The sequence below is a fragment of the Anolis sagrei genome, chromosome 2, assembly GCF_037176765.1.
Source record: "Anolis sagrei isolate rAnoSag1 chromosome 2, rAnoSag1.mat, whole genome shotgun sequence".
NCBI lineage: Eukaryota > Metazoa > Chordata > Lepidosauria > Squamata > Dactyloidae > Anolis > Anolis sagrei.
In genome coordinates, this window is record NC_090022.1 from 234,938,205 (window position 1) to 235,003,928 (window position 65,724).

General features: G+C 38.8%; 1 protein-coding gene across 1 annotated transcript; it reads right to left on the reverse strand.

The window, feature by feature from the left end:
- Positions 1-17,161: 17,161 nt before the first annotated feature.
- DIRAS2 (DIRAS family GTPase 2) lies at positions 17,162-43,648 on the reverse strand. Its single transcript, XM_060762025.2, has 2 exons — positions 43,270-43,648; positions 17,162-22,457 (listed from the first exon to the last, which is right to left on the reverse strand). The coding sequence occupies exon 2, from the start codon at positions 22,416-22,418 to the stop codon at positions 21,819-21,821; it is 600 nt and encodes a 199-aa protein (XP_060618008.2). The 5' UTR covers positions 22,419-22,457; positions 43,270-43,648; the 3' UTR covers positions 17,162-21,818.
- Positions 43,649-65,724: the final 22,076 nt, after the last annotated feature.

The window sequence follows — 65,724 nt, forward strand, 5'->3', positions numbered from 1 at the left end:
TATGCAGAGGCAGCCCTAGGTAATTTTCAATGGTAAGCAAACAGTATTTTGCCCCCCCCCCCCCCAATCACTGATAGATATTTTCTGTTCGTCATGGGAGTTCTGTGTGCCATATTTGGTTCAATTCCATCATTGGTGGAGTTCAGAATGCTCTTTGATTTTAGGTGAACTATACATTCCAGTAACTACAACTCGCATGTGTCAAGGTCTATTTCCCCCCAAGAGTGCCTCAAGAGCGCCCCTGGGCAAAATGAACTATACTGCAAATGCTTACTTTGCGTAATGGGTTGAGCCGCCCCTGCTGCTATGGCTGACTTCTCTGACTGAACTAGTCTGCACTGCCTTTCCATGTTCCTTGATTTGTGTTTGGGCTGTGTGTTTGGTGGCCCCTGTGTAAACTTGTCCACAGCTGCATGGTATCCTGCAGAGGTGAGAGGATCCCAATGATATTTCATGATTCAAAGGACTTTATGACATGAACCCACAATTCCACTACAATTGTATTATTGTTGATAGTGGATACTATCGCCCCTTCCACACGGCTGAATAAAATCCCACATTATCTGCTTTGAACTGGAGTATATGGCAGTGTGGACTCAGAAACCCAGTTCAAAGCAGATATTGTAGGATATTTCTGCCTTGAGATTCTGGGTTAAATGGTGGTGTGGAAGGGCCCTTACTGTCAAGCACCTCTGACAGTGCACCTCTCTTCAATAGAGCAATTGTGCCGAATCACAAATTCATTCTGTTGTTATCATACTTCTGCATACTCTCATAACTCTGCCTTCCCACACTAATGCTATTCCATTTTTTAAAATTATTACTTTTATTATTAGCACAATTCTGCAAATCCAGCATTTGAAAATAAAACAAAGGAAAGACAAATATAATTGTAAATAAATAAATAAATAAATAAATAAATAAATAAAAGGGAAACAGCCATCTTTGGAATATTGAGAGGGAGAGAATCCTACCCCCTAATATCGCATTATTGCTTGCATGCCAGCACAGAAGCAGAAGCAATTGTATAGTTCAGTTTGAGATTTTTAATCATACTAATGTCTGGGTGAGTTTTCTTTCCCCCTTTTTGCCCTGTTGTGTAAATATTTGTTCCTTCTTTCCTTTGTTTCCAGTTTTTTTTCTATATTTAGATCTGTAATTCCCCCCTCCTCCTATAAAGCCCATTTAGAAAGAGAAAACAAAACAAAGCCTCTGCAAAATCTGACAAAACCACACAAGTAAACTGAGAAGTGCAGTTCACAAAAAGAAGAGTAACAGAGAAAGCATATATGATACCATGATGTGTCATATACCAGCACTGACATTTCACAGGGTCACCTCTGTATGTTTTACTGGGGTAGATGCAGTCTTTGGCCAGCTAAAAACCTATCAGACCTCTTATTTATAGAGTCAGCATGGTGCAGTGGTTTGGCTGTTGGACTACAACTCAGGAGACCAGGGTTTGAATCTCTGCTCAGACATGGAAGCACACTGTGTGAACTTGAGTAAGTGACACTCTCTCGGACTCAGAGAAAGGTCTGAATACATTTTGTCAAGAAAACTCTGGTTGTTTTGGGATCATTGCAAGGTAGAAACATTTTGAAGGCACACAACAAAACAAAATGCATTCAAGGGCTTTGGCCAAATTAAAAACTGTCTCCTATTTTATGCTTCTATATGTTGCACATCATTTATTTCATATATTCTGCATGTTCCCAGAGTCCCTCTGAAGGAATCATGTTTTGCCTATTGATCTGGAAGATCTGGAAGAATAAAATTTAGCAACAGAGATGGCCCAAGATGTTATGTCACTTGTAGCAGGGGAAAAAAGGCTTCCTCTCACTCATGCAAGTCAGGGTGGACAGCAGGCCCGTAGCCAGGATTTCGTTTTGGGGGGGGGGGGGGACTAAAAAATTTCAAGGGGGTTTCAGGGGGGGCTGAATTTCAGGGGGGGCTGAGTCTGAGTGAAAGAGGGTCTACCCTAGCAAACCTTTTGTATCATTACCCCAATACCCTCATGCATATGGGATATATTGAGTATGGTGATCAGATCATGCTATGAATAAACATAACAGAACCACCATGAGAATTTCGGGGGGGGGGGGGGGGGGCTGAAGCCCCTCGAGCCCCCCCCCCCCCGGCTACATGCCTGGTGGACAGCATCCAAAAACAATCTACTTGGGGCCCTTCTGCACTGCCAGATAAAATCTAGATTATCTGCTTTGAACTGGATTATATGGCAGTGTAGGCTCATATAATTCAGTTCAAAGCAGATAATTTGGATTATCTGCATTAATCTGGATTATAATGCAGTGTAGAAGGAGCTTTGGCACATGAAAAAAATCCAGAAACATTTCTTTGTCTTCCTACCAGTGATAGTAACAGTAGTAATAATTCAAGTACTAATATAATCACCACTGCTACCAATTAAACAACTAACCATGATTTCTGAAATGTGATGTGTGACCATGCCTAATGGCAGTGCTGCCCTTACCAATCCATCTATCTAAAATAAAAAGTTTGAAGGACTGATGAACACAATAGGGTTCTTAATTTCCCCAAAGCAAAGGAAGCTGGAGATGTGAACACTGTCTAGCAGGAAAGGGAAAGCCTAGACAGAGAACATATTGTAACACTGCAGGGGTCTTTGGAAGTTTTCCTAGCACTGGTGTGATGTTTTCATTTGTTTTTAATTTTCTCTCTGTTTTAACAGGCTACCTAGGGTTTGGTATTAAAAGACATTCATGGAGCATGAGACACAAACAACATTTTGCTTAACTTACACTTTTTAATTTTATTCTTCAACCTCTTATTCTTTTATGAAACAAAGCAAAAAATATGACTAGTCTTGCACCAGTTTTGTGTTTGCTCCCTGTTCCTCATACATCATCAGTTTGAGAAATCCATAGATAACACTTATCTCCCAAATTAGAATGGTCATCATCCCAAACATATAAGAGTTGCATATAATTGTTGCACAATTTGAAAGGGTTACTTTTAAAAATTACACTCCCTAAACTATCAAACCAATTTTTCCACACACATCTCCCCTGGCCAGTGGCCAAGAAAAGTTACATTTTGTGCTACAATTTCCAGTAAACCAGGGAATTTTGGGAGCTCTAATTAGGAAAAAAAAAAAACATTCTTCCACTCTGACCTATAAAGTTTTGTATTTTCACAAAAGAAAAATACTTCTTCCCAACCCTTATTCAAGGTTGGAAAGAATATTGGAAAATATTTTTTAAACTGTCAAATAACTGTTGAGAAACCCAGTCAATAAGCATCGTTGCAGTTTGGTACTTACGCTGCACAAAATTAACACATGATTGTTTTGCACAGGAAATAATTTTTTTCTGCACAGATAGCTTTTTTTCCTCAATGGAAAATAATATTTCAAGACAAAATTATGTATTTCTGCATAGCACTTTTGTACAGAAAATGTTTTAACTGGGGATGTATTATCCTGCATAAAATTCAAACATGGTTAATTTGCATAGAAACCAGCAATTTCTGTGCTGAAATGCATATTTCTGCATATAAATATTATTATATTCCCTTTGGGGAAAAAACTGATTTCTGCAGAAAATAACCACATGTGAATTGTGAAGCAGAATAAGTACAAAATTGTGAATAACCTTTGGAAAAAATGCATGATTTTTGAAGAATTTTTTTTCAGCAGCAAAAATATTGTTGAAATTACTCATTGCTGTCTTTAAGGGAAAAACTTAGAGAAGGTTTGCATCCCTGCCCCAATTGGCTTTAGCAATTTACATTCTTAATATGACTCATTTAAAACCACAGATCCACAGCACTGTCTCTGCAAAATTCAAGCAGAATTGGAAGGTCCGTCATTCACAGAACTGTCAAAAGTTGAATTTAACCTGACAGCAAATAATAACAATGGCAACTCCAAAATTGCTACCGAGAATAAACTAAGGCTGTGAGGTAGAACTGCTTCAAAACCAGGAGACCATTTTGTTTGTCTCAGTAATGGTTTTGAGTTTCACTTGTGAATCTGGGCATGCAGCCATTTTCAAAATAGGGAGTAAATCATGTAGTCTGTTATTATTATTTGTTCTTCAATTGGGGAGCAGAAGATAGGAAGTGTTCCTTCTAACTCAGCGCAGTTCTTCTACAGTCTTGGGTCTTTCGTTCAAAATACAATGAGGAAAAGGAAAACTTGCAGTCAAATGACTAGGCCATTCCACATAAAGGATGAATTACTATATGCATAGTTTCAGTATGTTTTCCTTTAAAGTTACAGGCGTCTGCTAGAGTAAAAAGAATAAGAAGCCAATCTGGCCTCTAGCCCTGGTTACTGTGGTATTTGGATGTCTTGCTTGCAGTCATAGTATCAAGGCAGGAGTAAAGTCTTTTGCTTCTCTCTATTGTTGTAATTTTGATGTAATTTTGTGTTCTGATTGTTCTGTGCTGCAGGCATCAAATTGTGCCTTTGCTCCTGTAAGCCGCCCTGAGTCCCCTTCGGGGTGAGAAGGGCAGGGTAAAAGAACCCCAAAATAAATAAATAAATAAATATTCCATTCTTCACATTTTTGCTCGTGAGAAATAAAAAAACAAAGAAAACAACCCCCAGGAGAAATGAAAGACACCCTTGTTTTCTTCCAAGTTCCTTAAAGGTGAGAAGGAATGATGTCTGTTTTCCTGCTTCCAATGACAATATAGGAATAAGTAATTTTTATTTACTAAATTTTGGTCACCCATTGTAAGAAGTTTTGTAAGATAATTGTAATTCTGTTTTGGATAAATGAAGTTTAAAGCATTTGGGTATGTTCAAATCTGGAAGATAATGTTTGGACTTTTGGAAAACATAGCAACAGTAATTAACCATAGATGGAAAAATCTGGATGTACTTAATTTAGACTAGTGATTGAAAGCATGTTAAAAATTGTCCAAAAATAGATATCGGGAAAACCCCTGTTGTGAAGTGTACTAGACTTACTCTGTTCTTTCTTTACCTAGAAAGCAACATTTTTCTGCCCAATAAACTTTTTCTGTGCATAGAATAATATATCTTTACAGAGAATATGAGATTTTTAAATTCAGATTTTTTTATGAAAGAAAAAAAAGTTTTCTGCACAGAATATGTTGTTCTCGGCATACACACAAATATTCCCCATGTGCAAATTTTGCACAGAATAAGCTTCTAACTGCAGCATTTTCTGTACATGAAAGTGTTTTCTACACTGTTTCCTGTGCAAAAATGTGATATTATCTTTAAAAGACATAAACAGATGCAAATTTGTGAGGATTATTTAGGTTCACAAACTTAAAATAGTCCCCCCCAAAACTTTTAAAATGCTTTCACAGCAGGAAGAAAATGGCTAAATAAAATTAATGAAAAATTAATGGTTTCTCATTATGTGAATGGGTCTGCATTCAACTTGGTTACATGCACTCCAATCTTCCTCCTATTTAGTAGCTGTAAAATGGTCTGGAATTGTCTACTTTTATAGAAATCATGGCACCCTGCTCCATTTTTCTAAACTAATGGAACTGTAATTTTTAAAACCTCTAGTAGTCCTGCTCTCACTAATTGTTGTTTATTTGCTTTTAAAATACAGTTATCCAATGTGGTATAAGAAAGAACTGTGGGTTATTTAAAAGTGGAGGCATATGTTTCTTGTCAGAGCCACATGCTGCAAAACATTAGAAAAGGGTAAAGTTTTTAACAGCAGCATAATTTCTTCCAGATTATCCAGTCTGAGTTTCTTTCTAATACTGTTTTAGCTCACTCAGGGAAAAAATGGTTCTGCGAGCAAGTAATACATTTCTATGATGCTGCTGAACCATGAGTAACTTCACACAATATTTGGAAAGAATAAATCATATTGCAGTCCAATATTTATTTGTTCTTTTTTATATCCTCTTGCAAAAGGTCTCTTGTGTACCTTAAGCTTAATGCAATCAAATTCATCTCTAGTAGCAATTACTATCTCTACAGTTGTTAATTTCTGTGTGTTCACACACAATAAATTTCCGTCTTTTCTGCTTTCCAGTACTTGACAAACAGTCACACTGTAGCATTTCACAATAACCAAACACTGAATTCCAGGCTACAGTATATTATATATATATTAATCTGTACATGTGGCTTTATATCAGAAGTGGACAAAATATGACCTTCCATAAACCATATATCGTTGGACTATTTGATAACTGGGTGGCTGCTGAGTCTCCTTTTGTCATGGTGCGAGGCAAGAGTCTGGGAGATATGACAGGATCTACAACATCCTTCTCCAACCTGGTGCCTTCCTAGTAGTGTGCCATTTTCTCCAACCATAATGAGATCTAACAAGGACATGCTGGCATGATAATTCAGAAAGGTGTGCCTACCAAATGTCCTTCTCCTTGTCCTCCTCCTGCTGCTTATGAACTGAAATGCCTCAGGTAAATTCAGTTATACAAAGAGAGCACAACCATTTCAATCTAAGATCCTAAATTGTCCAACTTAAAGGTTCTGCATGTGGGACTCACTATACCACTTTGCTCTGATTCCTCCTCCAGCCATTGCTTTGCTTATAAAGAATGGCAAGGGAATGGGCATATACAGGTTGAGTCTGCCTTCTGCAAGATCTGTCTGGATGTGCCAGAGGTTCCAGTAGGTACTTTCATTTATCTCAATTGTTCCCCCTACTTTCTACTAGCAGTTTAATAGATTATATGGGGAGCAACTATTGAAAGGAAATGATGAGCCCCATATATGTGTGTGTTTGGATATAGTGAAAGTAAGAAGAATATACTATACTCCGCAATGACACAAAAATGTGAATGCAAGTCTATGGAGGACTATGTTTGTCTGTGTCATTAATGTAATCCTGGCTTATATCTCCCACAAATCAGGGATACAGAATCCTGCCGACTAAGCCCCATCTACATTGACCACTTAATGCAGTTTCAAACTAGTATTGAAGTGGTTTCACTGTGTAGATCAGTGGTTCCCAAAACATCCGGGGGGGGGGGGCACAGGTTGGTGTATATGATTACATAGGAAATCCTAGAACTAGTTTGAGGCCTGGATGGTGATTACACAAACCACAATGCATTGACGCATATTAAGGGTTTTCTTTCATAGACCTTTGTGAGAGACTGTTGCCTAGCCATCATAGTTTGAAGCTAGTTTTGAACTGCATTAAATGGTCAGTGTAGATGGGATCTGAAAGCCTCATCAGACTAACATTTTAAAGTGGGCACTCTTTTCTTTCCTGGCGTCTTCTGTCTCCTGCAGAACTCTGGGAAATGTAGTGGGGGGGGGGGCTCTACAGTTCTCAGCTGGAGAGGTTCTCCTCTTCCCAAACTCTATTTCCCAGAGTTCTGCAAGAGGCAAAAGATACTAAGAATGGGGGGAGAGGGTTGTCTGCTTTAAAACACTAGTCTGGTGAATCCCTAAGAGGCCTGGTGTGTTCTTCTCATTCCAACTGATATACTTTTCCATTTAAATCCCATTTACCTACTCTAAATGTAGTCAGCTCTGCCTTTAAAATCAATAAGACTTAAGATTACCTTACTTGGCCAGCTTGCGCTATGGTAGCAATCATTGTCTTTTAATGCCACTTCAGTACTCAATTATTTAACTCTGTCCTATTTTTGAATGTGCAATTTAGTCATACCCACTCTAATAGCTTTTGCAATATGCTCTTTATTTTTGAAAGCACAGGAGGCTTTTCCTTTACTGATTCATTTTCCTTTCCAAATAATGTTTTTCTTTCCATCTTGGCAGCTTCATGAGACTACGGCAGGCACTTGGCTCACAGAGTTTTTTATTGATTGCTATATTCACTTTCACACATCTCTCTTCCTAACTTGTATCTTGCCTTGAGTGTTGGCTGCTGTTTGTTTGCTAGCTTGGCAAAATCGTAGCCAATATTTGTTAAACCTTTAATGCTTGGGATTGTTGATGGTTTTGTTGTACTTTAAGTAGTGACAATTTATTGCTGTACTTTCATTTTTCACCTTTTTATTAAAGTCTCTTTAGGCAAATTCAGACCCAATGATTAAGGACCCTTCTATACAGTCATATAACCCAGAATATCAAAGCAGAAAATCCCACAATATCTGCTTTGAACTGCCACACTGCCATATATTCCAGTTCAAAGCAGAAAATGTGGGATTTTATTCAGCTGTACGGAAGGGGCCTAAGCAATGTTTAATTCAACAACACACAGAAAACATTTATTTGGAGAGAAAAAAAGCATTTTAATACAGAAAAAAATACTATTGTGCAGAAGTGCAAATTTTTGCGAAATGTGCAGAAAATACGATTTTCTGTAAAAAAAAAGTGTGAAGTTTGCATAGAACAAGTCCACATCTTGAAGAATCCTATTGATCTGGTATTCTGTTTTGTTGTTCATTCGTTCAGTCGTCTCCGACTCTTTGTGACCTCATGGACCAGCCCACGCCAGAGCTCCCTGTCGGCCGTCACCACCCCCAGCTCCTTCAAGGTCAGTCCAGTCACTTCAAGGATGACATCCATCCATCTTTAAGAAAAGGTTTTTGAAATACTTTGGAATAGTTTTGATTCAGAAATTGTTAGGTCATAAAGCACTTTCTGTCTCAGCAAAAATCCATCATTTTTGAGTATGCCATTCTTAAACTCAGTCGGGCTGAAATAACTGAGAGCCATGCATAATACCTAAATCAGAGGTCAGAAAAGTGTAATGTTCAGGTTTTGTAAGGATGCAATTCCCATTATTATTCTTCACCTTTGACTTTTCAGGACAGAAATTATTATAACTACAATCCATAATCTGGAGAGTCAGGCATTCGCTCTCCTTTGTATACATTATCATTTTTAGTAGAGCTTGTGGGGTTAAATTTGTGTGCCTTTCATTTAAACAATTCTAAAAAAGAAAATAAAAAAGAAATAATCTTCAAGAAGGTTTTTGAAAATAGGACACCATTCCCCAGTAATATAATGTAATGATACCTCTGCCAAAAAGAAAAAAAAGGGGGGGGGGAGGAAAAATCAGGTGTTTTGAATATGGCACACTAAAAATGATGATTTTTTGCTGAGACAGAAAGTGCTTTATGACCTAACAATTTCTGAATTACAAATGTCTTGTCGGCAACTTTAGAAGCATAGTCGGACATTGATAAAAAGCAAAACAGTGTGATCTATTACTTTTCCATGTAATAAGTATTTGAAATAGCTTTTCTTGCAATAAAGAATGAGTAGACTTTGCCAATATTATGCTTCCATTTATATAAGGTCCTGCCATCCAACCTGATTAAGCATCACAAAAGGCAGGGAGGGTATGGCATAATCAGCTAATTGAAAATAGTGCTGAATCCTGTTTCAAAACTTTGGTTCCATCCATTTTTACAAGTGTGCCAGTGAACTTTGAGAATGTTAGCATAAGCATTAAAAGAATACTAGCTGTTTTCCAGAAGCCTCATCATTTTATTGATTCAATGTCTTGGAAGGCAGTCCTATACATGACTAAGTAAGAAATCTTTTAACCCAAATTCTCAGGAAGTACATTCCATGAATGGGCTGGACCAAAGCAAAACAGTGGGAAAAAATACAAACATATTATACTTCACTTTTTTTTTGCTGAGATTAACTAAATCTTAGTAGAATTATTCCAATCTTTCAGAACAGGAAAAAAAACCAATACAGAATCTAAGGAATCACCACATGATGGTGGCTGTCATGACAAAGAAGGAGAGGCACTTAGAGGAACCCTAGATAATTCTATTTGGGATCTTAGGAAGGTTCTAGCACCTGCATTTCCCTACCCCTATGATATATACAGTACAACTCCCATTCCCGCAGGATCAGCATCCATGGTTTTACCTATCTGCATTGAATAAAATACACCATCTCTAGGATTTTTCTGGGTCCTCCAGGAAATTCTATGCTTTGCTTCCACTGGAAGACCTAAGAAACTGCTTGAGAGCTACTTCTAGGCGCCCTTCCATGCAGCCATATAACCCAGAATATCAAGGCAGATAATCCACAATATCTACTTTGAACTATATTATCTGAATCCACACTGCCGTATAATCCAGCTCAATGTGGATTTTATACAACTATGTGGGCCTAGGTCCTCCAGGGTGACTCTTTGGAAACTTCCAGTGGAAGCAATTCATTTCAATGGTTAAATAATGGATGCTTGTCATTTGTTTGTCTTTTGCTTACAAATTGAAGAATTTATGTGAATTTAACCGTTTCCATCACATGCACATACATCGCACAAACACTCTGGTTATGGATAGTCTGCAAGCTCCATTCATACATTGTGGGATTCCCCTTTCTCTGTGTCTAGAAAATGTGTTGGAAATGAAGCTGGAAATACATATGCATAAATTGTCAAGGCAGCTTTGCTTTCTGTGTGCAACAATTTCATACCTAAGGTATAATATCTTCTTTCTCCCTTCTCTTTTGGATTGCACAATGAGGAGAAAGCAAAAAAGCTAACCTTAGGTCAGAAGCATCCATCCTGTGTACAGTGAACTCAAAAATAACAATCGATTCTGACCGTTTGCGCACCATAGCAACTATTGTTACAAGGTGGGGAATCCATCTCTCACATACACATAGTAGGTAAGAAGACAATGCCTGAAACAGAAATGTTGTTAAACATAAACATTCTGAGTGCAGCTATTTAAGCAATTTTTTATTTGAGAAAGAACATAATAGAATAGCAGTAATAATACAAACAAGTAAGATTGTGTGATATGCAATGCTAAACCTACACAGCTACATTCTACCTACTACAACTACAAACCAATATCAATGCACAAACATAAAAACAAAAAACCCATCTACATATATATACACAAAAAACTAACAAACAAAAAAACCAATTTTATTAAACTTACACTCACTATTGAATGGCTTGTTATTCCTTATTATTCTACTCCTGATAATTGGTATTATCTACCCACACTTCTAAATTTAGTAATACTTTTCTAATTCATAAACCCTAGAATTGATAATTGTTTTTATTGTTGTTTTGAAAAGGTAATAAACAAGTCCCAAACTTTCTTGAAGTTGATCAGATATTTCTCCTTAATCAGCATAGTCAGTTTGTCTATCTCAGGAATTCTTCTTGCATTTGAATAATTGGTTCCTTCCATCTCTGAGCATTAATAATTATCACTGCATATGTGTGTGTGTGTCCAATTTTCTTGCTAGGCAGTCTAGAAAAACATTCACTGTTAATGAATATTTTGTAGATTCTTCTTCATAACACTTCAGATAATTCAGTCTCCACCTAGACTGCCACATAACATCTAGATTATCTGCTTTGAACTGGATTATATTAATCTGTACTTCCATATAATCCAGTTCAAAGATGATAATCTGGATTTTATATGGCAGTGTAGATAGAGTCGCAGTTGTCTTCTTGAATGCTTTATTTACTGTTGGGTTTTGTTATGCCCTTCCTTTCAGACTCATACACTAGACTGCCATGCGTAGGAGCAGAAGAGTCATGCTAGACCAGCCTAAAAACTATCTGGTCTGACATTCTGTTCATACAGTGGCTCCTATTAGACATTGAACTGTATATTAGTCAGGATGAAGATCAAGTTTACAGAGACAAAGAAATTAGATTTTTTTTAAAAAAAATCTAATCAATAACACAGAAGAACAGTTGTCCAAAATACAAAATATGTTGTCACAGTAGATGATCTCTGAAGTTCTATTGCTTGTAATTTATATACAGTAAAGATATATAGTGCCCTGTATTACATATCATTCAACACATTAATTGTTTGTTTTTCACAACAATATTTTACTTATTTATTATTATTTTTATTTAAAGCATTTATATTCCACCCTTCTCACCCTGAAGGGAACTCATGAGTGAAGCACAACATATAAATGGCAAACATTCAATGCCGTGACACAAATAGACTGTAAACATGCATAAACATTAATATCATTTATCTCAACATTTAATCATAATGCACTATCTTTTCTCATGTTTTCATTGGCCCGATCAGCCATGCTTTGCATAGTATGTAAGTGGAAGTGTATCAATGTATTTGAAGTATTTAGTATACAGTATTGTATATCTGCATTATATAGTATGAGTCTGCAAAATAGGACGTAACAAATTCCAATAGCAAACAAAGCATTCAATAAGATAATATCCATCACTTGGTATAATATAATCTCTAAATAATTTGCATTACTGTATGTATCCAGTATAATGCAAGATTCAAAAACAAACAGATACTTTAAAGCACTTCAATGCTTTAATGGCTGGTTTAAAGCTCTCCAAAAATCAAGGGGGGAATCAATTATTAGCAAGGAAGCCAGTATAAATAAAATTTTCAGCAAACTTTTACAGATAGATGCAGTCTTCTATGTATAGTAGCTGAAACCTGGCTTCTGAGATTTAATCATTTTTAATCTTGCACTTGGATTACTATCTGTTCTATTTTTATATATGCTATTAGCTACCTTCTTTTTGTTGCCTCCAGGAGTATCAATAGCTGCTAATCCAAATTTTCATTTTAAAAAGCTTGCTGTATGAAACAGCAGGACTAAGTGTGAAAGGATATGTTTTGGCCAACGTGCATTTGCTTGAGTTCAGATCCAACCATTAAGTAGGACTCCTTTTCCCAATTATCAACAAAATGACCGAGACAAATTGCTTTCTGAAAGCTTGTGTGTGGCAAAAAAGTCTGGGTTATGGATCAGGACTTTAGAGACCAGAGTTCAAATCCCTGTCTGGCCATGGTTGATCTTGGGCAAGTTGTACTTACTTTGTTAGACTCAGAGGAAAGTGAAGGCAAATCTAGCCAAGAAATCCCTGTGATATAAGCTTACCATGAATTGGAAACAAGTTGAAGGGATACAACAAGAAGCTTTATCCTTCATTATATTTTTTTTCTCTTTGATACTAAAGAAGATGAAAGCAGTAGCCTCTCAATCAGTTCTCTCCAGTCAAAAGACAAATGAAGTCCATTGTTCCAAGGCAGTAGTAGATCAGTCTGAGTTCATCAGTCAACTTCCAGGTACAGATACATATACAAAATGTGTTCATTTAAGGATGCATGTATCTTTGATCAAGCCTTTTCAGAACCTATGCAATAGACAAATACAGAATTATAATGGAGGACTATTGGAATGGCCTGGATTACGATTATGAATAGTGTGGTTTAACAGTGATGATATTGGTTTAATGTTTTAAATGTTCTGGTGTATTTTATAATCCTATTTTAAATGTTTATTGCAATTTTACATTTTTTAATGGCATCGAATAGCTACCTATGTTGTAAAGCCACTTTGTCCCTTCCGGGATTAAGAAAAGCAGGGTAGAAATGTCGTAAATATATACATAAATAAATATAAGTGAGGAATTACTGACTGAAAAACTTGTTAAGTATGTGTGCACATGAGGCAACATCATAAAATATACTTACCAGTTTCCACATAAGAATCTGAAAATGAGGAAACATCAGCCAGGCATTGTGGGCTTTGAGGGACTGCAAAGGGGCTTCAGGGGCTGCTTTTTTAATATACCTGATATATAGGTATTGGCAAATTAATTACATTTTGTTCCATATATAAATTGTCCACATTGTGCTAATTCTAGGCAGAAACTGAAACAAAATACCAAGAAGAGTCATAGTAATTTCCCACTTTTCCCCTTCTAAAGACTGTTTTCTACAAATTTCAGTTGCAATCCTGTACATGAGTTGTCTCTTGAAGAATAATACTAAATATTTTAGGTCTAAGTGTAATTTTTTGGTCCCATTAATGCCATTCTTAGTTTGGAAAAGTATTATTTTGGATTTTTTAAAATTTCTAGAAATATTCTAATACGCTGTCAATTGCTGTTTGTAACAGAAGATGGCACTGAAATGTTGACTGATTTACATTGCCTTGACTGCCATATGTGGACATGACAGCTGCCAAATTATACTTGTCTGAATGACTGAGCTACAGTGCAACCAATGTATCTCAGATGTTTCATTCAAGGATCTTTTAAATTCACATTGCTGAGAGATATAAATATCAAGAAGACATAAGGGCTTGCTGGCCATACTCCCTACCATGTTTCTAATCTTGGAAATGTTCCTTTTTTAAAAGACCATGATAGATAGGTGGTTCTAGAAGTTGTAGTTCACAAAAGTAACATTTCTAAGCAACATTTGCAGTTTGTAAAATGTAGAGTGTATAGTCCAAGTATGTTAGACTGCATGCCCATACTTCCTGAGAAATAGCCCGGCTAACTGAAACTACTGTGAGATGTAAATTGAAACATCTCAAAGGTACCTGGAGAACAATGCTGTGCTAGATTAATACCACTTTCAGTTCTTCTCCATGAATATTCTGTGCTCTTTTGCTGTTTTATTGTAGTTTTTCTCTTTATGCCTACAATTTTTCCTTTTTGTTTTTTTTTATCATTTGCTTTGCAGCTTTAGAAGAAATAAACTATTTTTTTAAAAGATAGGAATCCCAAGAAATGCAAGTAAAGTATGTTCATCCAAGTACACAGAAATACATTCACTTAATGTTCTATGTGTCAGTCGTCTTGTTCCTCATAACATTTTCTAGGTGGGTGGCTAACGAGAACAAAAAGAAGAACAAACAATTTATGGAAGTTAAAAAAAGAGCAACTAAGAGAAAACCTTGAGAAAACAGCAACAATTGAAGTAACAGAAGCATGGAAATGTAACCCACTCAGTCTTTGAAAGAGAAAAGAAAAGAAAAAGAACACTGCAAGTAGATTTTGGAAGTTTGACTTTGATCACATGTTGAGTTGCCACTTGTAACTGGAATTCTATTGAGCAGTTACAAATGTATGACTGGGGCCCCTTTTACACTGACATTTAAAATCCAGATTATCTGCTTTAAACAGATGTAGTCTCATATAACCCAATTCAAAGCAGATAATGTGTACTATCTGCTTTGATACTCTGGATTATTTAGCAGTGTAGAAGGGGCCATAGTCTATGTATTTGTAATTGATTTGTATTCACAATCCATACCCAGCTGCTAGCTTTGATTGATAGAGGTCTGATAGTCCCACCCTATTTTGCAGAAACAATTTCAGGGCCCATCCAGACAGGCCCCAAAATGCAGGGCCTGTCTGGTTTTTACCTGAGACATCCAAATGATGCCTCAGGTGAAATCAAATTAATTCAGGAGAAAGCAGGTAAACACTGCTTTGTCCCAAAGTAATTAACTACCCCATTAGATTCGAGCCTTCATTTCTATGTACCAGGAGGACTGCCGGAGCAACCTAATGGCCTCCTGGTAAGTTTTTTTAATTATAAGTGCTTTTGGTGGTGGTGGGGGGGGGGGGAGGCTTCTGGATGTCATCATTGGAAAGCCTAGGTTTTGTTGTTGTTGTGGCATGGGGATTTAAACCCTCGCAGAAGCAGGTTTCTTAAACCCACTTCGGCACAGATTTAAGCCCAGTCCGAAAGCACCCTCAGGCACAAGGAAGAATTGCAACATAGAACGTGCTTCTGCTTGTTGCAATGGAGATCACTCACAAGCGAATTTGGGACAGTGAGATGATTTGCGGTTGTCCAGGGGAACATAGCTTTCATTGAATGTAGTGGTTCTTTCACAGCAAGTGAGGATTTGAGGAGTTGTTCAATAAAACACAAACTACAATATTTAAACATATGTGAATCCCCAAAAGGGTTCCAATGATTTGTTTTGGTGTGTCACTTTAAAATGTTAAAGCTGAGTAAGTGGCAAATGGTCCAAAGGAGAATATTCCAGTGTCAGAGAACCACCACTATCAATAGGGATGATTACTTTTATGCATCTTTTAAAGATACGTATTGCTTAATTACCTTCTGCCTGTGATTCACACAGTTTTAATCAGTATTTTGTGTGTTGCATTGTTTACTGCTCAGTTTTTCAATATATGTATATTTGTTCCAGAAGCATCCACTGCCATCGACAGGTGAACTCCAAAGTGCAAATTGTGCCTCTCTGATGGTCAGGTTGAAAAGTACTGATGTAGATAAGCCTGCTGAAATGTGGGCTGAAACTGGATTCTTTGCATATTCTCAACCAAACAACTACTGATGTTGTTGTTGTTTAAAAAAAAAGAAAAATAAATAAGCAAGCATTCCATTGAAAATGGCATCATAAATCAGTTCATGATTGTGCAGTTTAAAATTGCAGTGCTGTGGAATGGTCATATCTCAATCTGGGGAGCTCTGTCATAGCTGTGCTATCTGGGCGATTGCACAAGCGAAGCAAACATTATGGACACAATGCTGTGGTTGTGATGCAAAAGGAACTGATCCTTCATGGGACGGAATGCCCTTTTGAAATAGCTGTGCAAGGAGATAAAACAATGTCCCCAGCCAAGTAATTTGGATGCTGGTACTTCCGAATGGAGGGCAGTGGAAAGTCACAGGTGTTCTGAACCCTGACAGATAATTGTGTCCTCCTTTCATTGTCTTTTTGTGCAAAGTATTTGGTTATATGTTTCAATAGGACATCTCGTTATATTGTAGAAACCCCTGTTGCATGCAACCCCCTTCTACATCAATGTAATTTTCTGATATGGCTGCATATCAGAGTCCCATGGTCATAAAGTTACACAGCACAGGTCTCGATACAGGATCTTGACTGTTAATGTTAAACAGTGCAGAGAACCTCTACAATCAGTTTAACAAGACTTTTCTAGAGACTTCCAAGAGAGTCTATTGCCAAAGTAAGAGTAGCCAGAAAGATCAGAGTGGGTGGAGGCCACAAATAGTGCCCATGAGGCATGACTCCTGCTCTGGTCTTAAGACCTCATCAGATGGAGGGAAATTAGCATCCTAGGATACTTTCACCCTGTCTAATAGATGGAGACCCCTAACGCCCATCACATGATGCTTTCCCAACAACATGAGAGGCTTCCAATGGAGCCAGCACAGGACTTCACTGGGAGGGAAGTGTTTCCCCCCTGTGATGGGGAAATAGCTGCCGGGAGGGAGCAGTGAGTGGGGCGACGGATTCCCCCCACTACCCCTCTTCTTTCTCAGCAATGCCAGGTGAAGCAAGGTGCTTCGCCTGGCCTTTGCAATGAAGCCCTATGACACTGAGGTGCAGAGAAAAGTACATCTCAACAAAAGGGGATTGTGTGATATAGGAACACTTGCTTTTTTAGAATGCTGCATTCCCAGCTATACCAGATGCTCCAGCAATCAAAAGAAAAGAGTAATGTTTGTAATTTAAAATGTTTATTTTCCATATCTTATATACAGAATATCACATGAAACTTATACATGAATTACATGATAACTAGATAATGAAACTGCAACAATAAATTACACTAAACAGCTATATATCTTAAGAGTTTGCTCATGTACAGAAAATTCATGCTTTGTGAGCAGCATACTTATCCATTTAATATTGCCACGATGCTAAAATTCTCTGAAGGTTTTAAACAGGTCATCCTTTTGTGTACATAGATTTTTAAACAATTCATGTCTATTACTATTGCACATGGAAATAAACCACAAAATATAATAAAGCTGTATAATTATTTTCCCCAAGAATTTCCTTCCCTTTCTCTCTTTTCTATACATTTTTTAAAAATTATATCAGTAATAGCAAAGCAGAATGAATATTTCGATAAACACACATATATGTAAAACCTATTATAAATTACAAGGACAACAGAAGGGTATATTATAAAATGTATCCTCCTCAAAATTACTGGCCCAGGAATAAATATTGCTTGTCTGCAAGCCCTGCACTGATAAAATGCAAGGGCGTGAAACATAAACCATGGCTTGTTATATTGTGACAAAAAGGGGGGTTGTACATGGAACAACAGCATAACATTAGACCAGCCCCACCTCCCATGACTTACAGGACAGGTCTTTACATGAAAAATTATCTGAAACTATTTTGAAATAGAGCAGCTCAATGTTTAAATTTGATTCTCTGGCTTGCTACAAATGGATTAGGACTGCAATCACTGAGAGCATTTCAGGATAAGGCAAACTGAACCTTTCTTCCCATTATATAAGCTGCAATGAAGTTAAGAAGGATTTGTGCCAGCTTTCTCTTGGGAGATGATGCATATTTGTAAGAGAGAAAAGTGCAGAGGTGGCCTGAGTAAGAGAGAATGATGAAGTCCATGCCTATGAGCTATCCATGTAAAATGATTTGAAGCATTTTCATAAATATTTACTGGTAGTTCTCTTGGAACAAGGATATTTTGTGGGATGGCTCACAGTTACAAACCCTCTGATGTTCTGATGATGAAAACAGGGCACCCTCGTAACTTCACAGTTGCCATGCTAGGGATCTTTAACCAACCCCCTCCCCTTCCACACATCCATAAATATCTTGCCACACTTTGCTAAAGCCCCTCCTCCTTCTGCTGTCTGCTATTCTATTTTAGAACTATTAAACAGTAGGCCTGCTGTATCTATGGATTCAACCATCCACAGCTTGAAAATATTTTTAAATGCACCGAAGTAAACCTTGATTTTGCCATTTTATATAGGGACACCATCTTATTATTCCATAGTATATAATGGGGCTTGAGCATCCATGAGTTTGGTGGGAGGGGTAGTCCTAGGACCAAACGCCAGTGAAAACCAAGGTCTCACTGTACTGTACTGCAGAGGCCACCCATTGATCCTTGGTGCCTTAGCATTAATGTGAATGTACTGCCATTAGACAACCAAGTTTAGCTGTATTTACAGTGAGCAGACCCACTGAAAATGGGCCTTGATTTATTCTTGACTAATTTAAATGCCAATGACTTTAGTGGCACTATTCCAAATGTAACTAGGTTGGCATGCAACCCCTTCCCACATGCTCCTGTCCAAAACAATCATGGTGAAGGGAGCCAAATCACGAAGGATAAAACTGTACCTAGTGATACAAAAGACATTCTTCAAATTTAAGATGGGTACTTTGCTTAACCAGCAGTAGGCAACAGAAAAGGACAGGCTTTGAACTAAGTCCCTGAATGTTGAGTCAAACTTGGATGTGGCCATATTATTGTTAACAATGTTTTTAATTGCCTATTTATATTTAATGTTTTAATCAATGTTTAAATTGTGTTCTATTGCTATGTTGTGTGATGGCATCAAATTGTTGCCGGTGTAAGCCACCCTGAGCCCCCCCCCCCCTCAGGGGTTGAGAAGGATGGGGTACAACTGTTTGAAATAATAAAATCATGATAATATTTTATATAGTAAGACTTGGAGTATAGCTAGTTTCAAGAACACCACAGAGTAGTAACATATAGCACGAGGTTTTGTCCATCTAGGTGGCTCTTGATGTGGCTTCCATGTGCATATATGGCTTGGGATGCAGAGGAAATGTTGTGAAAAGAATAGCTCCATAGGTGTGTAGGAGCTGGCCCATATGGCTTCCACTACCCAAATAAATAGGTAAGGGGGAAGGGAAAGCAGAGAGCATGGATGGCTGAAGCACTGTTTGGCTCCCCAGAGAGCCAAACAGAATCTCCTTGACGTTCTGACCCTTTCCACAACTTGACCCATGGTACCTGCTGCCACATGCATGCATATATGTGTGTCTCCTTTTGGACAGGGCACTGGAGTTTATTCTCTTGCCCTGGTACTGTGTCCCAAAACTGCTGCTGCTGTTTATCAGTGGGAAAGGGAAGCAATAGGAGGCCATTCTTTCCATGAAGACATGGCTGCTTGAAAGAGAAGGAAAATGTACTGCATCCATGAAAGCACCCTTATTTCATTTCTCCATAAGCTGAGACCAACTGCTTCTTCATGATCTATATCACCTCCTATTTCTGGCTCTCCAGTTCTTTCTGGCCCTTGACAGCAGCTGATGAGGACAGAGAACATGAAATTGCATTGATGGAGTTATTCTTCAGTGCAGAATCTTGGCCTAGTTTCCAAATGATATTTCTGTCATTTAGTTTGCCAGTTTTCTGAATAGATTCCCAAGTGGAAAAGATAAAAACCTTTCCTGGGTTGAAGCATCACCTTCCAAATAGAACAAACCAATTATGTGGTTGCATATTGAATAATTGTCCTGCTAAAGTGGGTGCATTTTCTGCCAGTCAGACAGAGAGCTGACTTCATATAAAACCATACAAATACCTTCCCTATGCTTAGGAAGAGCACAGAAATAGAAAATGCCCTTTTCTAACAGCAGTCTCAGTGCATCACAATCAAGAGGAAGAATAGAAAATGAGATAACTTCTAGCTTTGGGAATTGGTATCATTTTTGGGAAATGGGATGAAGACTCACAGAGGTGTATTTGACTGGCTCCATCATCTGGAGAAGGTATCAATCATGCATAAACTATATAAAGTGTGGAAGTGTTTTCAATAAAGTATGTGGTACTGAAATCCCTGACAACTGGTGGTTTCCTTGTCTATGAAGAAGTGAATCACCCTGGAATTTAGTTTGAATGTTAAATGAGGACCCAAACATGCCAAACTCTATCCCCAATGGATGGTTATTCATAATAGATAATGATGTCCTACAATTACTAACAGCAGTTCTGCTAATGTGCATGTAAACTTTAAATCCTTTAGGTAATAGATTGTCATGAGTGTTGTAAGATAGAAATCAAAATATATCAATAGCATGTTAAGTACTGTAGAAATTTGCCTTGCAGAGTTTACCCTTTGGACAAAAAGTAAGTTTTCCTCCTACCACCTCATCACACAGGGGTAAACTTGCCCACGACTCTTCTTCACCATTGCGATTGCTGATGAAGCAGAGGGAGCCTCCTCTGTATGTTGAGATCCCTAGTGTATCCACAATCCTAATCCTTTCCTCATTATCTTGGACTATTAATGATAATGTCTGAAAGGAGATATTTGCAAATGGAGTGCCTTGGATGGAGGGTCTATATTGGGAGAAAGATAGGAGAAAATAATAGGATAAATAAATAAATAAATAAATAAACAAATAAACAAACAAAGTAACTATGATGTATGTTGTGAAAAGAATAAATAATTGGAGCCACACATTAATGGGGTCTAGGGACTGAAGCCTGGTCCACACCCCTGGATATAGACAGAAACACTTCTGGGATGTTCAATGAGCCACAAAGGTGAGATATACATCACAGAGACCAAGGGTTGTTCACCTGCATTTTAGGAGATACAGAATTCTGCATTTCAGCATTACCATTTTACCTTAATCCTAAATTTAGAGACACTTCCAAATATATGTGTAAATATGTATATTGATATATATGTGCCTATGCACACACTAGTATATGTACTCGAATGTATGTCAACCTCATGTATAAGTCAAGGGCAGGTCCAGGTACCAAAACTATGGATCTTGTTATGACTTGTCAATAAGTCAAGGGTAAAACTTAGGGGCATGTAACAAAGGATACAAAGGATGAAGAAAAGGAAAATGATGTCAAAGAAATTACAAAAATCTGGGAGATATAACTTACATTGGCCTTTAAATAAATCAACTCAGTTTTGCAGTGTCCATTTTTGAATAACATTTCTAGACTTATGCATGTGTATATACAGTACATTCATACATTTGGAAGTGTATCTATAGACATCTTCAAAGCATTTTCATAATTCTACATATAGCATTAGCATAAATCTTTAAAGAACTAACTCCTGTTCCTTATATGGTGATAGTGATGCTGGTGCAAGTTCTTAATTATGGAAGTTTTGTTTCTTAGGATGCTGAAATTAGGTATCTCTGGTTCTTTGGAACTACTCTTGTTATGAATGGCTAATTTATAAAAGGATGACTTTTTGATTGGTTGCACTATATTCCTTTCCAAATAGCCAATAATAAAATAGTCTCACATACTTTCCCTATGTGGTATATAGGCATAAAACCTGTATAGTCAGGAGAAAGTCTCAAGGATGCTCCAAGATTGCTGCCTTCACATGATGACACACTTGCCTTTCAGCTTCTCTTTTCTTTTCTGCTGCTTACTTTTTTTGCCATCAATCTGTAAACTTACAGTCCGGCGTTTCTCCAGGTTCAGCAGCTCTTGGAACAACTCCTTCACATTGTGATTTGTCTTCGCAGAGGTCTCCATAAAGGCACACTTCCACTTCTTGGCCATGGCTTCTCCATCAGGGGTCTGCACCTCTCGGTTGTGGTCCTCATCATTCTTGTTTCCAACCAGCATGATGGGAATGCTGTCTATATCCCCTTTGATCTGACATATCTGTTCGTAGATAGGTTTGAGTTCCTCCAAGGACTGCCGGCTTGTGACAGAATAGACCAAAATGAAAGCATGTCCTTTGGAAATAGATAAACGCTGCATGGCAGGGAATTGATGGCTGCCTGTTGTGTCAGTAATCTGCAAAGTACATATGCTCTTATCACAGCTGATCACCTGCCTGTAGGTGTCTTCAATTGTTGGGATGTAACTGTCTCTGAATGTTCCTTTCACAAACCTCAGGACCAGTGAACTTTTGCCAACTCCTCCTGCTCCAAATACCACCACCCTGTAATCATTGCTTTGTTCAGGCATGATTTTCAAGGTATGTGATGATCAACAAGGGAAGAAAACCTATGGAGATAAAATATGAGCATTAGTAATTAGATGGAGAGATGGCTCCAAAGAAATTCAAAGTCAGAAAAATTAGGCAAATATAGTGTATTATTTTAGCACTTTAATGCTAGTGATGATAAAGCTGTTTATGTACGCTGTTTGCACTATCCCTTGCCCAGCCCTTTATAACTTGGTCATGCCCATGTTATTAATTGGTCATTGGTTTTTGTTGAACCTGGTCCGATGGGGCTTCGATTCAATTTATTTTATACCCTTTAATGTCAGTATGTTTATCTGGGTTGTTGTATTTTATGATACTTTAATTTCAATGTATGTTGTTTTATATATTGTCCTTTGGACATTTTGTCCTATGTGTAAGATGCCCTGAGTCCCTTAGGAGAAATAGTGGTGAATATAAACATAAAGTTGTTGTTGTTGTTGTTGTTGTTGTTGTTGTTGTTAAGCCAGCTTCATCTCAGGCCTCTTCTACACTGCCATATAATCCAGAGTATCAATTCCACATTACTTGCTTTGAACTGGAGTATATGAGTCTACACTGCCAGACAATCCAGTTCAAATCAGATAATCTGGATTTTATATGGCAGTGTAGGAGCCTCAGCTTCAGATTACCACATTCCTTTCCAAAGCAGATCTGTATAGTGGTATCAAACACTGATTGTTTTATTTTAGAACCAATGAGAAATAAAAGAGCTTATTGACTGGTTGGTCAAACCACAAAGAAAAGCTAAATTTCTCTGAAATGCTTACATTGGACTTTTAGTGATCACAGCATTCCTTTCTAAGTGACTGTGGATTGCCTCCTTAATGATCCAGAATCTTCCCTGGCATTGATGTCAGGCTAACTGGACAGTAATTGTTTGAGTCCTATTTTCCCCTTCTTGAAGGTAGGGACAACATTTGCCCTCCTCCAGTCTGCTGGGACCTCTTCTGTTCTCCAAGAATACTCAAATATTATTGCCTCTGGTTCTGAAATCACTTCTGCTAGTTCATTCAATATGTTAGATGTAATTTATCTGCCCCTGGAGACATGGATTCATTTAGTAATATAAGGTAATAACCACACAGCTTCCCCAAAACTCTGAGCTACTGCTGCATGTATTTCTTTTCCAATGCACAGCTCTCTTCTTTTCACAAAATGGTTTCCTAGCAGAAAATGTCAGATTTTTTTAGGACAAGTCAGGGCTGGCTGATGTCAAGGATTGGCATCAAGGTGCTGATTTAAAAAGATCACGCTGAAGCTACTCCTCTTCACATTTCCACTCTGCTTCTTCACCCACGTCTCACTCTGGCTCAGAGAAAATGAGCAAAACAGAGTTCCACTGGGCATAAAGCATTCTCAGGAAATGTTTCTTCTATATGCATCTTTGCTCTCTTATCTCTCCTCTCATCCCCATTTTTTTTAAAAAAACCATTTAAAGAAATACTTTAAATCCACTGAAATGCTATTTCTGCATATAGTACTTCTAATAACTATTACTATGGGAAAACATACCATTTACAAAAACTAATTTGCATGTACATCTTTATGGGTATCGCATTTACCAAAATAATACCATCTGTATCCTTGAAAGTAAATTTTGTAAAACCAGGCAAATCTAGAAAGAGAAAAAAAATCAACTGTGTTCCTGATATGTGCAACTTAAAATCCCTTATCTGGAATTCCAAAATCAAAAATACATACATTCTCAAAACTGGCTGAGATAGTGATCAAATTTTGCTTTCATCAATCAGTGTGGGCATACTTTGTTAAATACACAAAATAACATACATATAGATAATGTTACTTTTAATTGATGTATATAAGGTATATATGAAACATAAATAAATTTCATGTTTAGACTTGGGTGTCACCTCCAAGATTATGTACATACGTTATATGCAAATACAGGTACTTCAAAATCTGAAAAAGCCAAAATCCCAAACACTTGTGGTCCCATTTTGGGATATGAGATACTCAACCTACTCAACTCAAACTTGGTTTACTGCAATGTGTGGATGTATGCTATGTGTGTTTGTGATGATATTTGCATTGTTTCCTTTTTGTCCTGTCTCTAGAAAAGGATCCCTAATGAATTCGGTTCACTTCCAAGCAAATGTGTACAGATCTGCAGTGTGATTATCCTACCTTCAAATATTCTCTAATGTATTTTGTGATATCTTTTTACAGAAAACATAGCTTCATATTTCTGAAATGCACAAATCTCTTATAACTAAAGGGTTTTACCATGCTACACTGGGCTTTTTCTCTTAGGCAAACCACTATATGTAATTAATCTTGTTTTACATAAGAGCTTTTCGTCCATGGAATGGAAAAGGGATATGGGTGGCTCTGATTGTAACAGGATTTCAGAAACCGTGTCATCAAAAATGATTTTGAACTGTTTAGTTATATTTTGCTGTCCTGAGTTACCTGGCCTTGTTTCTGAAATAGACTGAATGTATTACAAAGACAGTACTTTTCAGGGTAATTTTCACGTTTTCTTTTTCTAAACAACATACAGGGAACATGTGTTGGGTTGCAGTTTTAAGTACCATTTCTGCATTACTGATTCTAATATGAGGAAGCATTGTGAGAAAACACTGGAGTGCATGAGTGCGCATTGATTAAACACCACAACAAATTTGATATAATTATATGCATAGTGCTAATAATATACTGTTATGCTATTGTATTTTTTCAATTCTAGATGCACTTTCCTCCCTGTATAAACATCTCTAAAAATGGGATGCATCTTAGAATCACAGGTATATCTTATGTATTTTTGCTGTTGGTGGTGGTGGTTCTGAAATAAGGGTATATCTTGCAATCAACGGCAGCTTACCATTGAAGAAATACTCTATTGAAATGTTCATGTTAATGCAAAAATATGTACAGCCACAATACAACCAGAATTATGTTTTTCTACAGTAGCAGTAGCACTGTTTCGTGGATCAAATACTAAAAGTAAACATAAGAGAAATACAGCTTGCGATCTCTGAATAGTCTCTTTCTTGAGTATCTCCCCCTTCCAAGCTGTTCTGTCCATTATATTTTTCCCTTACCGCTATCCCAGGCACTGACATCAACTGGATTTCAGATCAAGCCTATTTTGTTTGCTTTTTTATCCATGTCCTCATGTGCAGAAGTAATGGGATGGGCATATGCAAAAAGGGAAGGAACGAAACCCACAGCTGACTGCACAGGCTCACATTCTATAATTAGAATCATAGATTTGAAAAAAATCATAAGGGGCATCCAGTCCAACCCATCTGCCATGCAGGAACATAGAATCAAAGCATCAAAGCACTCCTGACAGTGGCCATCCAGCCTCTGCTTAAACCTCTCCAAAGAAGGAGACTTCGCCACACTGAGGCACCATATTACACTGACAAATAACTCTCAGGAAGTGGCATCTCTCTTCCTGCAATTTGACTCCATTGCTATATGTCCAACAACCTCATCACATTGACCAAAATTGGCAGCATACATCGGTTCCTCTCCATTTGCCCCACAGAGCCCACTGGCTCCCATATCCCATATCATGACCTAGAGCTATTTCTTGAGGGGTTCTATAGTGCAAAAGGAGAGGAAGTGTGGTGGCAACGCAGGAGGTTTCCTGTGCTGCATTATGAACAATAGGGGGAAGATGAGCAGTGGATGCTTCCCCCTGTGGGATGGGTTAGAGGTAAGTAGAACAATGCAGGCCATGGGGCAAAGGGTTTCCCACGCTCCCCTCCAGGTACCACCGGATTCACCACAATCCTTGGCTATTCCGGTGGCAAATGTGTTGGTAAAGTAAAACGTAAAGGCTTCCCCTTGACATTAAGTCTAGTCATGTCTGAATCTAGGGGGTGGTGCTTATCTCCATTTCTAGCCAAAGAGCCTCCATTGTCCATAGATGCATCCAAGGTCATGTGGTCAGCATGACTGCATAGAGCACCATTATGTGATAAGGTCCTACTAATTTCTAGAGCACCAGAAAACAAGCCTGCCCCTTCCTCGTTGTGACATCCTTTCAACTATTTAAACACAGCTATCATGTCTCCTCTCAATCTTCTCTTATCCAAATTAAACATACCCATTTTTCATGTATTATTTCAATTTTTTAAGATATTTGTTCCATCCTTACCCTCAAACATCACTGTAGTTTTCCATGGGCAACATCCCAATAAAAACACCAAATTGTTTTGTGGTTAAGATCACAAAGCTTTTTGATATTTGACAAGCATCCTTGCCTCTACCCTCCACCAGCAGTTTTCATGCTAGCATGCACTGTTTTCTTTGACTTACACAGTGATGGGGAGCTACATTGCCAAAATAAGTACTGAAATATGAAATATGAAAAATAAATGAACTAAATCGGCTTAACAAAACACAAATGAAAATATTCCAAAAGAAATCAATTCTGAAGAGAATTTAAATCTAAAAAACAATAAGAAAAAGTTGTGCATTCTCCTTGTCTGCAGTGAACATTCCTGATATTTGTGGCTTACATAGAATGCAGTGAGGAGTATACGGCTGTGTCTACACTGTAGAAATAATGCATTTTGACACCACTTGAACTGCCATGGCTCAGTGCTATATGATCTTGGGATTTGTAGCTTGGTAAGGCACCAATCTTGGAGAAGATAACGATGAGAGGGAAAATGGAAGGAAAAAGGAAGAGGGGCCAACCAAAGGCAAGGTGCATGAATGGTATCCCTGAAGTGATTGGTTTCACCTTGAAGGATCTGGGGGTGGCGACAGCCAACAGGGAGTTCTGGCATGGGCTGGTCCATGAGGTCACAAAGAGTCGGAGGCAACTGAACAAATAAACAGTACTTTAGCATGGCCCTTCATTCTAAAATCCTGACATTTTAATGCCCAAGGACTTAACTCTCCCATCCCTCCCACTGAATTTTGCACTTTCCCTTAGCTCTATTTAGGAATTTTGTACAAACTCAGAGCTCTCTGAACTCAGCACTTTTATTGCTCTCAATGATACTGTTTTTATGATGCTGTGTTTTATTATGATATGTTTTTATTTGGTTTTGTTTTTATTTGATTTGATTGCATTATGTTTTAACTCTGTGCTCTCTGGGCTTGTCCCTTTGTAAGCTGCCCTGAGTCCCTTCGGGGAGATGGAGGCAGGGTATAAAAATTAAGTTGTTGTTGTTGTTGTTGTTGTTGTTGTTGTTGTTAGGCACCAATACTCTTTGGCACAGAAAGTTAAAGAGTTAGTAAAACTACAACTTCCACTACTCCATAGCATTGTGTCATGGCAGTTCAACTGGTGTCAAAATGCAGTAGAAGTATTTTTAATCAACTGATGCCATCAATTAATTGACAAAACATTGTGGTTTTTTCATGTGGTTTTGTTAGTACAGTAAACATATACAAATTTGCATTTGGTATTTCTACAGTGTAGATGTACTCTAAAACCTAAGTTGACTTATATCTGAGTTCTTAAATTGTTTGCATTCCCTCTTACACTCAGGGATAAAGGAGCTGCTTTATCAGCTAAAAAATAATCACTGTAATCTAACATTCTCCTGAGTGAGTGTGAATGAGGATTGAAGAACCTTGCTATAATGAAATGCTTAATTATAGTTACTGAGCAGGCTGTTTTCCAATAAATTATGATACTCCCCTCTTAGGATTGCATGTTTCTAGGCAGGAGGGAACTGTGTCTTTGAAACTGGATCAGTCTGTGAAAAAAGCTAGTCAAGTGAGGGGGGGGGGGATGAGGATATTCTTTGAGATCTAGTCTTTGGTGTTATATTTCAAGCTGAGTCTCTAAGCAGGCTGGGGAGGGGCTGTTCCTTTTGTCAAATCTGTCCACTACAAAATCTGCCACCAATACACGTATGATCTTGCACACAACTTATCTATATATTTTGACCAGTATTGTAACACTGGGAGATTGGACAGAAAAGAGTGAAGGAACCCCACCCCCAAAGGAAAAAAAAAACACTGGTCCAAAGTTGCCAAATATCTCTTTTGGGAGACAAGTCAGGAGCTCACAACATAGCAGGTACAATTTCCCTCAAAAGGCATGAGTTTCTTTGCTTTGCTCAACAGTAGCAGGTAGTGGATATCATGTCAGTAATCTACATAGAAAAAAACAATCAGAGCCAGCTAACACCTTCCAACAAGGATTCCTCCAGGCAGGAATCAGCCAGGCTTTGAAGCTGCAAGGCCATTTAATGCTAATCAAGGTGTCCAACTGCAACATTCACACCTGTCTCAAACAGACAAGAGTTATTTCTCCCATCCTGGACATTCCACAGATATATAAACCCCAGTTGCCTAGTTTCCAACCTCACAACCTCTGAGGATGACTGCCATAGATGTGGGTGAAACATCAGGAGAGAATGCTTCTGGAACATGGCTATACAGCCCGGAAAAATCACAGCAACCCAGTGATTCCAGCCATGAAAGCCTTCAACAACACATTAAATCTACGCTGAGTTTTAGCCTGAACATCAAAGGAGCTCTCCACAGTACTGAACCTATTTGGTGGATAAGAGTTCAGCACCTTATAGATTAATATTCAGAGGAGATCCCCCAACCTACTGACGTGGAAGCCATGAGTGCCCCAAATCCTTTGGCTAAACTTTATCCAGGGCAGCTAGATTATATTTTGATGCCAAAGCAAAATATAATATAAAATAAAAAAAATAACCCACACTCACTATCCTGGTACCCTCATTAGGCCAGCTTAAAGCACAAGATGCAATATATCAGCTTGTAAAACTCACTAGTTTTTTAATCAGGCAAATATGTTTGACTTAGATGGACACAAAGAAAGGGACATAGGATCTTAGCCTGGCTCCTTGGACTTTTTGCTATGTCCCTAAAACTCTGATAAGGAGAAAGAGGTCTATTGCTGTCTGTTGGGATGGCTTGAGTTAAACCAGCACCACTATTTAACCTGGAAATATGTAATAAATTATTGCTAGTGTCATATATTCCAGTATTTGACAGAAGACCACTAAGACACATGTGAGTGAGCAACATCAGAGTCTAGTCAAGTCAGCAAAAATGATTAACCAAGGAGCACACACCACCTAGGAGGGACTACAACTATTTGTTTTTGTCTGATTCTATTGAGGGGAGGTAAGACCTCCTCCTTGTCCTCTACTCTTCCCCTGCTGAGTTAATTGACTATAAAATACATTGACACTTTGAATTCAATGTGTTGTCAAGGGCTCTCATGGTCAGAATCACTGGGTTGCTATGAATTTTCCAGGCTGTATGGCCATGTCCAAGAAACATTCTTTCCTGATGTTTCACCCACATCTATGGCAGTCATCCTCAAAGGTTTGGTGAAGTCTGTTCGAAATTAGACAAGTGAGGTATATATACCTGCAGAATGTCCAGGGTGGGAGAAAAAACTCTTGTCTGCTTGAGGCAAGTGTGAATGTTGCAATTGGCTACCTTAATTAGTATTTAATGGCCTTATAGCTTCAAAGCCTGGCAGTTTGCTGCTTGGGGAATCCTTGTTGGCCTTGATTGATTCCTCTTTTTTTAGTGTTGCTCTTTATTTACTGTCCTGATTTTAGAGTTTTTTTAATACTGGCAGCCAGATTTTGTTCATTTTCATGGTTTCCTGTTGAAATTGTCCACATGCTTGTGGATTTCAATGGCTTCTCTGTATAGTCTGATATGAAAATTGTCAGACTAGAGTTGGTAGACTGATTCAGACAAGAATCAAGGCCAGCTAACACCTCCCAACAAAGGATCCTCCCAGGCAGCAACCAGCCAGACTTTGAAGCTACAAGGCCATTAAATGCTGATCAAAGTGGCCAACTGCAATATTAACACTTGTTTCAAGCAGACAATAGTTCTTTCTCCCACCCTCGACATTCCACAGATATATAAACCTCACTTGCCTAGTTTTCAATAGACTTCACAAAATCTCTGACAATGCCTGCCATAGACATGGGTGAAACATCAGTAGAGAATGCTTCTGGAACATGGCCATACAGCCTAAAAAACTCAGAGCAAACCACTTTGAATTCAGTTTGCTGAATTTGGCATATTATGAAGATAATGGGGGATGTGAGGGAAAAAAAGACAGAATGTGGGCCATTTTTTAAGTGGCTGAAGAAGTGAGGTGACAGAGGATTAATTAGGGCTGCCCCTGCAAAATCAGGACATCTGGGGAATATGCAGGTTTTTGAAGAACACTAATATTCATTCATTTACAGCATTTAAGGAGGGCCCAGTGATTTCCCTCCAAAGGGAATTCAGCCTGAGGAAGTACTGCCCTGCTAGAACTTCTCACTGTTCAAGAGGAGCAGAAGAAGCACATTTTACATTTTTTGACACTACAGATTGACAGTTGACTGTTCTGAAGTTTTAGAAAGCAATAAGCAAAAAAAAAAAAGCTTAGTTTTTGCTGTCTTGATAGATGTAAGTGCACAAGAGTTGGTCTTCTGCATCTCTTGCCATTTTTTCACTTCCCCGAGTAAAGGAGCTGCATGTTTGAGCTGAATTTCAATCAGGCTGATTAATAATGCAAAAAATGGTTTTCCAAATCATTTTAAGTACAGTCCTAGAGACCTAGCCAAGTCATACCAAATTTAGCTGTGGAACACAAGATGCCAGATTTAATTGAAAGGAAAGGAAAATTCTCCTGTTCAAACAAAAATCGCTAGCTCTTTTCTCGTGAACAGCACAGCTTCTTTCATAAGCTCCCTTCCATGCAATGCAGACTCTTTGTAAAAAGCTGCCCATTGGGGTGAAGTGGAAGAGAGCTCAACCAAAGGGGGAGGGAGGACAGATCCTCAATGAAGATGCTCCATATACCCCAGAAAGCACTGTCACCATCAATCTACTGTCAAGATTTTGCATCATTTGCAGGTGAGAATTGTGCAGCTTTCCCGTGACTGTCTGTTACTCTTGCTGGCAGTTCAACAACTTCTGGAAGACTGGATGATTGTTATCCTATTTGCAGACCTTGCAACAAAAGTTACATGGGTAACTGAGATAATGGCACCCTTCTTTCATATGGTTCAATGTGCACAAACTTTGTTTTATGTACAAATCATTTAAAATATTACATAAAACTGACTGCCAGTCTGCTACCAAGCACAATTCAAAGTACTGGATTTGACATATAAATCCCTAAATGGTTCCAGTCCAGCTTACCTGTCCCTTTATGAATCAGCTTGACTATTAAGATCAGTTGGGGAGGTCCTGCTCTCGGTCCCACCAGTCGCAAGTGCAATTGGTGGGTACGGGAGACAGGGCATTCCCAGAGATGGCCTGTGAAACTCCCTCACCAAGTAGACTAGATTGGCCCCCTCCCTCCTGATGTTCAGAAAACAACTCAATACCTGGCTATGCAAGCAGGAGTTTTGTGAGTGATAGCACTACTGAAGCAGCTAAACCATGGGATTGGTGCAATATCCAATATGTCTAATATGTTTTATGGTAATGTTGATGTGTTTAGTTTTAATGGTTTTAAATCATAGTCATATATTATGTTTTAGATATGCTATTTATTGCTTTTATATATGTCTGGCATTGAATTTTTGCCATTTATTATGTTTTAAACCACTTTGAGTCCTCCCAGGGGTGAGAAAAGCGGTATAAAAATGCAATAAATAAATACATGATGTAGGGTATCCCAGGCCCCTCCTTTCCTGTGTTACCACTGTATCAACCTGTAGGTCTAATTGGGATTGCTGTGCCCACTGCCTATTTTTGTCACATATCCTCCTATCATATATAGATGGGGGTGGGGGCTTGCAAACTTTCAGAGATGCCCAAAGGAGAGTAGAAGCTTTCCTTGGGAAATCTTGAGAGTCTTCATATACTACAGTGATTGCTCAAGGTCCACATTGGGTTATGATTGCTTTTAAATGGCTTTTCTTATGAAGTCTTGTAGTTTTCAGAGGTAGAAATGTTCACAGACAAGACATGAAGATGAACACTTTTGTGTGTGTCAGGAGTGAGTTGAGAAATTGCAAGCTGCTTCTGGTATGAGATAATTGGCTGTCTGCAAGGACGTTGCCCAGGGGATGCCTGGATGTTTGATGTTTTTATCATCCTGTGGGAGGCTTCTCTCATGTCCCCGCATGGGAAGCTAGAGCTGAGACGGGAGCTCACCCCGCTCCCTGGATTCAAACCACAGTCCTGCCAGCATAAGGGTTTAACCCATTGCACCACCAGGGGATCCAGGTGGAACACTGAATGATAAGTTCAACAATTGCAGTTACTTGAATATTCCCTTTATATAGGAGCAAACTACATGTGGCGGTCAATGCATGACTACAACAGGCATACAATATTTGTGTTATATAAGTAGTAGACATAGAACAACTGAACAGGATGGACAGAGAGCAGATCCAGATTGATCTCTGGGTAATTTGCAATAGAGTGGTATGGATTTCTCCCAGTTGTCTAACAATTGTATAATGTCTCACAGGCTAAATAACACTGTTGAAATAAATAAAGTTTGCATCAGCTCAGGGAGATTCTTATGTGCAATGTATGTACACTGCAATTAACTCTGCTCTTCACATCAATATTCTGGGCTGGGATTCTGAAACATTTTCATCTCAATCATGCCTTTTGCATGAGGCATCTACTGGTGCATCACTGAGTTACTAATAAAATTAACAATGTAGATCCTACATGTCTCAACTCTACTTGTTACATCATAGAAAATGGGGAGAAGAAGTTTTCTTCTCTGTTATGGTTTTCACCAAAAGCACAGGCTTTCCAAAGCCTCTTTTTGCAATCTAAAGCAAATGCCCATTATTGCCAGAGAGAACAACCACTGAAAAACAAATACCAGCTTGGGTGAGGCAATTTTTGCTATAGCAGCTATGGCAGAGAAAGTTTAGCACTTTGCTTTCCATTCCCCACAACCCAGATGATTCTCAGTTCTTCCTGTGGTTGGTATTTCTTTAAAAACATATGTGCAGTTTTCATTGGCCTATACATGCTTTTAAGAAGTGACTGGGCTTCCAATATTATACTTCTGCAGAAGGTTGCAAATTACAGGACACACCTAGAGTTTAGGAAAGTTACAATTTTGGATTACAAATCCCAAAAACCCCAATGCTGGTGAAGGTGGATCTGAAGAGTCATCACCCAAAGAAATAGTTTTCTAGGATCTCTGTACATCAGTGGTTCCCAACCTTTTTTGACCAGGGACCACTCTCCAACATTAGTACCAAAAGGGTTATGATTCAGTTTTTGGTCAACTTTAGATTCGGTTTGGTTATTTGGGGTGCTGATTCAGAAAATTTGATAGACCATATCAGTTCTAGTTTCTGAAACGAGGCATATACCATCCAGTAGTCACCATCTGTTCGTCCACAGAAAACCATATTTAATCATCTTGAGCCACGGATCTTATTTTAGGTCTCATGGCCCACCAGTGGGCTGCGACCCACAGGTTGGCAGCAACTGCTGTACATTGAGAACATGCCATGTCCTCCAACACTTTACAGATGAAACACAACAACAGAGTGTAGTCAAGATGGTAAAGGTTATTAATAAGAAAAAAGATACAAACTAGAAGAAGCTACAGCAGTTTGCTTTCACCTAAAACTATAGGGAAGTACAAGATTCTTTCACCTCTTCTCCTCTATCTCCAGCTGAGTTAATTGAGTGCAAATTATCTGTGTTTGTGAACTTGGTAGCAATTGAAGTTGATGACAAAGAGAGAAAGTGGGATGTTTTAAAAACAGCTTGAAAAGTGGGATAGTAATCTGGACTTTCTCTACCAAATTGGGACAGTTGGGGGGGGGGGGGGCGTGACAATCTAGTAAATGTGCAGCAGCCTTACCCTATAAGTACAGAGACCAGCATTTTGCAGAACTATACATGATGACTTCATTTATAAATTGAGACAATGTCCAGGGAGCTTGCCCATCATTCATTGATCACAAGGCTCCGCTTCTGATTAGACAAAGTGACTGGCATGCATTCAATGAACAGTCATTAATTCTGCTATTTCGAAGGCCTCAGCAGCCAGAGAACACTCTGTTCACTTCAGATGCATTGTATTTCAGCTGAGCTAAGGCTGAATCACAGGGGAAGAACTATTCCAACCAGCAGTTGAGATACAGCATCAAAGCAATTTAAAAACTGTATTTAATCATATGCAACAGTATAAGAAATACTTTCCAAAGGCTCTATATACACTTACCAGAAGGTAAATCCTACTCAATGGAATGGGATTTATTTCTTCACTACAAGTATCTTCTAGGACATTTTACAGTACATGTTGTGCTATTGATAAAATAGGGTCTATTTAATTGGGAGGTGCTGATGTACTTGTATCCATCTGATACGCTTCCCATAAGTCATTGGATAGACAATGAGTAAACTACTTAGGCCTTTGGCCTGATCTAACACGATTCCTCTTAAGTTCTTTTGAATGTGGATGTGACTGTATGTGGTCCTTCCTTCTAGAACTGTTCTTTCTTTAGCCCTCTAAGCACCATTCATAATGCTACTTATGGCCCAACTACTCTTTGCAATTTGAGTTCAGTGTGCATAACAGAGGGCCCATCCGCACAATTGGGATGACCCAAAATCTTGGAAGCACCCCTTCACCTGGAGATGATGTAGTCAGGAGTGTGAAGTAGTCTGATAAGAGATGAAATTAGAGATGAAGAAAATATATTTTATATCAGAGAAGCATGACCTGTAGGGCGCTGGGGCACAGCCTGACATTTTCCATTGATTTTTCCATGTTCATGTGAGCAAAACAGAGCTCCACATGTTTTGCTTCTAAAAACTAATGCATTACACTTCATGCTGGCACAACAATGGACAGATATTATTGATTTCACCGGCATAGGTTAGGGATATAGCACCAATGTTTTTGTTTCATTTCAGCTAATTTTTGAACTGCACTCAAAAGGTAGAAGCCTATATATAGTATCATGAAGGATACATTTCATTCCTGTGAATACAGTCAGTTCCCAAGTTACAAACAAGATAGATTCTGTAGGTTTGTTCTTAAGCTGAATTTGTATGTAAGTTGGAACAGATAACATTTTAAGTGTAACCATATATATAGGTAAAGGTAAAGGTTTTCCGCTGACATTAAGTCCAGTTGTGTCCAACTCTGGGGGTTGATGCTCATCTCCATTAATAAGCCGTAGAGCTGGCTTTGTCCATAGACACCTCCAAGGTAATGTAGCCAGCATGCTGCTCCTCGGATTGGAACAAGTTTTAACCCACTGCACCACCAGGGGCTCCAACCACACACACACACACACATATACATACACACACACATGCATGCATGCTTTAAATAGCACAGGGAGGGGTTAACACCTCTGTGGTGTTTGTTTTGCTATCTGTGCCTCTGTTCAAAATATTTCACCTCACTTTCTGTCCCTGTGAAAATGGGATCTTGAAAAAAATGACTTGTTGTAGAAATAAGGATTGGTGAGAAAACTTCAGTGAAAACACCCTTTTCCCATGACAACTCTTTCAGTAGAGAATGTCCTTTCTTAGGGGTAGATATTCCTGCTGCCTCACCCCTGTTCTTAACTATGAGTCATCTGTAAGTCAGATGTTTGTAATTTGGGGATTGCCTGTATATGAAACTCAAACTACAGATAATAGTGAGCCCTATATTTGGACTATAATTTAGTCAGAAGCATACCATAAAACCACGCTGGGTCCCTTAGGGAGGCCTGCAAACTCTTCCAGGGGATAATATTTTTTGGACATGGAAAGGTGAAACTGTAGGTATCAAATCTGTGGACCAGGGGGGGCAATACTGTAGCATGTTATAGCAATCCACTGTGGATGAAAGAAAGGAATACGTTACCATCTTTCCTCTCTCAAAATGGATACAGTGAGGAAACCTGCCAAATTTGAACTATGTATGGAATTTTGACATAACAGCACAAAGAACTTCCTAGTGGTAAGAGTTATTTTACAGTGGAATATATTCTTTTAGAAGGTGGTGGGTTCTTCTTTGTTGGAGATTTACAAACAAAGGTTGTTAGAGTTGGAAGGGATTCCCGAAGGTCATCTATTCCAATCGGCATTGTTGGAGATTGAAATAGATGATCCACGGGAATCCCTTCCTTCTCTTCAATTCTGGGATTTTATGAAAGGGCAAATCATGTAGTAGGTTTTCCTCTGCACCATCTTCTGTGATCTGCTTTTTAATTTTTTTTATTTTTGTGTCAGGAGCAAGTTGCTTCTGGTGTGAGAGAATTGGCCGTCTGCAAGGACGTTGCCCAGGGGATGCCCGGATGTTTTGATTTTTTATCATCCTTGTGGGAGGCTTCTCTCATGTCCCCGCATGAGTAGCTGGAGCTGATAGAGGGAGCTCATCTGCACTCTCCCTGGATTCGAACCTGTGACTTGTCAGTCTTCAGTCCTGCCGGCACAGGGGTTTAACCCACTACGCCACCGGGGGCTCCCTGGGATCTGCTGGAGCCACTGAAATATAGTCTACAAGTTTTGCCTCATAGAGAAGAACCAGAAGATTTGTTGATGTGTTTATATTCCTGTGCCACTTGATAATTAAAGTTTTTGGAGCCATGGGGTTTACATACATATACATAAAAAGACTGTGAAAAGGTGATTTTTGTATTGTAAATGTCAGAATTCTCCAGCTAGTACTTATGATGGCTGGAAGGCCCTGGGAACTTAAAAAAAGTCATTTTCTGTGATCCACTCACATTAACAATATAATTTTAAATAATACATAACACTGCCTTGCTGAAAGAGCTTCAATAGCTGCTGTTCTGTTTTCAGTCACAACTCAAAATACTGGTTTAGACTAACATCTAAGTTCTAGACCAGGTATGGGCAAAGTTTGGCCCTCCAGGTGTCTTGGACTTCAACGTCCATAATTCCTAACAGCCTGTTAGGAATTGTGGGAGTTGAAGTCCAAAATACCTGGAGGGCCAAACTTTGCCCATGCCTATTCTAGATGAACTGAAAGCTTATATTTCCCCATAGGAGCCTGTCTGAATCTTAAGATTTTGAGGAGAGGGCTTTTTCTCCATCCAGCCACTCTATGGGCTTAGTAGATGAGGACATGAGATGGAGGCCCCTTGGTGGATGTTCCAAGCATTTGGATCTCATGCCAGATGTGAATTTGATTTACCTTCTTTGTGCCTTTTTTCAAAGATCTCGACTGTCATCTCATTATTGTTCTAACAAATGGAATGAGCAGGAGATCAATGATTGTTAAAAATTGTTCTCTTTATTCAGTCCATTTATTATTTAATTCTTTTAAAATACCTTAATTTTGCATCTGTGGCACAGTGACTTAAGAAAACACACACAATTTGTACGTCATGTTGGAGTCATTTAAACAGAAGGCCAATTGAATGCAAATAAACTAAAACAAAATATTACACCATCATAGAGCTGCTTGTCATTTTGAAAAATGGGAGACTATGGTTTCAAATATGTAATTATGGTAGTACCTTGATATTTAAAATATGTTAAAATGAACATGTGCATTAAAAATGATACATTGAAATTTAGTATCGTTGTTGATGCCACTTCATTGTAAAGGGTTATTTTGAAGAATTGTCATTTTTAAAAATTGAACATAGTTTTTAATCACTGAAATCATCCTAGCTTTCCAATGACAAGATTTAAGATCACTTTCAGGAGTTAAAACAAAGAAACATTCATGCAATTCAGTGAATCTCATTACTGCCCAACATTGATTTTTCGTCAGAGCTGCTGAGCATTAAGGGAAGAACCTTATGCAATGTGGAAATTGATGGGCTTTTACCAAGGCTGTTACTGTATGGTACATCCATCTTTTAAAAGGAGAGAGAGAGAGAGAGAGAGAGAGAGAGAGAGAGGAGGAGGAGGAATAAGAAGAATGCTCTTACTGTAGCCTTTGCTGGTCACTCTGACACAGATTCTCTTCCTATAGCTTTAATTCAATGTCTACTGTGTTAGCGAAAGGAATTTAAAGAATGTACTGACAGAGATTCCATTTAAAGACTTCAAGTGATGGATTCTGATTTTATTTCCCAAAATTCATTAATGCATTGTATTTCTTGGCTTGTCTCTGAAGCATTTTCCTATCTGTTCCAGGTAAAGTAAAGGTAAAGGTAGTCGTGTCTAAGTCTGGGAGGTGGTGCTCCTCTCCATTTTGAAGCTGAAGAGCCAGCGTTGTCTATAAACCTCCAAGGTCATGTGGCCAGCATGACTGCATGGAGCGCCATTATCTTCCCGCAGAAGCGGTACCTATTGATCTACTCATATTTGCATGTTTTTGAACTGCTTTCGGACAACAAGTTCAGCAGTTCAGAAGATTAACCCACTGTGCCACAAGGGGGCCCATCTGTTCCAGGTACCAGAAAACATAGATCCACCTTAGAATGCTGTTCTACCTGTGTGTTTATGGAGGAGTGTTGAGAATTATTTATATTTTCTCACTCTGCAATGCAGTACAACCCCCGTACCTGCAGGGGATATATTCCTGGACTGTGCAGGAATAAGCAAAACCATGACTAACAAAGAACTCTATTGAAATGAAGGACCCCTGACCCATTAATACCATGGACATATGCTGGAGATCCTTGAAAAAGCCTAGAAAGTCCATATTTTGTCAGAAGTGGAAAAATAAAACCACAGGTTCTGGTCTTGCAGTTCTGAGTTTCCTACTATACATCCAAAAGCTTTGAGGAATTATTTTAAATGAAGAAAAAGATCAAATAGTAGCTCTGTTTAGGATAAACACCCAATAGTTTTTACTCACTATTTTTAGGAATCAGAATTTCTATCAACCACACAGTTCACCAAAGCTCTATTGTAATACTGGAAAAGGCTTGCCCAAATCAAGGCAATCCAAAGTGCTGGTATAGATCTGTCCAGGAACCAACAGTTCCTGATTGCTGAAGAGTTTCCAAAAAAAGAAACGGAGAAACAAATGGAGTCAATAAGCACATATATGGTACTGGGTGGGAAGTCCTGCCAGTTACCTGCATGAGAGAATCCAAGTCAGATGAACCAGTTAATTGCCATATACAAATTTAATATAAGACAGGGGTCTTCTTTACAAAATGTTTATTTATTTTTTAAATTGGCTTCCAAGTAGTGATTAGTAGCATGCCTGGAACCAGTCTTCAACATTAAGCACAATATATGAAGAAATTTTGCTAGGTAACCTTCATTTTTCTTCATTGGAGCTTCCAAGAAGTCTTCCACGCATATTGCATTAAACTCAAAGGATGGTACATAGCAGTTATGATTGTTAGACAGTGCCTTCTGTGTGCCTACTATCTGAACTATTGCCCTAGCATCCAATGTGCATTAAAAAGAACTAATGGAAATAAACAGAGTTTTCTGTAACACTGGTGTGGGAGGGGATGCTATATTTATGGAGCTGTGTTAAAAGGAATAAATGGGATCCCAGCACTGGAAACTTATTTTAAAAACCTTTCTGAGAGTATGATTAAATAAACTAAATTCATTTGAGATTTTTTTAAATGAAGAGGACCCTGACATGAACACTTTTTTTTTTTTTTGCAACATGAGCTTGTATTGGCATTGCCTAATATCAGTTACGTGAAGATTGTAGTTCAGGTTGGCAGACTGATTGACATGCTGGGAAGGGATGAAGCTGTAAATAGCAAGGATGACCCATTTTCTGAGTATGAAGAACTCCACCCAAAATGATAGAATGAGCCCCTTCCCCATTGTATCATTGAGGTGGTAAACAATAAAGTTAGAGGGGGGCTGAAATGGAAAAATTACACAGAGTGGTTAGCTAATGAAAAACACTTTTCATCTCATATGGCTCATGAATGTGGGAAATGTATAGAGCTGAGGTGGGGCACAGGGAATCACCAGCTAGCATAATCAGAACTCAGGATGTTGACAAGCTAGAATATGTCCAGAAAAGGGATTATCAATTATTTGGAAAGCAAGCCCTATGAGGAGCAGCATAGGTAACTGGATCTGTTTAGCCTGGAGAAAAGGAGGCTGAGAAGGGACATTAGAACCATGTTTAAATATTTGAGAGGCTGTCACACTGAGGAGAGGGAAAGCTTGTTTTCTGCTGCTCTGAAGACTAGGACTCAGAGCAACAGATTCAAATTGCATGAAGAGATTCCACCTAAACTAGATTGTTGTAGGTTTTTCGGGCTATATGGCCATGTTCTAGAAGCATTCTCTCCTGACATTTTGCCTGCATCTATGGCAGGCATCCTCAGAGGTTGTGAGGTCTGTTGGAAACTAGGAAAATTGGGTTTATATATTTGTGGAATGCCCAGGGTGGGAGAAAGTTCTCTTGTCTGTTGGAGGAAGGTGTGAATATTTCAATATTACAATTGACCACCTTGATTAGCATTTGATGGCCTGACGGTTTTTAGGTGTGGCTTATTAGTTAACTTCCTAATAGTAAAAGCTGTTCAGCGGTGGAACATGCTGCTTCAATGTATGGTGGAGTCTCATTTTCTGGAGATTTTTAAGCAGAGGCTGGATGGCCATTGCCAGTTCTTGGATAATGTGTTCCTGCATGACAGAATGGTGTTGGGCTGGCTGGCACTTGTCTCTTCCAACTCTGATTCTATATTGCTTTACACCAGTGGTTCCCGACAGATTATTATTATTATTATTATTATTATTATTATTATTATTGGGGACCACTTGACCAGGGAACATTTTGACCAGGGACCACTCTCCAACATTAGTACCAAAAGGGTTACGAATTAGTTTTTGGTCAACTTTAGATTTGGTTTGGTTATTTGGGGGCCTGATTCAGAAAATTGCATTGGATAGACCACCTCAGCTCTAGTTTCTGATACAGAACATATGCCATCCAGTAGTCGCCATTTGCTCGCTCACAGAAAACCATATTTAATAAGCCTCAGCACTATAAGAGGATTTCACGAGACCAATTGCTCTAGTTGCATTGGTGTAGCAATGATGAGCTTGCAAACCATATGTATCTGAGCACATAAATCATGGTGAGAACCCTGAACTATCTAGAGTCAAACATTTAGCCAAGATATGTGGAATTCCTTTACAGAGATTCACATAGATTCTCTAGTCTAGTCAACTGTTTTAAAGAAACATTTGCCAATCTCAAGAAAGGTATGTCCTTTAAAAAAAATATTATGCCCATCACAGTCATACTTTACCTGTGAGCATAAAAAGACATCTTGCTGCCTAGCAGGCTAATGCTAGAAGCAGATTACAGACCTGGACAGATTATGTTCTGATTAAGCTATGCAATTTTGACAGATTGTATATGTGTGAGAGAGAGACTGAGAGACTGGGAGAGAGAGAGAGATGGAAACAAGGAAGCTGCTACCAAAGGAAATACTACAACAGACTTTTCCAGTTAAAAACCCACTACCTAATTTCCAAAGTCCTCCCTTTCTAAAAAGATTCATACATTGATAGTACAAAAAAATCCATATTAGTGATTTTTCATAGAAATCAAAAGTACTTAGCACCCTTGGAAAGTGCTCTGTAAAAAATAAATCTACAAAATATAATATCAAATCAGTGTAGGCAAATAATGGGGTTTTAAAATACTATTACGTTGACATAGCAGAGCATAGCAAGCTTTTCAACTGTACTGGCCACAGTTTCTCATGAAAAAATATTTAGAAATCTTATTTCATTCATAACTCATGTGGATCCAATTAAATCTGTTTCACAAGCAGGGGTATGAGGAAAAATGCCAGTATGCCTATATTTTGTTGAATAATGGTAAGACTTTTGGAAAGCTTAAACCAAGCCATTTTTCTTATATTAAACCAAGTTATAAACTCGACATCAGTACATCATGTTTGTTAAGCATCTTATATAATGCAATGGCTTGTATATTCCTACATTATCATTTTACTAATTTTAAGGGGGAAAATATCTGTACTGAATACAGTGAATTCTGGCAGAGAAGACATGTATTGATTTATGCTATACACTGGTTTATGAAGAGAAAATTTATGTCGTAAATTGCAAAGCAGAAAAATCTTTATAATCCCTGAGAAAGAAGCAGCATTTATGGGCATATATGCCAACATCTATTAACATCCCATTTCAAATAAAATAAAATGTAAGGTTAAAATGATGGTTACATGAGAAAACAGCTTTGAAAGGTATGCGCAAAATAAAATTGAAGGGATTTTTCTCTAAACATATGCACACACACACACACACATATAGCATAATCATGCAAAACTATTACAAAATGCCATACCATATTGATTTTAAATATATTTTGTACGTATGTATGTGTACAGACAGAGAGGAATACACACACACACACACACACACACATATATAAAAGCTAGTAAAAACATGAGAATCAGCATGCAAAAAGAAGCCCATCTCTGAAGTTTACTAACTCTAAATATGCTGTAGCATAGGCATGGGCCAACTTAGGCCCGCCAAGTGTTTTGGACGTCAACTCCCAGAATTCTAAAACACCTGGAGGGCTGAAGTTTGCCGATGCCTGTGCTATAGACTTGTTTAACAACTGATCCTCTCCACTGACTTATTTCTTACTCTCTGGATATGAAACTCAAACAGAATAGATGTTGAATATTTGTTCTGATTTAATTTCTTGCAGAAGAAAGATATAAGGTGCATGAGACAGACTTAAACCTACATTGAAAGGTGCTGAGGCATAAAGTTCTCCATCACCAGCATCCCTTTGCATCCTCAAATCTCTTCTTGCTTTGGTTCCTCCCATGTCTTCATTTCAAATCTTGTAACATTTCACATCCTTCCCCACTGTACAGATGAAACCCAATATTTCTTTCTTACACATGCTTCATCCTATGTTGCCACGTATATACTGTTTGTTATGCAACGTACATTGCTAAAGTATAGATGGTTATGGGGAAAGATGCAGAGGAGGCTTACCTGAGAAAAAGAAATCAGATTGCTCTGCTTCAGTTTCTGCCTGTCATAGTAGCCAAGGCAATGCCTTTCTTCAGGGGAGATGTTAGTCGGCTCTGGTCTCCTGTCCAACAAGCTGGCTTCCCTCTTCCTTCTATTTCCTCCCCCTTTGGATTCCACTTGGCAAGGCTGGCCTTGGATGCTGCTCCTTGCGTCGCTTGTGAGTCAGCCACTGGGTTGCAGATCCCTCTTCCTCTCTGGCTGCCTGGGCTGTGGCTTGAATGCTACTGCGAATGAGGGAGATGCTCTCTCCCTTTTACACACATCCTCTTTCCTTCTGGGGTGGACCAGCTGGAGCTTTGGCGGCTGCTTCTGTTGCTATTAGGAACCTAAATGGCGTCGGCCAAGCTCAGCAAAGCTTTTCACTGCCACCTACCAAAGAAAAGTGGCATAGCTGGCTTTCACAAGGGCTGGACTGTTCTTTATTTATCCCAAGCTTGTTCATTTCTGCCATACATTTTCCCTCAGAAACTATGTCTTTTAGCTGCTCCATGTACATCTGAAATTACAAAGTCTAGAGGAAGATTGCTTAGGATTACAGCTCCCAGAATCCAGCCCAGACCCATGAATACAGCAATTTCAGGGTTATAAATTAGACACACGCAGGCCCGTAGCCGGGATTTTGATTCAAGGGGAGCTGGGTTTGATTTGGGGGGTGGGGGGTGGGCTGAGTCTGAGTGAAAGAGGGTCTACCCTAGCAAACCTTTTGTATCATTACCCCAATACCCCCATGGATATGGGATATATTGAGCATGGTGATCAGATCATGATATGAATAAACATAACAGTTTAAATAATGTACCAGTAAGGCCTTCTCACAGACCACCCTGAGAATTTGGGGTGGGGGCAGCTGAAGCCCCTCAAGCCCCCCCTCCCCTGGCTACATGAATGGACACACGGTTTATGTGCATTATTTCTTGCTTCATATTCTTTTTTTTCAGAGTTAGAATAAAGCAGGACTTCTTAGATTTTTCCATCTCTTTCCCTCCCAGAAATGTCTACACACCCCCAAGTATATAGATATTTAAAATAGGTATAAAAATTGAACATTTACTGATAACAAATCTTTTTATGGAATACAACTGAAGCATTTTCTGCAGAGTCCATTGTAAACACTGCACATGTTGCTTGTAGATTTGTGTCAATGGGTGGTATTCAGAAACCTTTTACTGTGGTCAAATGTTTCAGGACCCCAATATTGATCTAAGGGGACCCCTTTGGGGGCGAGGGCTCACAGTTTCTGAAGTAGTGGGATAGAGAATAAAAGTTAGAACAGTTTTTTAAATGACCAGAGCATCCAGTCTCCATGCAAATAAAATAATCCCCTAGATATGTTTTCAGTGATGAGGGAAAACTGCATATGTTCAGAGAGTCTCTTGTTATTATTTCACAATTCACATGCACTGAAGACATGTTTGACAATACTATGTAAAGAAAAACTTGTTTTAACCTCAGAATCAGTACCACAGTGACCATAAAACTGTGAATATAAATTTGATTTTTGTAATGCAAATCATCCTTGAATTTAATTTTGTATTTCACATATAATCCCTGTATGAACTAGAATGCACAGCAGATTTAAAAATAGCTCTTCTTTCTGTTCCACATTAAGAAAATCAACACTTGTGCATAAATAGAATACAAGAGACTCAAAGTGGCAAGATTTGCCAAGTAGGCAGGGTAACCTGACAAAAAATCTATCTTGTGTTGTTTTGACTTCCTAATCTACACCTCACAGACTTTTTGGAACTCATCATCCCTCTCAACTTCTGAACATTCAGAAAAATCCTCTGATGCTTGCCAGACTACAAGACCCTGCTTTTTGGCCTTGCATAACACCATGCAACTGCAAGTATATAACAGGACGTTCTTTTGAAATGTTTAGGCTAAGCAGCCAAATATGTAGATGAAATTTGACAATGCAATGGGGCCTTAAGGATTCTTAAATCCACAGGATGTGATCAACTATTCTTTTGAAGTATATTTAGAGGTTCATCCCAAAAGTAATGAGCAACGGCAACACACTTCTTCCTCCTCTGATGTTTACCTCTCATTCTGCTGAGGAAAGCCAAAAGATGTGGCTCATTTTATTGGCAGGGAGGCAAAATGTGGGTGTTGCCCCTCAAAAGTATTCTGTTCCAAAATGAAATTTTCCTTCAGTTCCCAAGTTCCTAGCAGTAATTTAATCTGAATATTTAGAAATGCAGTTTAAACATGCAAAGAAAAGACACAGACAGGCAAAATTACCAAGAGAATTTTAGAAACAGAAAATGCAAGAATTCTAGGTGTGAATGTTTGCCAGTGTTCTACTCTGTAATCATAGAAATTTGGGAACTGGAAGGGAAATTCATTTGGGAGAAAAATTCTTACTTGGAGGAGCAATGCTTTCATCTCCCTCCCATAGCTACACCATAGGAGATATAAATGTTTGCAGAAGCTCTCCCACTTCAGCTTACAGTTGCTGGATTTTTTGCCAAACTATTCACAAAGAAAGAAAATACAAACAATATATTCAAACTGCTGGTTGCCCTTGTTTCCTCTGCTAAGGATATATGTGCATATGTAAGCATAGTATGTGCATACACATTCACATATATGCCTATTTGTCTCATGAAGAGCAGTGGTTTATTAGAGTCAGTTTTTGAACCACTGCAAAGCACAAATATTCCACACAATTGCTGTCTTTATAACTAATGTGGCCAGTCTTCAGGGGAAGGGACTCTTCATCTGAGAAAGCTCCAGTCCAACATTCAGATGGACAACTGAAGTTTCTCCTGTTTTTGTTTTTTTAAGGGGGGGAATACTGACTGTGTGATGAATGAAAGATGAATGTATTGCCAACTCTTAGGTTTCCACGTGTGAGTGTGATAGGGAGGCAGAACTTGAAATGGGACTACTGATGATATAAGAAGGGTGATTCTCTGCACTAAAAGGATAGTCACCCATTCTTTCCCATCTCAATGTGATGAGTTCAATAGTTTATATAGGTATACCCAGTCTCCTTTCTTTCACCCTTTCTATTTTGTATTCATGTGAATTTCTGCCTTCCAGTTCTTACTAAGTCTCCTTAACTTCTCCCTGATGTCTCCTTACAAGTTCCTGTAATTATTATTTTATCAATCCTTTTATAATTGGAGTGCTAAAGTGCTTTAGTCCATTAGTACCTTTGTGCTGAGTACCTATGAGCTTAATCCAGTGGGAGGGCAGAGGCCTCAAAGGCAACAGAGCAGAAGAGGCAAAGCAAATATTGTACAGGCAAAACAACCACACTCACAGTGTTTTGCCTTGTTGATGTGGATCACTTGAGTCCAGTGGAGGAAAGATAAAATCGACTGAAGTCTATGAAAGATAATGCTACCAATATCTTTCTCCCAGTTAGCTTTATGAATTCATAAGCCAGTGATGTGGGGACTGGTAAAATCCCATATTTCTACAATGTCAGTTTTCAAGGCAAATTTCAGGAACTGGCTGCTGATCTTTCTTGCAAAAGCCTTTGGTTGGCCTCATATAAAGAGCATCTGTCATCTTTAAAACTGGAACTGTGCTTCTAAAAACCATCCTTCAGATGACGCTGACCTAGTTTTATGGCACGCTCTAACGACTGCCCTGAAAAGCAGGAAAATGTTTCAGCAAAATCTGTAAGCACATCTCTCTATGTGTTTCACAAGAGAGTTTGGAAATGGCTCTGTGCCTGAGGTGACTCTTTTTGGCAAAGGGCCAATATTTAAAGGAACATTTTGTGTTGTAACATTTTATATGCTGACCATATGAGCCTTTTCCCTCGTGAATTGGTAAGTAAAAGAGAGAGAGAAAGAATGCACTGGGGCAATGAGAGACTCGTTTAAACCTGCAGAGACACATTCTCCAAACCACACTGTTTATCAGAGAGTCTTCACTTTTTCCCCTCATCCCTCTTCCAGATGCCTTGTTAAATTGCTATTGCTGTATTTTCTGGTGTATTAGATGACTTTTTAACCCTGGAAAATCTTATGAAATGTCAGGGGTCACCTAATACGCCAGGTATAAAATAAAAATAATAAGAGTAAAAGAAAAGAATAAAATCCAACTCCATTAGCAGCGCAGCCTGAGGAAGAAGGGAGGAGGAGGGTGGAAGGAGGGAAGATGAGGAGAGGAGGAGGAGCAGGCCGCATTGCCATGGAGACCCGCAAGGGGTAATGGCCCGCTGAGCTGTCCCTGCCGCCTCCGCCGCTCTAGCCACTCTACTTTCAAGGCCCTCTTCCACTCCCGCCACTCTCCTCCTCCAAAGGCCACTGGGCTCATCTAGGCCCACCTAGGCCCAAGGAAGTGCCTCCGGACTATGATTTCCAGCAACCCTGGGTGGCGGCGTGCCTTGGATGTGCTCCCTGACATCAAAGGCACACTGCCACCTGGGGCTGCTGGGAGTCATAGTCCGGAGGTGCCTCCTTGGGCCTAGGTGAGCCCAGTGGCCTTCAAAGGAGGAGAGCGGTGGGGCGGAGGAGGGCCTTGAAAGTAGACTGGCAAGAGCGGCAGGAGCGGTGGGGACAGCCCAGTGGGCCATCACCCCTGGCCGATCTCCGTGGTAATGCGGCCTGCCACTCCTTCCCCCCACACCCTCCTTCCCTTGCCCCACATTGACAAGGTTTGCACTTGAGATTTCTTGTAACAAGATGGGCATAGTGTTGGAGGAGGGGTAGTCTTATTTGGTGAGTTTATCCCTAATTTTGTATTTTATCTTGAAAAGTTGAGAGTTGTCTTATACCCTTCAGTCATCTTGTATGCCAGAACTTATAGTAGTTCAAATTATCAGTGTTGCTCTTTAGGATTCACCTCATTCTACAGCAGAATAAAAGGTTTGTTTTTTTTTTTCATTTTGAGGGTCACATTTTCTCACAGAGAACCTTCTAGGAAACATTTTGCAATGTTGGATAGAAGCAGTGCCACACATTTGATGCACACACATCCATCCATGTACACATACATACCCCAAAGTCCATTCATACTATGGAAGGATAGTGCTATGATATTGTTTTAACTAATGTGTTTCAGTCCTGCAGACCTCCAGGATTTGGGGGGGGGGGGTCTAAAAATTCTCAGCCAGAGGTTTCTAGTACCACCAAACTACAAACACAAAAATAACATAGGATGCAGCTGTGGTAGTTAAAGTGGAATAATAGTGCTATAACTGTGTATTGTGAGAGGCCCCTATTGCAAGATTGACTGTCTGGATTAATTAAGCACACAAATGCTCCTAGCAGAATCAATTAGATGAGATGAATATAGTAATGCTATTACAATAAATAATTGCACCAACACTTGGAGCCTTTTGGTGGATAATATTCCAATTATTATACTTTATTGTGTTGGTTATGAGAGCCAGTATAGTGTAGTGGTTTGAATGCTGGGCTGGGATGCTTGGGAGACCAGGGCTGAAATCCTTACTCAGCCATAGAAATTTAGAGGATGACCTTAAGCAAGCCATACTTTCTCACTTTAAGAGAAAGGCAATGGCAAACCTCCTGTGAATATGTCTTGCTAAGAAAACCTTATGATATGCTCATTGTAAATAGGAGTCAGTTTGAAGCCACATAACAACAAACATCATTACCTCAAAGCTGGGACTCAAGACAGCTCACAAAGAGGCTTATTTAATCTAGATCATCTGTTTCAATCTTTCAGTTGTTTTTAATCTATTTTCATAAATTCCCTGGAATCTCAATTCGTTTCACAAAATTAAAGGCATTTATCACGCTATAACACCAAGGTTGTTCAACAATACACCGTATACGAACAAGTGAATGTTAATGTTGCTTTTCCAGATTTAGGTTTCTTGGGATCATGCTAACTCAAGGCAACTTACACAACATCATGATTTACCAGTAATGAAGTGGATGAGAGAGGAACTGGACTTCTTCTTACGACTTCATGTGCAGGGAGAGAAATGTCTTCTCCCCGCTTCTCTCTGCTGCCAGAGCATGGAGTCCCCCGGAGCTCATCACATGACACAAGGCTACTTCTGGCAAGACAATGTGGGCTCTATTTTGGCAGTATTGCAGAGTTGGGTGTACATCTGACTCTTCATCGAAAAAAGTCAGAGGAGCTGAAGAAGATGTAGGGAATCTTCAGTAGGGAATGTCGTATGAAATGGTACAATGGATCTCGACGGTAGGGAACACAGTGTGACAGTTCCATACACTGTCACATGATTTCACCTGCTGTTCCTTACTTCTGATTAAGTCCTTGGAAAGATTGCAGGGACCAAAATATAGGTCTCACCATAGGTAAGTATATGCATTCCAGTACAGGCAGTCCCCAAATTATGAACAAGAATGATTATATAGGTTTGTTCTTAAGTTGAATTTGTGTGTAAGTCGGAACAGGTACATTTTTAAGTGTAACTTCAACCAAATATATATAAGTTTTGGTTAGCATAGGGAAGGGTTAACACCCTGTGGTGTTTGTTTTGCCCTCTGTGCCCCTCACTTTCACCTCACTTTCTGCCCCTTTGATAATTGGATTTTGAAAAATGTGGTTTGTTGTGAAAACAAGGATTGATGAGAAAGCTTCAGTGGAGATACCTTTTCCAAGAGTGGATTTCCCTTCCATGGGGTAAATTTCTCTCACTTCCTGTTGCCTCACCCCCGTTCTTAACTATAAGTCAGTTTGTAAGTTGGATGCTTGTAACTCAGGGACTGCCTCTATTGTTGTGTATACAAAAGCTGTCTATTTTTCAGAAATTGGTTAGGAGTTTCATAGAATAGGGTGTAAGGAATAGATTTTTCTCAAATGCCCATTACTTGGCAGACAAAGGCAGCTTGGCAATCCCCAATTTTAACTTCTGTTTTCAGTCCTTTCAGCAGGGCTAATTACCTTTATTTCCAAAAGACTTGGTACAACCCAAATCCTAGGAGATTTTTTTGGGGGGTGAGGGTGGGGAGGATGTTGCTGTAAGAAGATGTCAAGATGTCTGTGTTGTAGGCTAGGCATGCCTAGGGATGTATCATTTTTTTTCTTCACATTTACTGTTTTAAATTATTTTAAGCCTAGTAAGTTTAATATGATTTTAATCTTAATTTTTACATATCTTTAGGTAACCAATGTCTTATTGGTATTTCTGTTCAACTACAGATTAAAAACAACGAGTCCCACTCCTATTGTTGAGAAAAGGGCAAAATATGATTGATTGGCTGATATTTCACTTTCACTGCAGAAATTGTAGGGAATGTAGGCAGTCGCTTAGCAAAATTCCCAGCTACGCAGACAGCTGTACCCACAGACTATTCTGAGATGTCCTTTTAATTTATTTTCCCACAAAGGCACCATACAACTATGAAATAGCTTTGTGTCATGCAGAATTTGGTTTTGCAGATATTAAATACTTTGAAGAATGGAAAATCATGGCTTTGCTGGCTAGCAGATTCTGGGAGTATAGTCCAAAAAGTTTTCTTTTTCCCATTTGATACAAGGATACAAGTAAATGAGAATGTTCTAAGTTAATTTTTATAAGATCTTAACAAACAAATTCATTAGAAACTGGTACAGAAAAAAATTTAAAATGCACAATTCGGTGATCTCTACCACATTTTTGCTTGCCATTGTTATTCTGATTACTTACCATTCGATGACTGCAAAACTGTTAAACTACACCTGTTTGAACCATTTCATTTATGACTTCAAGGGCTTTCCCTATGTTGACATTTATTTAATTGTTTGTAGGTTGTTCGTTTCATGTCCAAGGTTGATGTTGCTGTTTTTTAAAAACAATAATGAAACAATCTAAGAACTTCCTTAACTTGTACATAGATTGTTTAATGACTTGCTGGTAATAATTTATTTTCAGGGCCTTACATTTGCAATGTATAAGCCCCATTTACACTGCCATATAATGCTGTTTCATTATTTATTCATTTATTTACAGTATTTCTATTCCGTCCTTCTCACCCCAAAGGGGGCTCAGGGCAGACCACAATGCACACATGCATGACAAACATCCAATCCAGTTTTTAAGCATACAAGACAGACAGACAGACTGAGGTATTTTAGCATTTCAACTTCAGCACCTAAAGGTTATGCTCGGTTTCGGCCACCGGGGGGGGGGGGGGAGGTTGCTGTCGCTTCATCCATTATAATACTGAGTCATTTTGATTGCATTTCCTCCTTGCTCTTTAATCGCCAGCATTTTTATGGTGTCATAAAATATCTCCCCGCTTTAAGTGGTCCCTAACTTCTCTACTCACAGCTCAGCCGTTTTTGAGCTGTTTAGGTGGGCAGTAAGCTAGACTTAACCGTTGGGTGCTCAATCGAACTCGGGCTTTGAACTTACCACCTTCTAGTCAACAGTGATCTGTTGCTGCTGGTGATTAAATTATCTCATGACTACTCAGTCATAGCCTCAAAGATAAACAATTCAGCACAACATTACACTCCATATGGCATCCATATTGGCAATACATGAATTCCATTTAAAACATATTATGAAACTTCATTATACTCTGACAAGGTATAAAGTGCCAATGAACTTTGGGGGGCAAGCTCTTCTGCCAATGAGCTTTCTGGTGGAAAAGATGTTAAATCCTCAGTTTTTTTCATGACAGTTCAAAACTATTTCCACAACATCAGACCTTCCATTGACAACTTAAAGATACAGAGGTCTAGTTGAGGTAATTCTTCAATTTGATCTGGAGAAAGATCAACTAATAATATCCTCATCAGTACCTCAAAATCAGAAAACCACATTCTGGTATTTCATGCAGAAGGTATCACTACTGGGCAGGCATCACCTCATTGCCATTGTTTGCACTGCCAGTTGGATCGGGGTCACCTTCCAGGTCAGAAGCCATTTCTCCAAAGAAGCTCCATCTATGCTGGTTACTCAGGTCAGTATAGGGGAGGACCAGCCTTGTGGCAGCAAAATATGAATAATAGGAAACAACCTTGGAAGTCATAGACAAAGCACCTTGTGACATGTACTTTGGGAAGCATTCTAGGAAGCTTCCAGGAGGCTTCCTCGACAGACTCCATCAAACGATGTAAGGCTACTTTCCATGGGCTTCTGTAAAGGAAGTGTCCTGGAGGCCTTGACAAGAATGGGTGGGAAGCTGAGTGGCAACACTTTCACCCATGTGATGGGGAAAGCATCAATGCGGCTGCAGGGTGACAGTTTTCCCTGCTACCCACCAGCTTCACCACGCTGCATGGTGAATCCCCACCACTACCACCAACACGACTGTCGCCCGCCTTCAGGACTTCAGTCTGATGAGATCTAAACACCACATGAGGCCACTTTAATGCAGTCTTGCCTCAAATTAGTCAGAATCTGCCACAGAATCCAGACTTTTCCCCAACTTAACTCCTGTGGGAAGAGTTGAGTTAATTACCAAATATACTATATGTCCTTTACAAGATTGTAAGGGGTTCCTTGTCATAAGAGATGCCCCTTATTAGAGGGTTGGAAAGCTTTTTCTTTTACTTGCACTGAACAGGATGCCAAAAGAAATCTGGTATTTTTGAGTGTGTGCCCTTCATGAAGACAGGATTGTGTGCATCATATAATTGATGAATGTGGACAATAAGTTACTTGTACAGAGAAGTTAATTGAAATCAATATTTTCTTTAGATAGGGCACAAAGTTCTTAATAGTTATTTCCTGATTGTCAACCCTGCATGTTGTGGATTTCAATGTTCCCTTGCTGCTGCTTTGAAAACCTAGCAGTGCTGGCCTCTGAAGCAACTGGGAAGAATTGATTTCATTATCTATTTGTAGGCTAAGCTAAAAATGACCAGCGGTGACACATTTATCATTTCGAACTGATTTTGCTGGCCCTTTCATTCAATATAATGGATACAAAAAATAACTTTTAATAAGTATCCTTTTCAGTATCTCTTCTAGGTTTATATATTGCGCATGAGGTTGTTATAGCAACAGATGGTGTCATAATTGACATGTCAGCCTTTCAGACACGCTTTATCTTCCTACATCATTCCTTTCTCATCTACTCCATTCCAATTACAGTGATAATACTTAGACAAATATTGTCTCATGGGTCTGCCTCTCTGTGGTTAGCTATGCAGTTTAATATAAGATCTTTTATCCCATAACTCTGTTGAAATCCAGAAACAAGAATGAAGGGTGGTATATGCTGTCTGAATCAATTCTGTTGGCAGAGACAGAGAGGCTGAACTTTCATTAACTGCAGCAACTTCCTCATCCTGTTTGTAACATGATCTCTAAGTATAGCAAATGCTCTTCCTCTTCTCAGTCTGCTGAAATTACACAGATAAATCTGACATCCACAATCCATTTTAGTAGAGCTGTTAAATGTTGTCTTTCATGAAATATCTCTGGATGGCTATAAAAACTGTGCTGATGTATAAAAAACTGATTCAGAAAATAGATCTTTACTGAATCGAAGATAAAGCAGTCAATTAACTATCTTGTTAAATATTTCACAGACTGAAAGAGAAAGGAAGGAAGGAAGGAAGGAAGGAAGGAGAGAGAGGGATGTAACTTTTCTTAAGTTTGTGGTAGGAGTCCTTGTACAGTTGGTGTTCATAGCATCACTGCTGAAAAGCGGGAATGGATCACAGAGGTTATCTAGACCACTCTTTGCCATGGAGAAAATTACACATGTAAATCATTCCCCAAAGATGGACTATCACGCTATGTTGGCAGACCTATAAAAGAAGAGACTATAAAAGGGAGTTTATTTCATTGTACAATAGTATTCATAATAAAAAAAAGTTCTTCCTAATTTTTAGGAAGAAATTTTGTTCTTATAATTTGCATCCATTGGTTTGTGTTCAAATCCCTGGAGCAGTAGAACACAAGCTTGTCCATATACTGCATGACACCCCTTCAAATATGAACAGATGGCTCTTATAGCACCTCTCAGTCTTTTTTCCTCCAAGCACAACATACTAATCTCCCTTATCCATTCATCATAGGTTGGGTTTCTCATCACTTCACCATCTTCTGCAGTGGCTCAATGGGTTAAACCAGTGATTCTCAACCTGTGCATCACCAGATGTTTTGGCCTTCAACTCCCAGAAATCCTAAAAGTTTACTAGCTGTTAGGACTTCTGGGAGTTGAAGGTCAAAACATCTGACGCTGGCTAAACTGTTGACCTGAAGGTTGGCTGTTCGAATCCATGAGATGGGGTGAGCTCCCATCTGTCAGCTCCAGCTTCCCATGTATGGACATTAGATAATTTATCCCATTAGATAATTTTTAAATTCGTTTCGTAAATGCTTCAGATTCGTTATGTATTCATTTCGTTATCGGTTTGAGGTCGTTTCGTTATTATTTCCGCATGTCTGGGGCAAGTTTTATAGCTGTTTTTTTGTTTAATTAGTGAAAAAAAATTATAATATCACACCAACAGTCAACAACAGAGGGAGAGGGAAGCTTCAGAAGTTCCCCCTGTCCCATTTGGAGGTTTTTTAGCGTATTGCACGGTCGCGTCAGCCATTAACGAATCGATTCGTTATTGTTTCGTATTTGTTTCGTTAATGTTTCGTAATTTTTTTAACATTTACGAAATTTCGTAAATATCGAACTTTTTAAAAGAAAAATTTCGGAATTCTTTTAAATATCGAAACGCAAAAAACCCCAAAAAACGAATCGATTTTAGAAACAAATTTTTCCGTTGTTACCCAGGCCTAGTCCCTACATGTTTAGAAACTCATTGGAGATTTTAGTAGGTCCAAAACACTGCAGCTCGATGGTTGATCCAGGCTGCTTATAGCGATGACTTGCTGTAACGGCTTCAATGTCTACTGGCTCATTTATGGGCATAATTCAAAGCACTGAATGGCTTAGATCTATGTGAAATATCCTATCTCCCCATGTAGGCTTAACCTGAGTTTTAAGGTTTTCAATGAAAGGCTATCTCTCGGGGCCCATCCAGACATTATCTTTATCCCAGGAGCTCCTGCAGCGAACTTGGAGGGTGGTCAAATGCCGTTCCCTATAAACATGGAAGCAATAGCCACAAAAAGCAAAAAAGTGACTTTTCTGATGAAGGCATATTCTGAGCAGAAAATCCACATCTTCAAATGTCTGTATGTGCCTGCATTTGGAAATCACGGGATTTTTTATCTGGGTTTGTTCATGGGTTTTAGGTTTTTGTTCCTGATTGGTTGGTTCCTAAAAAGAAGGTGGCAGTTGAGTAGAATGTGAAAACTTTGTTTGTGTGCCAGAAACTTCATGAAACATATGGAATGCACATTTTTTCTGGCCAGGACAAAGTTGTACATCTAGTCAACATTGTACATCTTTTCACAATAAGAGCAATCAGGAATGGACATGTATAACCCAGGAACATCCTGTCTGCATAGATGGCCCTACAACTTACGTAACCCAGGAATGGAACTTATAGAATGATTCGCATCTTTGTATCTTAAGGTATTTTTTTTTAAAGAAGTCAAAATTTCCATCAGAAGTCCCATGGCAGCCATCTTGGGCATTGAAAAATCCCACAGCAAATCAGCGTGGACAATGAAGGCAGAAATCCCAGGACCAACACGTCTGTGTCTGAACATCTTCTCAGGTCCCAGGGGTTTTTTTTGTTTTGTTTTTTTCTTTGTTTTTTGTTTGTTTGTTTGTTTGTTTGCCCCTGACTAAAGCATGTGATTTGGTGCTATCTGGAACCACCCTCAGTCACAGCACCATTACAAATATGTCTGGTAAGGTCCTGAAACAGAGACTACTTGCGGGCTGCTTCCAAATGATAGAACTCTCCTTCCAAGGCCGGCCCTAGGTAATTTTCAAGTGTAAGCAAACAGTATTTTGCCCCCCCCCCCCCTACAAACCAATCACTGAAAAATAAAAGGTAAAAGGTAGAGGTGAATAAAAGAGTTACCTTACAAACAGGAAGTTTACTTAGAGTATTATGTTCATATAGTTACATTACATAGAATTAACACAAATTAACTTTTTTTAGAATGCAAATATTTTATTAAACTTAGCAACAGTTTTAAGTTTTTGTTGTTATTTTTGGTCTACAAGTACTACACAAAGTTTTCCTAGTCATGCTGTCTCTTCAAAAGATTTTTCAGACTTCGATCTTGCTAATAACAGAAAACTTTTCCATCACATCTTAAAATATTTTAATTTTAAAACACTTTCATTGATTATATAGGTTGGACTAGCCAAAAGGGATGGTGGATATTGCTATCAGTTTGCTACCGGGTACAATTCAAAGTGCTGGCTTTAGCCTATAAAGCTGTAAACGGTTCTGGCCCAGCTTAACTGTCCAAACATATATCTCCCTATGAACCATCTAAAAGTTTAAGATCATCCGGGGAAACCATGCTCTCGGTCTTGCCTTCTTTGCAGGCACGACTGGCGGAGATGAAAGACAGGGCCTTTTCAGTAGTGGCCGCTCGGATGTGAATGCCCTCCCCAGAGATATTAGATCAGCCCCCTCCCTCTTGACCTTCCAGAAAAAAGTGAAAACGTGGCTATTTGACAAGCCTTGGGAATCTAATGCAACAGTCAAACACGGAATTAGATGAAAGTAAACATTGGAATGGCTCAAACAATGATTTTTTTTGACAATAAGACTAACAATTAAGGCATTGGTTTTATATGTTTTTAAAGGTTTTATTACATGTACTTTTAATTCTGTTAATTGTATATTGTTAGGCATCAAATTGCTGCCTGGTTGTAAGCCGCCTTGAATCACTTTCGGGTTTGAGAAAGATGAGATAGAAATATTGTAAATACATAAATAAAATAAATAATAAATATTACTAATAAATCTACTTTGCCTCCTTTTGGGAATTTATTTACATATAATTTAACACTGTCTACCAAAACAAATTAAATTTATTGCCACTTTTTCTTTGTATAAGAAATACCAATCAAGAATTGTTTTTCTGTCTGGATCATCTTTCTAAAGCTAAGCAAGCTTCAAGGGGGATCCTATATAAAAGAGCAAGGTATGGGCGTGTTTCACGTTTAAATAGAAAAAGTAGAGAAAGCTGTGTTGGCTATAAGAACATTTCTAAAATCCATGTTTTCAGCGTGTTTATCGCCTCATTAATTACTCTGTTAGTGAACAAATATTGGCCCTAATTCCTAATTACTCTGTTAACAAAAAGGAATTGTCATTAATATGGACTTTGATATATGAATGACAGGTGAGTGAATAAATAGATACAAGCGTAATAGGTAAATATCATAGAATCAAAGAGTTGGAAGAGACCTCGTGGGCCATCCAGTCCAACCCGCTGCCAAGAAGCAGGAATATTGCATTCAAATCACCCCTAACAGATGGCCATCCAGCCCCTGTTTAAAAGCTTCCAAAGAAGGAGCCTTAGTCTTGAATACTCTAAAGCAGAGGTGGGGAAACTTTTTTCTGCCTAGGAGCATTTGGATAAGTATAACATCATCTGCAGGCCATACCTTTATTTATTTATTATACATTATAAAGAAATAATTATAAAATTACTGTATTATTGTAATATCATTATAAATTATACAAAATATCTATTAAAAATCATATTGGAGATCCAAAGAACCCGCAACACAAACTGCCTGTGCACACAAACTCTTACCAGTTTTGGCTTAGCCAGCAAAAACAAGACTGAAAGAAGCAAAGTGCACCTGCTTAAGGAGAGGAACATGGAAGTGGATTCAGTCTGAAAGCCAACCACGAGCAAGAGAAGCCGCAGCCAGAAATGATGCTGGCATGCAGTGTAAGCAGTTCATTGGGACCCTGGTAACAGCATCCAGTTCACCACCTCAGGGGGCCGAAAGCAAGATGGAGCAGCCACTAGAAGAGGTGGCTTTCATGGGCGTTGTGTTACATTTGTTTTGGTTTCCTTTGTGGCAGTTAAACCCCCTTTTCTCCATGAGGCAAAAGTTGGGAGGAGAGGGAGCCCAATGGGGGCAGTGGGAGGAGGCGGTGCTCGGCTTAGGCTCCCCCTCAGGGACTTCCCACCTTATCTATAACCCCTTTTTTTGTAGCCGGACAAAAAAAAAAGACAGAAAAAGGGCAGCAGAACTCCTTCTCTGAGGTGCCGTATCCTTATAGTTTTTACTCAGCAGAATAGAGGGCTCAAGCCTGTCATCTCCTCATTTGCTTCCCTCAGAGAATTCAATGCCCTTTCCCCCTTCTTCCCTTCTTGCCCACCCCTTGCTTAGGAAAATGATGCAGAGAGAGCCAGTGTTGTGCGTGTGCTGGGGCGCCTCAAGAGCCCCCCTCAGGGATTCGCGCTATACGCAAGTATGTATCTTGCCTATTGCTTTAGCCATCCTTGCCTCCTTCCAAAGAGACTCAGTTGGTTCCTTCCTCTTTAATAAGACCTTATTATTTCAACGGACCTTCAGCATTTACCTGCTTGAGATTAGTGCAATGGGCATGCTGGTTCTTAATCTGCAGTAGGCTTTAATGTGTTTTTAACTGCTCTGTATTAATGTGTTTAAGTGGGTTGCTATTTCAATTTTTTTAGTTATTTTGCTTTTAATGTGTAGTGTAAGCTCCTTTGGGTCTCCCATGGGAGTGAATCAGGATACAAATTAAATACATTAATTCAACAAAAATAAAAGAGCAAATGTTAGTTAAAAGTATGTGAGAAAATGTGACACCTCCCAGAGGCTTTTCTATTTTGCTTGCATTATTATCACTTCTCCATTGGTAGTCTACATTTGAAGCTTTTCATATTCAGTAAGGGAATCTATTAATTGTGATAATCCCTATCCATCTGTTGGAAGATGTTGCCTTCAAAATCTCTTGCCTCCATTTTTTACCCTGAAAGTCACTAAAGGATAATATCTCCTATCACACAACGACAACCTTAGGAGACTCAAAGGGAGTCTGAAGTATGATAGTATGAATGTCAATATTAAAATATTTCATTAAAACCATTAAGATAGATGTCTGGATTCCAAGAGCTTGTCCTCTTCAGCGCTAAGTCAAAAGCTTTGTACCCCTCTATTTAATGACATCAGTGTTTCCAGCATGAGTCATAATTAGACTTTAAAATTAATTATAAGGAAAATTGGGGAATCTATTATGAATAGACTAAAATAGAAATTAAGTCAGCCAGGATAAATAGGCATATCCTCCTCCACGGCTGTTAAATCTGCTCTTCCATGCCAGTGGTAATTCCAGCTAGACCAATTTGTCAAGGCCAGGTTTTGTTGCAGGAGGGCGGAAATGCACACAACTGAAATACTTTATTAGGGCTTTTAATCACTAATTGGCTTTCTGTTTCCCCAACATGGGGGAGACAGAAAGCCAAGAGGCTGATTTCAGCTTTTTAAATGAGCATTTTAATGATTGTTTGCCCTTGGTGAAATTATCTCTAGGAGACTGAATTGGATAGGCAAGAGGCCATCCTCGAACTGAATGACAAAGTGCTGAAAGCTGGAATTGGGACATGAAAAATTAGCACTTCTATAAAGAGCTCCTCTAGGAAGTGTATACACACATACATACAAAATAGGACTCTTCACGGCTGAGGTGGTGTCACATGCTGCCACCTTATAAATAACCATTCAGAGCCTTTCTTTTGCAAAGCACATTTGGTTCTATTTTTACAGAAAGGTCAATTGTCATCTGCTTAGGAGTGTGCAGAAAGCTGGCCAGTTTTTGCCTCGGTGCTTAAGTACATTCTCAGCAACTGTGAAAAGAACCTGTGCAATTTATAGGTGATTGAACAATCCCATTCCTGGCATATCTAATAGGCAAGAGAGCTAAAGGGAACAGCAATTTAAATGGAAATAAACTGATAGGCAGTATCTAAGCCAGGTTGTGCCACTATGGGAGGTCATTGTCCTTCAAATAAAATTTCGGCACCATCAATGAAATTTTCTGGGGTGCTGCCTGGTGACCTCACAACTTCTGAGGATGCTCGCCATAGATGCAGGTGAAACATCAGGAGAGAATGCTTCTAGAACATGGTCATATAGTCAGAAAAACCCATAACAACCCAACCATTGTCTGTTAAACTAGTGTGAAGGGTGCAGTTAGCAAACTTGGAAATAGACTGGCCTGATGCATACATTGAGGGCAGGCTTTGGGGCCAAAATTATGTATTTTCACATGACTCATGGATAAGCCAAGTATTACCCTCAGAGAGGGAAAAACACCAGTGCTGCCTAAAGGACCAACCACCCCTGACTGCTGCTTACTGCCATTCAGCACCATCAATAAAATTTTCTGGGGTGCTGTGTGGTTTCTGGGCTGTATGTCCATATTTTAGCAGCATTTTCTCTTGACATTTCACCTCCATCTGTAGCTATCATCTTCAAAGATGGAGTGGAATGTCCAGGGAGAAAGAACCATTGTTAGTTAAACTAGTGTGAAGGTGCAGTTAGCAAGCTTGGAAGTAGCCTGGCTTGATGTATAAGTTGAGGACAGGCTTTGGGGGCAAAATTATGGATTTTCACATGACTCATGGATAAGTCGAGTATGAACCTCAGACCGGGGAAACACCAGTGCTGCCTAAAGGACCAACCCTTCTTAGCTGCTGCTTACTGCCATTTTTTTCCACCCAGGAATTCAAAAAGGTCAGAAGTGGTGCTGTGTTAGAGAAAGTAGAGGAAATCACGGCTTCGTTTAGGTTCTCCCAGAATCAATTAAGATCTCACCTTTCTCCTCTCTACTCCATGGTTGTTCCTTTTTTCATAAGAATGATATTGAACCCCTGGGCAAGCCAATCCAGGGGTCTTTTGGCCAAGTTGTTGATTAGAATTTCTAGACTTATACATGAGTATATACAATACAATTCCCTGAATTTTCAGTGCTTGGCAAAGGACCTAGATTAAGCTTTAGAAACATACCTGAAACAGGGTGTCTCCATGCTACAATTTCTGTGTCCATCCTGCTGTGCAAGCTGCTAAGAAGGTTATTGATGAAAATGCCCTGCTAGTCACTCAACAAGAGAAGGTAATTTGATACAACAGGAGATTGGATTGAGCAACCTTCTACTACTTTTTTAGTTATTTTGCTCACAAAGATTGCTTTTCTAGGCAATGTGGTTGTGGAAATTTGGAAGTTGTACTCCAAAAACAGTAACTTTTCCCAGCTTTAAGAGAGCCATTATTATGGGTGAGTTTTGATGCTCAACTATACTTTTGTCTTCAAAAAGTATATAGTACTATACTTTTGTCTTCAAAAATCCTTTCTTCAGCCTGGCTGAAGAAAGGATTACTTGAACTATATTGTCTGCTAATGTTTGTTTCTAAAGACAGTGATATCGTTTTGCTTCCAAATGAAAGAATCTGTGTACTTGATCTACTTTTCCAAATTTGCAGGGGAAGGTGGAGTGCAAGCAACAAGAAGGATCACTTCTTTGTGGGTTTTCTCTATTGAAAAGAAGCTGCAAAAATAGCAAGGAAAACATGAAATGATTAGGGATGGAAGGTACAGTTGTCATGACTCCTCTGCAAATGACTGTGAATGAGGCAAGACAATTTCACAAAGTAAGTCTTGTTTGGAATCTCCCAGTCTGCTAACGCTGTCCCCAGTTCAGTGTATGGCATTCAACAGAAAAGAGTTTCTTTTTTAAGGCTGGATTCTTATGCTCTTTTACTTGAGAGTATGCCACATTTAACAGCATTTGATTATTCCATAGAGAAAATATGTACAAAAGCATTTTCATTCTTCCATACCATTCACTTGTAAGCAGTGCTCCTTATGTTATCTTGCTCCTTTAAAAAAAAAAAAGACTTTTTTTCCAGACATCTGACATTTCACTCCCCAAGGATCATTCCAAGAGTCATCTAGGTCATGCCTCTAATACATGCATAGATGAAAATTGTATCTTCAGTTCCATTCTGGGAACTTTCCAGATCTCATTAAAAAAATAATTCCTACACTGAGGCTTTGAGACAGTGGAACAAATTAGAAGTTAAGCAAAATATGCATTTCCCTGTAATATTTTTCTGTCTCAAAAGGCTAACTTCGTTACTTTAAAACTGAACCTATGTTTGCTTTCTCATGATTAATCACAAAATAAGATACACTGCTGAAAATATTTGCCAGATATGACAGATGCCTTTTACCACTAGAAAGAGGAGGTGATAATATGTATGGTTTGTCTCAGAGTTACTGAATTACCCTAAACTTTGGGAAGCCTCTTGAAATCAAATAGACATGTAACAAATATTAATATCTATTTTGCATATGGAGAGACAAACATCCCACTATGAAATTTTAAAATATTGATTGCCTATTTTCTGAGTAATAGATACAGAATGTCTTGTAACTTTTAGTACCTCTTTTGTTTTGAAAATATAGGCACACTAGTTTGTCATAATTCCAGTGGCAAGGGATGGGGAGAGAATAAAAAAATATATGGCAAAGTCCTGTTTAGGCATCAGGTACAGTCAGCTTTCAACACACACACACACATATTTGCACATTTTACTTTAGTGGGTCTGATTGTTCACAGATTTGATTAATATGCTCACTCTAGGAATTTCTAGTTCCTCCATTGTGACTCTATGGTCAGTTTATGGCAGACATTGAGCAGCAATAAGAGGTCCCTAGAAAGTCCTAGGCCCCTACTACACTACCATGTAATCCAGATTATCAAACAGATAATTCACATTATGTGGTTTGAACTGGATTATCTGGGTATACACAGCTGTATAATCCAGTTCAAAGCAGATAATCTGGATTTTATATGGCAGTGTAGAAGGGCCCCTGGAGAGAACACCTCTAAGACAGGGCATACAACACTCTTTTGGTTCAACAGTGGCTTATTTATAGCTGGATATATTGTATATTCCTTTTGAATTGAGAAATATTTCATATTACAGATACATGTGTATTTTTTGTTTAAATGGTAGCTGGTGGTTCCCATGTCAATGAGGGGACTAAATCCACTCTATTTTTAATCCAAAATTCAAAGAATGATGCAATATGATGAACCTTTACAGGAGCTATCCAAGGTACTGAACCCTTCTTTGTGTTTGTGTCAGAACAGACTCACTTACCTCCCCACTGCATGCTAACCACCAAATCTTACTTTCAGTGACTTGGAACTTATCAGCTAGCCAGCAGGGTAGGATCAAATGCTAAAACTATAGCTAAAAAACATATTCATGATCTATCACACAGAAGTCAGATATGATTTGTCTATAAACAAACATGTATTCTACAGATGCAAACTCTGAACAGCAATTTTTGGACATACAAATCAGTTGAATAATTACAGCATTCAGAAGTAGCACAACAACCATCTACATGAGTGCATGAAAAAAACAATGTAGGATCTCATTGTTAATGATCTGTTAGTATCAGGTGCAGAAATGCAGCTCTGTAATGTACAGGCACTCTTTGCTAAGGTTACATAAGACTTTCCCAAGATTTCTTATGTATTAAGCTAGGATATATATTACTAGGAGGAAAGGAATAAGAGCAACCTGGCTCTTCCGTCATTGCAATAGTGCTAATAGTAATAGTTCTGGAAACAGTTGGTAGTTATTTGTAGTTGTACTGTCTGTGATGACTGAGAAGGCAGATTTGCTCCTCCTGTAATTTACAGTGAAAAAGAATTGTAACCACGGTGCACATCTGTGTTCCTGCAGTGCATTCTGCCATCTGCTGGACACAGAAACCAATCCAACATAGAACTTCACCACCCTCTGCAGGAAACTAAAGCATATTCTTAAAATAGTTGTTATAGTTGTAACATTTAACTGTAGATTAGTCACCTATGAAACACAATATTTTGCTTTACTAATATTGACACAAAAATAAATTCATTGCTCAGTCAGTGTCAGACACAGGCAACATTTCAACATACTAGCTGAACAATTCTAGGAGCTGTAGCCTTAAAAGGGAATTTTATTTTATTTTATTTGTATTTCACCATTCTCCCAAGGCAGGAATGCAAGACAGTTGTAACAAAATTCAGAGGTACCAATGAAAACATTATTTATGATATTTATACTCTGCTCTTCTCATCCCGAAAGGAACTCAAGGCAGCTTACAGATTTTGGCTAAATACAATGCCACATTATACATACAAATAATAAATATAACATTTCAAATTATAAAACAGTTAAAACATATAAATGCAATAAAACGGATTAGAAACAACAGTTTCCCAATCACTCTCTCCCACAGGCCAAACTTAAGACTGCAAGTAAAAGTGGTCTTATGTGTTATTACCATGGGGTAAGGTGATATAAAGTGCAAGAGTAGAAGGCTACAGGATAGAGTACAGGTACCACAATTTTAAAACACAAGAACTTAAAGTGCATGGGTGCTGAGGTTTAGATTGTGAAGTAGAGTATTTGATATCAACACTCGATGTCTAATTTAGAAAGGAATTCACCGACCAGGCCACACTGATTAAACCCAATTAAAACTTGAGTGGACAATAGTCAAAAGAACTCTGGAATGGTCTGGCCAGCTTAGGCCCAGAAGGGCCATGTGTTGGTGGCACCAGAGGCAGCGAAGTCAGTGGAGGAGCAATGGAAAAGACCCCAGAACAGCTGAGACAGCCACATGCCAGAAGAGCTAGATATAATAAGGTGTGGCTGCTGGCCTAATGGTTCCTTCATGGGTAAGCCTAGCAAGGCAGCAACGCTGGATGGCAAATACTAAGGCCCCGGGGTCTCTACCACAGCTAAACATAATATATGGTGTGTGCCTTCAAGTTGTTGCTGACTTATGGAGACCCTAAGATGAAACTATCATGGTTTTTTCTTGGCAAGATTTGCTCAGAGAGGATTTGCCTTGACCTGCCTCTAAAGCTGATAGAGTGTGAATTGTCCAAGGTTGTTCAGTGGGTTTCTGTGACTGAGCAGGGACTTGAATCCTGATCTCAAAAGTCATAGTTCAACACACAAACTGCTACACCATGCTGGCTCTCTACATTAAAATAGACTGCTAAAATAAGGCAAAACCCAAAATCACATTATGTCAATGCATTTATTGAGTGTTTGTGTGCCTTCATAAAGATGGTGTGGGGGGGGGGGGGATTGCTGCAATAAACCAAAATTGACTCATGACTGTCAGAAACATTGCCTCCAATTGTAATATGGGCACCAATGCCTCTGTTCTGGAAAAAAGACATTGGACCAGAGCAATTTCCACTCAATGAACACTACTTTGGGCTGGTCAATTCTGGTTTATGTGCCTTCAAGTCACCTGTTGACTGAGGGCAGCCCTCGGGATGTTTTTAAGCAAAGAATACCAAAAGGTGCAACATACATTATGCAAGCTATCCAAAATATAATCAGAGATGGATGCTAAACATTATTTTAAGGGAACAAATATGTCAAATTCAGGTCACAAAGTATCTTCTTGAGATCTCAAAGCCAAGTTTATGATGGTGATGGAAGGTGGTTACATGCAAGTAAAGGTCACATCCTCCACCATAGTTGTTGGTCATCAGGCATTTGGGTTGCAAAAGAAAGGCAAAGGAACAAGTTTATTTTCTCTATTGTTGGAAACAAAGTCCATTCCTTTGAG

What these genes read in the sequence shown, in the direction of transcription:
- DIRAS2 (XM_060762025.2), bottom strand. Translation starts at nt 22,418, where the DNA reads ATGCCTGAACAAAGCAATGATTACAGGGTGGTGGTATTTGGAGCAGGA.